Source organism: Trachypithecus francoisi, unplaced genomic scaffold, assembly GCF_009764315.1.
Source record: "Trachypithecus francoisi isolate TF-2019V2 unplaced genomic scaffold, Tfra_2.0 Lachesis_group10, whole genome shotgun sequence".
Taxonomy (NCBI): domain Eukaryota; kingdom Metazoa; phylum Chordata; class Mammalia; order Primates; family Cercopithecidae; genus Trachypithecus; species Trachypithecus francoisi.
Window position 1 is genome coordinate 106,807,156 of NW_022681455.1, and position 68,430 is coordinate 106,875,585.

General features: G+C 49.6%; 1 long non-coding RNA gene across 1 annotated transcript; it reads right to left on the reverse strand.

Moving 5' to 3' along the window:
* Window positions 1–21,351: 21,351 nt before the first annotated feature.
* LOC117088778 lies at window positions 21,352–52,644 on the reverse strand. Its single transcript, XR_004439319.1, has 3 exons — window positions 52,597–52,644; window positions 29,981–30,085; window positions 21,352–21,444 (listed from the first exon to the last, which is right to left on the reverse strand). It is a non-coding gene; the product is annotated as an uncharacterized LOC117088778 (long non-coding RNA).
* Window positions 52,645–68,430: the final 15,786 nt, after the last annotated feature.

A 68,430-nucleotide genomic window follows, 5' to 3' on the forward strand; every position in this document is an offset into this window, starting at 1 on the left:
CCATCATGCCGGGCTAATTTTTGTATTTTTAATAGAAACAGGGTTTCACCATGCTGGTCCCCAACTCCTGGCCTCAAGTGATCCACCCATCTCAGCCTCCCAAAGTGATGGGATTAAAGACGTGAGCCACTGTGCCCGGCCTCGCTTAATCTTCTTGATAATCCATCTAGACCCAAGTGGCATCCCTAGCTTCTTCCTCTCCATCTCCCCCTCCTCCTCTCAACCATCCTGCCCATTCAGCTCCCTGTCTCTCCCTTGGCCATTCTCACCTCCCTTCCCCAGGGTCATAAATCAGGATTCCTCATCCTAGCAGAATGTTGCCTCAGTCTCCTCCCAGGCCTCCTGTCTCCAGCCCCATCGATTTAATCCAACATCCATGCTGCAACCAGAGGAGCCTCGGACCTGAAGGCTCACATCACTGTCCCACTTGACCCATGAGTGGCTCCCCGCTGCCTTCCTGCTGAAGCTCAGACTCATCAAACGGCCCCACTGGGTCCTGTATGTGTGGGTTTTTTCCAGCCTCCACTTGCACCTTGCTGCACAGCTCATCCTCTCCTGCAGCCATGCTGAACTCCCACAGCAAAACTCTTGTGAGCAAAAACTGATTTTGAAGGAATTCAAATATTTACTTGCACCTCTCACAGACTCATAAGAGGTTCATAATCATAACTGCCCCTGCTCTGATGTTTCCTAACATCCCCTTTCTGCTCTCCTCCCATTCTCTCCAACCCTGGAGCTGCTCAGGACTCCATAATTCCTGACCCTCAGCTCTCTCCCTGGTTCTCTGATATCCCCTAACCATGCCAAATCCTGTCATTACCTCCCTATGTACACATATTTTACCTCTCTCCCTCCATTTCTGCCCCTCTTTTCCATCTTGTTCTTCATAAATAAAGCAGAGAAGCCAACTGGGAAGGCCCAGCTCTCCTTAGAGCACACCAGACAGGCAGACACTGCAGGGTAAAAGCTGTCTCCTTAACAGGGATGAGAGCAGCTCACATAGATACACCTTGCTGTGTTTCACCACCTTCTTCACCTCAAAGCCCTCAAAGCTCCTTCCCGCTAAGGCTGTCCCTCTTCTGAACTAACCTCAGAGGCAAGGTCAGTGCCCCTCCTCTGGGTCCCCCTGAGTTCCTCTGCATCACAGGACTTGTCACCTCACTGGCATTGCCTACCAGTTGTCCCTTAGATGGGAGAGGGCTGGGGGCTGGGGCAGCATCCTGTTCTTGCCCCATCACCACCCCCACCCCCAGTGGATTGGACAGAGAGTAGCTTGGACTGAAATGAGCAAAGCCCCCAGCCAGATCCATGAAAGCAGAGGAAGATGGGGGAGGGGAGGAAGTTCTCTGTGGATGTGGACAGGATGTGGATGCAGCAGTGGCTTGCAATGAAACCACTGCCTTCTCAACTCCCACTCCAGGGACTGCCTTCCCAGTACGGAGGCAAGGAAGAGTAATATCCTGACTGCGTGTAGGAGTTTTCAAATAGACACTTGGCACCAACAAGTGAAAAATGACCAAACTGATCCATTTCTCCCCGCTTTATCTGATCTGATAGGGAAAGACCTTCCTGTCTCTTCTGGACTTGAATCAGGACACTTGGGAAACAATTTGAAAGGAAAAGAAGAAGGAAGGAAGACCCTTTCTAATGAAATGGAGCAGTCTTTCCTTCCCTCTTCCACACTAGCCTCCCTCCTGGAATATGGACCTTCCCAAGGCTGCAATGACAGGAGGAAGCATTTGTTGAAGGCAGCAAGGCAGACAGATACCCTTTCAGCATCACAGATACAATAAGACAAGGCCAGTGCTGGTCAAGTCAAAGAGCCAACCAATCCAGAGTCCCCCCGCCCCACTCGCTGTCCTGCAGAGAGGAGCCAGAGGGGACTGCGTGCTTCAGACCTACACCAGGCTGGCCTGATGAAGACAGGAACCCATGGGGACAGGCTATCAAGGAGCCTTAGGGCAGGGGAGACAAGAAACATAATTCAAAACTCATTTCCAAGTGACCACAGGAGCCATAGTCTCATGGGAACGTTGCCCCAAGAGCCAAGATCAAAAGACCCATGCTGGAAGACACTGCTTGAGCATGAAGGACAGGACTATTCTGCATTCCTCTGAGCTCTGTGTGAAAGCCTGACCTGCTGGCAGAAAGGACAATTAATATTGGAGTGTCCCACCCTTCCTATCCCCTGATAGGACTACGTTACAAGGGCTGTATTTATATTGATAAGGTGCAGCCCATTTACAGAACCTATTTATGGGCAGTGGAGTGGTTCATTCTCAAAACGTAGGTCTTAATAGAGTGGCAGATTGCACTTCCCAACAACCATGACTGTATTCCCGTCTCTCAAATTCTCTTCTACAATGTGGCCTTGACCTGCCCCCAGCAAGGGGTGGGGTCTACATCACCGTGCCTTGGATCTAAGTTGGCATGTGACTGCCTCAGCAATAGAATATAGCCAAAGTGACACCATGCGACTTCCAAGACTGGATCGTTAAAGGCTATGCAACTTTCTTTCTCCTTATCTCCAGAATACCCAACTTGTTGGAGCTCAGAGCTACCCTATAAAAGGTTCAACTGCTCCAGAGACTGCTTGACTGGGAGTAAACCAAGCCACATGGAGAAGCCATGGGCACATGGTGCTGTTGGTAGCTGTAGCCTTCCAGGAACCCCAGCTCAGATATCAGTGAATGAATGAATGAATGAATGAGCCTCCAGGTGATTCTGAGCCCCAGACATCACAGAGCAGAGACCAGTGATCCCTGCTGTTCTTCTGAAGAATTCCTAACCACAGGATTTAGGAGCCAAATTAAATTATTATTTGAAGCTGCTGTGCGTGGCTGCAATTTGTTATACTACAATACTGACTGGAACAGGCAGAGCGGAGGTAAGTGCTACATAAATTAAAAGGCTAGAAAACACCTTGCTGTTACTATTAAAACAAAGAGACCTAAGGTCAACCTCAAATTCACTCCAACCAGTTGCTAAACCTCTCTGAGCCTCAGTTTTGTCATCTGTAAAGTGGGAATAGCACCTCCCTGGTCGTGAGGACATCATTAACTATCAGAATCATCATCATGAACTCTGAGGGCGCTGGGGCTGGGGCTGATGTGACGACTGTTTAGCTATGACACCTGACACTAACTTGCAGGTGATGAGAACTGTTCTCACATTTATAGCATGTTGACCCAGTTCCGTGGGAAATCAAGATTCCATGTCTTTCCAGACTGAATGAGGAATCTGAGGCATTGCTCTGATGACAGAAATCAGTGAAATTTAATTTCTCTTCTATATATTTTTGCTTGAGTTGGTAATTTCTTTAAATGCACAGAGAAATTCACTGTCAAAATACAGAAAAATTGTTCACAGATAAGCGGAAGAGGCAAACATGATATAAAGTTTCTAATACGATTTTTCTGAAATGGACATTGAACTCTTGCCTCAGTTCAGCACAGAGGCTGCTGCCACTGGCATGTGGAAACTTTGAAGACTATGCCATGAATGTATTTCAAACTGGAGGGTGAGGGGATCCCAAGGACATCCCAAGGAAGGACCATGGGACAGGAGAGAGCTGCTGCCTTGCAGAGAAGAGGGGAGGAATGGGAGACTCAGCCATCCCACTCAGCTGACATGGGCTTGCTGAGACCAGGTCAAGTTTACACTGGGCATAAGGGCTCAGGCAGCACATCCAGCAATGTGGGAGGCCGCAAGGAGGGTGGACAGTACAGGGCTCAGAAATAGACTCACCACCAAACCCTGAACCATTTATGGAGCGTCAGAGGTTGCAATGGAGGAGCAGGCAGGTCCTAGAATGGGAGCTGGAGCTCAGATGCAGGAGCCTCTGGTGAATTTCTGCTTCCTTGCTCCCTCCCTGCCTTGAGGCCCATTCATTCATTCACTCATTCATTCATTCACTCATTCATTCATTCACATGTCTTCTGTCCGTAGCTGCTCTTCTGGTCTCAGGCCATCTCACCTCCTGCCTGAGAGGAAGAGGCAGGAGAGCCCGGACAGACTGGCTGGTCCAGTCCCTGGGAACTCAGTCCATGCCTGGCTCCAGGCGCCTTACAGCCCACCTTCTCCCTAAGGCAGGGCCTCTTGGCCTCCACCTGCAGGCTCAGCACAGGTCTTCCATTCTTGGGACCCTCCTGGCCTGAGAAACTTCCAGCCTCATCTTGAGGGTGCTCAGCTTCCAGTCTCCCAGAAAAATGAAGTCCAATTAAGAGAGGGGAAGGGACGGGAGGGAAAACTAACACTTACCGACCCTGAATGAACCAGACAGCATGTTTGGAGCCTGCCTTCCTTCCTGCTGAAGGAGTTCCCCAGTGGGAACCGTAGGCTCAGCCTGGACCCGAGCCCAGGTGGCAAATCCTAACACCAAACAGCAACAAGGCATTCTGACTTCTGCGTGTTACATGGCATAGTTAGGATGCATATAAGACTCAGAGGCTGGGGTCTTTACAGTGAGCACCTGGGTAAACACTTGCTGAGAACTCCAAGTGCGGCCACCACATTCCTGGGTGACCACCCAGAATGTTGCAACCCGTGGACACCAACCAGGGGAGTAGGAGCAGGAGAAAGTGGAGGATGCCATGAGAGGGCAAATGGGGGCTCCCCTGGGGTGCTCTGGGGACTCCAGAAACCCCCAGGTGAGGCCTGAAGGTCTTACAATAGCAGGTGAAACCAAGAAGCCAGAGAAATCAGGGGATGGCTGCAAGCATGTAAACAGATGCACCTGGGATGCACCTGAGACGCTGAGATGGCAGGAGAAAATCGAGGATTTTACCAAAGGGGTATATTCATACCTACTAGAGAAGGCTGCTGGGGAATTGAATGAGATCATTCATTTGTCTGTTTACAGAGCACCTGCAAAGTGCCAGGCACAGAGAACAGCACGCCTGGGGGCTTGCCCTTGGAGAATGGGAGGGTCTAAGCGTCAGGAATGGAGTGGAGGCTCCACACTCCTCAGTTTCCTCCCTCTTCCTCTTCTGCCCTCCTAGACAGCATCCTCCTCTCCTGGGACTCAGTTATTCTTTGGGATATCTGCCCCTGAAGCCAAGTAACAGGTAGAAAACCTGTTTCCTTCTACAAATAAAATAAAATCTCCCCTGGTTCACCCGTGCCTCCAGGCTGATTCTGGTTATACAAAGTCAAGCAGGTTTTGCTGCGTGTGTATGTTTTAATAAACAAGATCCATTTCCCCAGCCTCATGTTAAACAGAAATCTGTTCTTCAGGATGACTCTACGGTGTGTTTTGAAAACAAAAACCTGCAAACTAAAATGGCCTCTGACATCACCCAGAGGATGGGAACATTTCCTCCCAATGCAGGGCTTGTAGAATGGGTGGGGTAAAGTCCCTCCTACCCCACCTCATCCCTGGGTGCTCCTAAGACTCCCGGGTGATCCCAGACTCACTTCTGATGGCTACTGTCCAGAGTTGCTTCCCCCAGCCACATCATAACCCCATTCAAAACTGATCACCATGAGTCCAGTTCTCTTCTACATCCTCGTGTTCCAAGACCTCTAAGCTGGTCCATCTAAAACTTGCAAGGGACAAAACCAGGACTGCACCCAGCATTTGTTGTGACTGTTTTTTAACTAAATAAATAATATCTCAAAGGCAGACATCTATAAAATGAGCTGTTCCGCTCAGTGAGGCTTGTCATAAATGAGGGCTTGCTCTTTTCAAAATACTCCAACATCCCATGGCTATGAAAAAATAAAAATAAAAAATCCCCTCTCAACTGATTGACTCAGAGTGGTTTTGAGGAAGAGCCACAGCAGCTGACTAGCCAAGCATTTCTTAAATAGCATGGTACCAGCACTGCTTCTCTGAACAGCCTCACGCGGGGCTCCCACCCACCTAGGATCAGTGGCCTAATTCATTCCCAGGAGGAAGTGCTCAGGTGGGGTAGTGTCCAGGGCCTCAGCTCCAGACAGTGAGTGGGACTGGTTTGGGGACCCAGGTCTGGGGTGAGTTTAACCTCCTGATGGCAGTCCAAGAGAGCCTTTTATCCCAGGCTATCCAGCACCCTCATTAGAGAGGATTAGGAGACTGTTTGGCAGAAGAAAAGGCTTTCCTCACTGGCAGGGATGGCAGCAGGGTAAGCCTATGCCTAGGGAATGGCCCAATAGCCAAGATGCAACTCTACAAAACAGCAGGGCAAAAGCCAAGAATCTCAAGAAGCAGAGACACCCAGGAGCAAATCCTAGCTCATTGCACAACCTCAAGCAAGTCATCCTCTCTTTTGCTCTCCTCTGTAAATGGAGATAATAATAAACACCTTTGTGGATGATTGAACTATTGGCTCCACCTCTCAGTGGGCCTCTCCCATCGTTGCCATGGACTCAACGGTGGGTCATGTGACTTGCTTTGGCCAAGGGAATATTAGCGGACATGATACCAGCGGAAGCTTGAAATGTGCTTTATGGGCTTGGGCTTGCCTTTTCAGGCTTTTATGATTGCTACAAAGAGGACATACCCTGAGAAGCTACTGCCCCCACAGCAGGGCCCCAGGATGAGATGTGTTGAACAGAGACCTCAGCAGACCTACTGACCTATACCCAGAAGCAGAGCTGCCCCAGGCAGTCTACAGGTATGTGAACTAGAAGTTAATGCTGACTGTTTTAGGAATTATGTGGTTGTTTGTTATCCAGCATTATTGTGCAAATAGCTGACTGGTACACCTTTCTTATAAGACAGGTTGTAACATTAAGATAATGTATGTAAATCACTTGGGCAAAATTTAAGTGCTGAAGTAATATTAGCCAAGTAATTATCATCATCAGTAAACAATTCTCTCCTTTTCCAATCTCTGTTGAAACTGCTAATCGAATTGCATCTTCTTCTGCTTAACGACTTTTAGAGGCTTCCTGTTGTTTTCAGAATAAAAATCAAACTCATTATGGCTGATAAGGCCGTGCCTAAGTTGTCCTCTAACTGACTACCCATCTAGCCCCATTGATCATTGCTTCCCCCAACCCTCAATCCTCTGCCACCATGTACATTTCTGGCATACAAACTATGCGCTATTCTCTCAATATGCCAAACTCTCTCACACCTCCTTGTATTGCACATTACTGTTCCCTCTGCCCAGAACTCCTTCTTGCCTGTTTTCTGCCTGCTGAATCCATGTTCCTTTTTAAGAGCTTAATCAGCCCTTGAGCAAAGGAAACATGTCACCACCATTGTGCATGCGGCCAACCTCCCCTAGCTCCAACCCTGGGATTAAACTAGGGGCTAGACCAGAGCCACCAGGGAGGAAGGGAGAGAAAGTGGGTATAGCGTGAGACTTCCTGTTGCAGGAGTGATGTGGCTGGTTATTATGCAGCACTGCCCTTCACCCCAGCCTGCTCTCACCCAACTCACTGCAGAGAGAAATAGGGTCAGACGGAAGATCCCAAAGCTCTCCTCTCAAATAGGAAGATCTTCTACCTGAAAGTTTCTCCTTGTCTTAGTCCATTCTCTGTTGCTACAACTGAATACCTGAGACTTGGTCATTTATAAAGAAAAGGAATTTGTTTCTTACAGTTCTGGAGGCTGGAAAGTCCAAGGTTGAGGAGGTACGTCTGTTGAGAGCCTTCTTGCTGGTGGGGACCCTCTTCAGAACCCTAAGGCAGTGCAGAATATCACACTGCAAGGGGACTGGACATGCCAGCCTAGGTCTCTCTTCTTCTTATAAAGCCACCAGTCCCACTCCCATGATAACACATTCATCCACTAGTGGCATTAATCTATTCCTGAGGGCAGATGCTTCGTGACCCGACCTCTTAAAGACCCCATCTCTCAATGCTGCCACATTGGGGATTAAGTTTCAACATGAGTTTTGAAGGGGCAAACATTCAAACCATAGCACCCCTGAAACAGTCACTGGGGCAACCCATGCCTCTTCTTGAGAGGTATCTGGAACCCTTGATTTTACCGAGGCCTCCAACACTAGACACTGTGGCCTGGTGTCAGGCCCCTCCATGGCTGCTCCAGGCCCAGGAGTCCCCAGCAAGGGTAGAGGATGGAGGGTATCAGTCCCATCAGGGAGTCTTCATTTAAGGGTTCTCCCTTCATATTGATGAGCCACACCCATCCACCATCAAGTACACGTGTCTAGTTTTTCTGAAGCCCCACACAAACCACCCCCATTGCCTCTGCTCCAGCCACAACCAACAGGGTACACCTGAAGGCTCGCCTTCTCTTCACCCACCTTTACTCATTATCTACCTTGCTCCTGGCCTGCAGAGCCAAGCCAGCCCAGGCATCTGCCCCACTTCAGAACCGGTGGCCACTCCAACCAAGCCCCTCCAGTATCACTGCACTACCTTCCCAGCTCAGAATTTGTGGTGCTGTGGCATCAAATGCAAGCCCAGTCCCGTCCCCAGGCCTTCATCCTGGCCTCGTCCTCCCCTCTTCCCTTCTCCTCACCTACCCTCACCATCTCCTGTATCCCAACCCACCACACCTCACACTGACACCTAACTCTTGCCTGGTTCCCTCCCAGCCAGTCAGTCCCCTACCCCCCTACCCATAAGCAGATGAGGGGAGACTTGGTGACAGAACCTGACATGTAAAATAGGTGCTGTGTTTTCTGTCTTCAGGATTAAGAGGAAAAAAGCAGTGAGCCTTTCAGCCACTTACCTGGTTTAAAAACTGGCCATGGCATGTCCTCAGGCTGGCAAAAGTGAAAAAGTCAGACATATCAAGTGCTGGTGATGATGTAGGGAAAACATGATTCTCACAGACTGCTGTTGAGGGTGTAATTGACACAGCCACGTTGAATAGTGGCTTCCATTGAAGCTGAAAATAATATCACCTGGCCATGATCTGGTGCTTTCCCTGGAAGGAGTCTTTCCTACAGACCCCTGCACACGTGTGCATAAGAACCTATGTGTAAGGATGACATTGCAACATTGCTTTCTGCAGCGGAAAGAAATTGGAAGTAAACTACATGTCCATGAATAGTACAGATTTTTTTTTAATATATATGAAACAAAGCAGTTAAATGAACCAAAATGGCCAGTTTGGACACAGGCCTAAAAATCACATTGTTCAGTGAAATAAAGCGGGTTGCAGAATGATATAAATAGCATAATACCATTTATGAAAGTTAAAATACACATAAGGATACTATTATTTCCTATGGATATGTGAAAGGCTTTTATTTTTAGAAGAACAGAATACACCCAACTCATTATAGAGGATACCACTGGGAAGAAAGGAAGGGGATTAGGATTTAGAGAGAGATGGAGACCTGAAATTCATCTGTTGTATCCTGAATTTTGTCATGGGCAATGGAGCACGGTAGTCACATAATATCTGAGAAATTCAGGGCAAATATGATAAATTTTAACATTTTTCAGTGGATATATGAGAGTTGCTATTTTTGACTTGATGCTCTTATGCACACTCTAGATTTTATTTTTAAACGGCCAGAAGGAATTTCCTAATCAGCTATTGAGTGTCCGCTGGGTGCCTGGCCATAGCAAGGGCTATAATCATGAAAAAGTCTTTTGAAGACAGAAAAGGAGAGGTCCTGATGGGAAGGTTCAGAAGGGCGTGCTCCAAGTTCAGTGATGACTAAAACTGTGTTCATTGGCAACCAGGCCACGATTGAGGAAAATCCCCACCCAATGGGAAGCGTATTTTCCATGTTAATAGTGATGGAGACTAATCAAAACCAGCTTTAATTCTGAAAGATCCAATAAATAACTTTGATTCAAGCAATTACTTAAAATTGAAATTTGCTAAGTGAGGAGAATGAGTCATTCATTTGCTCAGTGCCACCTGTTACCTGGCAGAGGCAGAGAGTCCTGGGGGTAGAGAGAGGCATAGGAATGGAGATTAGCTGTTGCCTCCACCTTGTTGCATCCATCTGCAAGATGGAGAGGCTGCTCACAGCCCACAGGACACCAGCAGAGGCCATGTCCAGGGTCTTGCTCTGTCACCCAGGCTAGAATGCAGTGGTATCATCATAGTTCACTGTAACCTCAGACTCCTGAGCTCAAGTGAGCCTCTCAAGTTGGGACTACAAATGCTCACCACCACACCAGTTAATTTTTTACTTTTTGTAGAGATGGGGGTCTTGCTATATTGCCCAGGCTGGCATCCAACTTCTGGCCTTGAGTGATTCTCCCGCCTCAGCCTCCCTAAGCACCAAGATCACAGGCATGGCCACCACATCTGCCCCGGACTGCATTGCCAAACTCATCTTCCTCTGCACCACGTCACCAAAACTCATCACTTTCAGTCTTGAGTCTCTGCAACCCAGGTTGACTTTACCTTTGCACTGTGTCCTTAATTTTAAAGGTTTGCTGAACACATTGGTTTTGATTCCCCCCCAGAAGACCCTGAAACAATGATCCAAGTACAAGGAGTTCACTTGGGAGATTCAGGAACTACCAGCAGGGAACTGGGGAAGGGACACGGTGAAAGGGGAGGCAGCCACAAAGGTGAGCTGTTAAACCACATGGATGATGCAGTAGGCAGAGCAAGGCCCCTAGAGATAGCTGTGAATCCCCAGGACCTGTGAATATATTACATTAAACGGCAAAGGGGAATTAAGACTGAAGATGAAATGAAGGTTGCTAATCAGCTGATCTCGAGATGGGGAAATTATCCTGTATTACGCAGATAGGACCAAGCTAATCACAAGTCTCCTTCTTTGTGGAAGAAGAAGAGTTTCAGTGCTGTGATGTGAGAAAGACTCAACGGCCATTGCTGGTTTTGAAGATGGAAGCAGAGGCCACAAGCCAAGGAGTGAAGGCAGCCTCAAAAGCTAAAGGCGGCAAGGAAATGGATTCTGCCCTGGAGCCTCCCAAAAGACCTATTTCAGGGCCGGGTGCGGTGGCTCACACCAGTAATCCCAGCATACTGGGAGGCCGACGAGGGCGTCTCACTTGAGGCCAGGAGTTGGAGGCCAGCCTGGCCAACATGGCAAAACACTGTCTCTACCAAAAATACAAAAATTAGCCAGATGTGGTGGTGTGTGCCTATAATCCCAGCTTCTTGGGAGGCTGAGGCAGAAGAAGCACTTGAACCAGGAAGCAGGGGTTGCAGTGAGCTGAGATCGCGCCACTGCTCTCCAGACTGGACAACAGAGCAAGACTCTGTCACAAAAAAAAAAAAAAAAAAAAGCCTATTTTAGACTTCTGACGTCAATAACTTCAAGGTGGTAAATTTGTGTTGTTTTGAGTCACTATGTTTGTCATAATATGTTACAGCAGCAACAGAAAACTAATACAGATGATTTCAGGAAACTCTGGAAATGGTGCAAAACCTACATCAGAATTATTGCATTATTGAAGAGAGGGAACTGAGGAATTTATACACCACAGTCACTGGTTGGGGATGCTCCCCTGTAAGGCTGGGAAAGGTGATAAGGGGGCCTTCCATGGTTCCAGAAAAGCCATCAGGCTCAGGGATGCAGTTGCCGTCGGAAGTCAGCAAGAGCTCACTACACAGTAGAGTCTGTGGGTGTGGCCCTTTCCTGAAGGCAGGAAATCCATTGTTGAAAATCTGCTCTGTCTCAGGCACCATGCTAAGTCCTCCTCTACACACTGTTTCACATGAGCCTCACAGTGACTTCTGCGCCCAAGTAGGAGTACCTCCATTTTTACCAGATGATGAAAGTAAGGCCCAGAGAGATGCAGTGACTTCCCAAAGTCACACAGCTTGCAAAGGGCAGAGCCAAGGTTGGAGCCGGGACCACCTGATCCTGGAGGCTGTCCACTTTCCACTCTACCATGACAAGGATGCTCATTTGGGGGTGTCTTGATGTTTGCTAGCCCTCAGGTCAGACACATAATGCAGTTCAGAGGTCTCCAGAGGATGCCACACCAAGCTATGCTACCAAGAAACAGACAGAAAGTGCTGCTGACTCTCCCTGGGAGCAACTCACAGGGGCACCCGGCAGAGATCAGGAGTCCCCAGTTACTGGCTCCAGAAACAAACCCACACAGCCAGTGGTGGCTCCAAGTATCCCGCTTCCCTCTTCTGCTCAGCCCCTGGCACCACTCCCAGATTCCCACCAGGGGAAAAGGCTGGGAAACAGCCAGCCCTGAGCAGAAGCTGACTGCATGGAAATGCTGATCAATAATGAATGAATCGCCCTCTCCAGAAAGCTCCAACTTCATCTCCCTGGATCTCACCAGAAATCCCAGTGTGTGGTTCTGCCTCTCCTCGCTGGCTGTGGGGTCCCCAGGGGCTGGGAGGGTGGGGCTCCAAGCTCCATGGGGATCCCAGGCCAGGATGGGAGAGGACTGCAGGAGGGAGAATTTGCTCGTTCCTAAAATGAAGGCGGTTATCACACACACCTCACAGCAGATCACAGTGAAGATGAGACAGGAGCGATGCACCAAACGCAGCACGGAGCACATTTTAGACCCTCAGTAAATGTCTGCAATGCTCATTAGCACACAAACGGAGGCTGAGAGACCCTCTCCTGAGGTTTGGGTCCTGACTCCCCATTTGGCAACTGTTGAATTTCAAATCTGCTGAGATGTGTGAAGGGAAGAGCAGGGCTGCAAGTCAGGGGTCTGGGCTTTAACCCTGGCTCTGCCCTGCACCCCCTGTGACACTGGGCGTGTTATTCTAACCCTCTGTCCCTCATTTCTCATCTGTAAATCAGGCATGATCAGCACCTCCCAAAGCACTGTGGAGAGGATGTAGGGACTTCATGTGCAAAGCCCAGTGCGATGCTAATGGGCAGGCAGAGCTGGCACATGTCCATCACCCTCCCTTCTACCAGGTGCCACAAACTTGCCAGGGCTCTGCCCTGGCTGGGTGGGGAAAGGATGACCCCAGTGGAGGGTCTCCAAGTTGGATAACAGGTGGCCCTTCCTCTGCCCCCACTGCTGGTCAGCCAGGTATGGCAGTAGAGAGAGGAGGCTCACCTTCAGCTGCAGAGTCAAGGGCATGGGTTGGGAAGAGCTCCACTCCCCATGTTTCTGCCCTCTACTCACCTCCATGCCCTCACAGTCACTCCCCCAGGGAAGGAGGGCATGGGCATCTGAGTGATCAACCCTGAGATGTTGCCAGCAGAAGGGTCACTCTGTGATATGGTTTGGCTCTGCGTTCCCACCCAAATCTCATGTCAAATTGTAGTTCCCAGCTGGGCATGGTGGCTCACGCCTGTAATCCCTGCACTTTGGGAGGCCAAGGCAGGAGGATCACTTGAAGTCAGGAGTTCAAGACCCGCCTGGCCAACATGGTGAAACTCCGTCTCTACTAAAAATACAAAAATTAGCCTGGCATGATTGCACACACCTGTAATCTCAGCTGCTTGGAAGGCTAACGCATGAGAATCGCTTGAACTCAGGAGGCGGAGGTTGCAGTGAGATTGCACCACTGCACTCCAGCATAAGTGACAGAGCGAGACTCCATCTCAAAAAAAAAAAAACTTGTAATTCCCAGTGTTGGGGTAGAGACCTGATGGGAGGTGATTGGATCACAGGAGTGGATTTTCCCCTTGCTGTTCTTGTGATAGTGAATGAGTTAGTGAGTTCTCATGGGATCTGGTTGTTTAAAAGTGTGTAGCACTTCCCCCTTCTCTCTCTCTCTCTCCTGCTCCACCATGTGAGGAAAGTGCTTGCTTCCCCTTCACCCTTCTGCCATGACTGTAAGTGTCCGGAGGCCTCCCCAGTCATGCTTCCTGTACAGCCTGCAAAACTGTGAGCCAATTAACCTCTTTCCTTATAAATTACCCAGTCTCAGGTAGTTCTTTATAGCCACACAAGAACGGACTAATACACTCTGTGTCATACAAGGCTCACTCTCCTGTGCTCCCTATGTCCAGGCGTGAATGATAAGAGGCGGGTTGGCCATACTCATTCATGTGGTTCTCGGGGCCCGTTCCGCAGATGTGGCCATCCTGGATTCATCAGTGGGATGTAGGAAGCTTCCTTTAGGCCTGGCAGCCATGCTGCCTCCCAAATCCAGCCTGTACCAGATGCCCGTCCCATGCCTGCCCAAGCCTGTCTAACTTCCCTTTGGCTACTGTTTCTTGTGTGTATTCCTTTCTCAGGCAAAATCCCAGGACTCTGGGGACTCCTACTAGTGGTGGTCTTGAGGAAGGGCTCAGCCTGCACCCCAGGCTGCAATGGAAATGCACCCCAGGCCCTGCAGGAACTAGGGCAGGGATGGAGAACCTCGTGTAGAATGTTCATTGCCGCTGCCTGGTCCTGGGAGATGTACCCTGAAAAGGAGGGAGGCCAGTGGGGCTGGGCAAAGCTGACCGCAATGTGGTGGTGCTGAAGGCTTCAGCTGATCCCAAGAGAGCTCTGTAGCCAAGCTGATCCCTCAGAGTTGTCTGAAATTGAGGACATGGGGCCCAAGCCTTCATAACTGCCCTACTCCATCAGCCAGTCATCAGCTATGAGAAAGGACTTCACCTTGGGTAAGGCCGTTTTCTTCATCCAAGGTCTATTTCCAGTGAAGGATGAAGGTATTCCCAGCAGCTGGGGAATGGGTGCTAAGGCCTCGAAGGTGGGGTCCATGCAGAAACCACAACATTCACTCCCGAGAGGAGACCCTGCTGGCCAAGGCAGGCAGGGGAGGGAGCCTGGGTGCGGGGGCATCACCTTGTCACCTCCAGTTCCAGCCGACAGACCCACTGCCCTCCATGCCTTTTCAGAATCCCACAGGGCATTCTCTCCCCATCCTCGGGCTCCTGGCGATCTGAGTGAGCCAGCCTGTCCCCTGCAGAGAAGCTAAGAGAGACATCAAAGCTGCAGCCTCTCACTCTCAAGCAGCTTTGAAACGCGTCTCTGCAATGGCTGTGCCCATGAAGATTAAAAGTCCTCCTTTTGATGAATCCAAGGGCCTTGAGCATCAGAAACAGAGTGGGTGGGCTCAGAAATATAGAAAAGTGGAGTGCTTTTGTGCACCAGGTGGTGGAATAGAAAGGCCAGAAACAGGGACACATAGAGTAAAAATACGTGATGAAGCTAAGCAATAAAATCTTAGTTCCAGGGTCTCTAAAGTAGCAATGGGTGTCTGCAGGTCTCCCAGCAGGGGTCTGGGAAGTGAACAGATTGTCAGGAGGAAATAAAAGGCCTTCAGTGATGCACTTAATCAATGATTCATGCAGAAGTGATGAAGGAGCACCTACTAAGTGGCAGACACCGTCAGCATCCAGAGTACAGAGGAAAAAGGAAAGACTTGCTCCCGCCCCTGCCCCTGCCCCTGCCCCTGAGTTACTGACAGCCTAGCCAGGGAGCCAGTTTGTCCAGTGTGAAATGTGCTAAGAAGGGGAGGCACAGGGACCATGGGACCCAGAGGGAATCAGGGAGGACTTCCTGGAGGAAGCAAAGCCTGAACAGAGCCCCAAAGGATGAGAAGAAGTGAATCAAGCAAAGGGGAGTGGGGAGAGGAGAACATGAGTGAGGTGAGAGGGAAGAGAGGTTTGGAAGGGGAGTGAAGAGAGGTGAGGCCTAGGGGTGGAGTATGATCAGATCACACAAGACTTTGAAGACCATCCTGAACTATATCAGGATGGCGGTGTGGAGCCATGGAAGGTTCTTGAGTGTGGGAGATGACAGGAGCCCATCAGTGGATTAGGACAATGAGCAGCCCCACCAGCCATTAAAGACTCACATTTTAAATCTTCTGGGTCTCCTAACACATAGCCCTGACCTAAAATTGGATAGGGCTGGACTGGTTGGGACAGAAAACAACTTGAGGAAAGTCAGGGCCCAAGCCCCTTGGTTTGGTCCAAGGCCCCTACATGACTTTGCCCTTATCTGCAAATGTCTGATTCAGAACATGTCCTGCTCCAGAACCACAGAAATCCTTGCATTCCACACCATACCGAGCAGCCTCACTCCTCCCAGCTTTTGCTCAGGCCATTTCAGGTCCCTGGGATGCCCGCTCCGCCGTCCGCTTCACCTGGCTGACTCCCACCTGTCTTTAACCACCTCTGCCACCCTCCATCCCCAGGCTGTTCCAGTGAGTCCTCTCAGACTCCTCCGGGCCCAGCACTTCCCTAGTCACAGTTCCATTGTCGTAATCACCTACTTATATGTCTGTCCATTCCCGTAAAAGCTGGGCTCCTGAAGGACAGGAACCTCTTCAATGCAGACTCCCCAAAGCATACCAAGCTTAGCGCCATCCATGCCCTAAAGCCCTGAAAAATGAGGACTCCTCAAAGATCATCTTACCCAGATCTGCTGTTGTCTGAATGACCCCCATAGTGCACGTGTTGAAAGTTAATCACCAATATGGTAACATTAAGAGGTGGAACCTGTAGGAGGGAATTAAGTCATGAGGGCAGAGTTCTCATGAATGGCACCAGTGGCCTTATAAAAAAGGCTTCAGAGAGCTTCCTCCCTTTCCACCTCTTTGACCCTTCCACTGTATAGGAGGGGACAGCATTCATGCCCTCTGGAGGATGCAGCAACGGGGCACCATGTTGGAAGCAGAGACCGAGGCCTTGCCAAACACGTGATCTGCAGATGCCTTGACTTTCAGCCCCCAGCCTCCAGAACTGTGAGAAAATAAATTTCTGCTGCTTATAACTTACCCAGTCCAAGGTATTTTGTTACAGCAGTACAAACGAAAAAAGAAGACCCCCACCTTCCAAGCAAGAAGAAATGGGACCAACATGTGCAAGGCTCCTAGTGGTACCTAGAGGTTTGCAAATGTACCAACATTTGCAAACCTCCTCTCTGTTCATCCTCAAATATCTCTGCCTGGCAAGTATCATGAGTCCTGCTCTGGATGCTCAGGAGGCAGCTACCTGTCCAGGGCCACAGAGCCAGCCAAGAGCAAAGCTAGGATTCGATCTCGACTTTTTCCAAGACTCTTCCCTTAGAATTTTCCAACCCAGTTTTCCACGTTCTCCATGGAATGACAGGGAACATGGCTATCAAAATGGTATTCTTATGTCTGAGAACCAGAGCCTGCTGGTATGTAACCTCAAGCCCCAACGTAGACATAGTCATATATACTAGGCACATGGCCTCCTGGAAGAGGGCTGCTGATCATTTAGTGAACTGATCCAGGGAGAACGAGGAAAAGCATCCCCGGGGCCACCATCGTGCTCTCTTTCAACCTCACACGTGCCAGCTTCCCTCGTGGCTCTAAGCCCCATGCTGTCCCAGCAAACACAACTCAGCCACCTCACAAATACATTCCCTGGCTCCACCTGACCTTGGGCTCACGGATTCAACACCGTAATAATACTTCCTGAGGCCAGAAAAGTGCATTGAAGCAGCAGATGGTTCTGCAGTATCTGCAGGAACCTGGGGTGGACCGGCGCCCCCTTGACTGCACAGTCCAGGAAGTCGGGCACCCTTGACTCTCACAGCATCTGCCACGGCTCCATCCGGGCGAGCTGAGACATTGCCCCTTTTATAACATTCTCATCATGCCTGGAAAGCACCGGGTTATGACAAGAGGGCAGCATGAGGAGGCTGATCAGGAAGGGGAGATGAGAGGATCAGAGCAGGCTGACAGTGACCTGTGCCGTTCAAATTAGCGACTTTGATTGGGAAGCGAATCTTCTGATCATTCATGCACATGGCAGCCTGAGAGAAGCCTCGTATCTTCATATTTAAACTCCAGAAGTCGCAAAGCACTCTGTGTTTTTACTTAAAACATGTGACAGGCAAGACCTTTCTGAATGTTAGGATCACAGAAGGGAGGATAAGCCTGGTCCACGAAGGGCCATCAGATGCAAGAAACGAGTGTCGTGATGTGAACAGCACCTTCCCTTGTTGTTCTTATTTATATTTTATTATGACTTTATTGCATGTTTTCTTGTAGGTTGCCTCAAATCCTTTAGGGAGTAAAGCAATGCAAAATAAGTAAATGCTTTGAATTAAAAGCACCGGAGCGACAGCATTCCAGGGACAGAAGTGAGTGTTCAGGAAATTAGAGGGGGCTTTGCACAGAGACCCCAGCAATATGATGCAGCAGCGGCAGCTCCAGTCTAGGCATGGCTAATCTTGCTTAATGCCCACCAGGCACCTTTCTGCACTCCGTTCATCCCCTGGGCAGGCCTGGGCTCCCAGGACCATCTCCTTCCTCAGCTCCCCCACGAGCCCAGCCCTGTGCTGTAGGGAAGGGCCAGGGAAAACAGAGAGGAGTGAGTGTTTCAGGGCTCTGGAGTCAGACCACCCATATTCAAATCCTTATTCTCTTTCTTCCTGCTGTGTGACCAATAAGGATGCCTCATTATTTCTTGTGCCTGAAATGGGGTCAATGCAGCATCTGCCTCACAGGGTAGTTTTGAGCTCAAGGATGGGAAGCACTGAGCTTCATGCATAAGAAGAGCTCCACAAATATCAGTTCTAAGCCCAAGGCCTGGTCCCCAGGAGTGTGCCCCGACACTGGAGAGGCAGGACTGACGCTATGTGGGAACTCAGATGATACAGGGCCACTGGGTGCACAGTGTGGTCTGGACTGTGGATTCTGTAGTATCTCAGAGCAGGAAAGGGTCGGAAGGTCTCAGGAAGTCTTCGTAGGGGAGGAAGGACATGGAATATCTCAGAGAGTGAACAGGACAAAAGACGGCACTCCAGGAATGGGGAGCAGCCTGCACAGAGGCTTGGAGTGGAGAATTGCTGGGGAGTGGGGAGAACTGTAAGGAATCTGCAGGCTGCGGTGGATGGGCTGTCAGTGGCTGCCCACGGGAAGGGGAAAAGACTGGCTCCACAGGGCTACGCTAGCTCCTGGCAGGGTCACAGGGCCCAGCAAATGTGCCCAAACCTGTGTCCTGGGTGTTTGGTTTCTCCCGCCTGAATATGGAAAAGCTAAGCAAACAGGCCGACAAGATTAATCTGCACAGACAGATGCCTCAAAGCGACGTGTGTGTGTGTGACCTGAATGATATGTAAATACTTGAAACAAGTGAACAAGAAAAGAATTCTTTGATTGGTCTGAGTGACAGGGTCCTGCAATTTCTGCCTTTCGCTTGTGTTTAAAGAACTGAAATTCGGCCTATGCCAGAGAAGAAGGAACTCCTGGTTTTAGCAAAGGCCACAATACTAGTACCCAGTATACCTTCAATAAATTCAGGAAGGAAGGAAGGAAGGAAGGAAGGAAGGGAGGGAGGGAGGGAGGGAGGGAGGGAAGAGGGAGGGAGCTAAAATATTAAAAAGCTCTTTAATATTTTTCAAGCACACTCCTTTTGCCTGCAAGTTGGAGAATAGTTGTAATTCTCATCAGCTGAAGCTGTTCTCACTGGTGTGTTAATATTGAACTTCAGTAGAAAATGTGGCCTTCCAGTCTAGGAATCTCCAAAGATAACATTGCCAGGACCTTATTAGGAACATTTGAAACACTGAATTAAATCTTGAAATAAGGGGAACTGGAGTGGCAGAGCACGGTGGGAAGTTCTCCAATCCAAAGGAGAAACCCCGCACAGAGCCCCTGGCTTCCTGCCCAGGTCTAGTGAGTGGGATGGACTCTCCTCCCTTGGCCTACAGGTAGTACGCTGGGTTCCCAGGTCCAGCCTGACCATTCCTCAGGGATCCTGCTTCCTCCCACCCTCCATCCCCAGGAGCCATGCTCCCTGTCTCTGCAGGGTGGAGTAAAGATTGCATGTCTCATTCTACAGGCCCCATCCACCCCTGCCACAAAATAACACTTTTGACAATGCACAATCCTCAAGCATCTACTGTGTGCCTGCCCCAGTGCTAAACACTTTGCATTCATTACCTTCTCTGCTCCACATGACAACCCTCCTGAGAAGGTATTACTAGCCCTGTTTACAGATGGGGAAACTGAGGTGCAGAGAAGCCCAAGGTCATATCGCTGTAAGAGTCAGAGCAGGACCTCCCACGCCTCTGCTCTCAAACCCCCCTTGTACAAGCATCAGGATTTTTGCTATATTCACGGTAAACCTGTGGTATTGTTTACTTAATGTTTTTATTTAAACAAACTCCCTTTATTTATTTTATTACTATTATTTTGTTTTTGAAATGGAGTCTCCCTCTGTCGCCCAGGCCGGAGTGCAGTGGCACAATCTCGGCTCACTGCAGGCTCCACCTCCCAGATTCATGCCATTCTCCTGCCTCAGTCTCCCGAGTAGCTGGGACTACAGGTGCCCGCCACCACACCCAGCTAATTTTTTTTTAATGCATTTTTAGTAGAGACAGGGTTTCACCATGTTAGCCAGGATGGTCTCGATCTCCTGACCTTGTGGTCTGCCCGCCTCGGCCTCCCAAAGTGCTGGGATTATAGGCATGAGGCACCGTACCTGGCCCAGACTCCCTTTATTTTTTGACTTAAATGCATTTATTTAAATGAGACAGTGTATCACTATGGAATGTGGTAAAATAGTATCATTTATCAAAAGTAAGCCGCAAAGAAAACAGCGAGCACGAGTTGCCAGTGAACACCGTCGCCTGCCGAAGGCGCACCCCGGTCCTGCTCACTCTGCTCTGCATTCGAAAGGGAGTAAGAACCAGAGGGCTCCATGGCACCGAACCCCTCCTTCACAGATTGGCCGGGAACGGTGGCTCACACCTGTCATCCCAGGACTGTGGGAGGCCGAGGCAAGCCGATCACCTGAGGCCAGGAGTTTGGGACCAGGCTGGCCAACATGGGGAAACCCCATCTCTACTAAAAATACAAAAAAAAAAAAAAAATTATCCGGGTATGGTGGTGAGTGCCTGTAATCCCAGCTACTCCGGAGGCTGAGGCAGGAGGGTTACCTGAACCTGGGAGGTGGAGGCTGAAGTGAGCCAAGATCACACCATTGTACTCCAGACTAGGCAGCAAGAGCAAAACTCTGTCTCAAAAAAATAAAAGGACAGGATTGATGGAGATGCCAGAGGGATCTCTTTCTCACCTGTGACCCAGCACTGTAAGCACCGTGCCTAGACTCCTAACAGCATCCTCCCAGGACCCATCCACCTAGAGTGCCATTTGGCCACCAGTGGAAAATGTTTCTCCATCCTGTCACAGAATTCCAGGGTTCAACGCCATGTGTCTACTGCCCAGGCCCTGTGGCCAAGCGCTTGATGGTCAGGCTCTCCCTCAAAGTGACCCCAAGGTCCAAGACTACAACCAGTGTCCACCTAAATTTCATCACACCCGGAGTCCCCACACATCTGAATGGCACCACTGTCAGCAAAGGGGCCCACACTGGAAAGAAGGAAGCTGTTTCTACCTCTCCCTTCACCCCAGCATCTGCTGATGTTCCCTGAAAAGTGCCAGGCTGTGAGCCGGTGAGGCAGGAACAGGCATCTCCACCATGCCTGCTCTGATGGAGTTCTCAGTTCAATGACAAGTAACAGCAGTGCACTCCAGACAGCTCTAACTGGGCTACAACAAAGGTTTGGAAGACAGACAAGGAAATTATTGTTTAGCTTGCACGGAAAGGGATTGGAGAGGTTCACAAAGGAGGTGATGCTTACCTAGAGGTTAAGAAAGCCTCTCTCCCAAGGCAGGAGGATCACTTGAAGCCAGGAGTTCAAGACCAGTCTGGTCAACATGATGAGACCCCATCTCTACAAAAAAAATTAAAATTAAAATAAGCCAGGCATGGTGGCTTTTGCCTGGAGTCCCAGCTACTCAGGAGGCTGAGATGGGAGGATCGCTTGAGCCAAGGAGTTCCAGGCTGCCGTGAGCCGTGATTGCACCACTGTACTCCAGCCTAGGTGATAGAGAAAGATCCTGTCTATGAATAAAAAAGAAAAGAAAAGAAAGCCTCTCTCTTCCGTACCCTGGTACTCTTGAAACAGGGCCGTGGATCACTTAGGAATGCCTGGCCCCATTTTACAAATGAGGCAATAAAGAGCCAGCAGGTTTCAGTAACACAAAGTCACACTGCCCTCTAGATGGAGCTGAGGCTGAAAGTCAGTCGCCAAATCTGTTTTCTTTCCCAATATTCCCCTGTTTCTCAAACGGGCACTCAGTAAATGTTCAATGACTTGAATCAAATTCCTACATCTCCAAACTGAGTGAAAAGCACTTGATGCAGGAGCCATTTCTTGTACTTCTTTCTCCCCCATCGGCCTCCAGCCCCCCCAATGCCATGCCCACAGCATCAAGCGTACAGTTCCCTGCAGATCAGAGTTGTTTAATAAAATGAAGGTGTGGGAAGTGTTAAGAGCAGGATAAAGAAGAAGAAAAAGAGGAGGATGCCACAGAATATAGCCCTCGGCTGCCTTCTCACTGGAGAGACAATGGCCAAGACCTGGGGCAGGGGTCACAGGTGGGCGTGGCAACTCCTCTAGAAGGTTTCCTGGAAACGGTCATTTTAAAGTCAACTGTGGGCCAGGCGCGGTGGCTCACACCTGTAATCCCAGCATTTTGGGAGGCCAAGGCAGGTGGATCATATGGGGTCAGGTGTTTAAGACCAGCCTGGCCAACATGGCGAAACCACGTCTCTACCAAAAATACAAAAACTAGCTGGGTGAGGTGGCGCATGCCTATAATCCCAGTTACTTGGAAGGCTGAGGCACCAGAATGGCTTGAACCCAGGAGGCGGAGATTGCAGTGAGCCAAGGTCGTCCCACTGCACTCCAGACTGGGCAATACAGTGAGACTCTGTCTCAAATTTTAAAAAATAATAATAACACTAAATCGGTTGTGTACCATCTGACTGTGGCCAGGTGCAGTGGTTCGCCCCTGTAATCCCACCACTTTGGGAGGCCGAGGCTGAAGGATTGCTTGAACGTAGGAGTTTGAGACCAGCCTGGGCAACATGGTGAGACCCTCATCTCCACAAAAATATTAAAAAATTATCCGGGCATGGTGGTGTGTGCCTATAGTCCCAGCTACTCAGGAGGCTGAGGCGGGAGTATCGCTTGCGCCCAAGAGTTTAAGGCTGCAACAAGCTATGATTGCACCACTACACTCCAACCAGAGTGACAAAGTGAGATCCCCTTCTCGAAAAAAGAAAAAAAAAATTAACTGTGCTTTAAGAACTAGACGAGGGCTTCTTCAATACTATCCACCTTTACCAGGCCAGTAGTCAGCCACTGGGTTCCCGTTTCAGCACTTCTTTCAGAATCTGGGAGGGAAAAGTCATTGATGCAGAGCAATCCTCTTGGGTTTCACGCTGTGGGAGAGAAGCCCTTTGCCAAGAACCTTGGTTCCCCCTAGTGGCCATCAAGGGCAGTAGCACCGGCCAGGATGGAGAGTCATTTCTCCAAAGCAGGAAGAGAAGCCTCAGGCCAGAGGAGAAAGAAGGTCAAGTCCAACCAGCCAGGACCTCCGGGCACCGCTCCTGGACCAGTCCCCAGCCTGAGACAGCCCCTGGCAGGCAGTGATGGAGGAAGGGTCTGTAAGACACCCATGGAAAATTCATTAACTCAGAATCTGAATGTTTATGAATGACCTTTTCCCCCAAAGAACTTTGATAACCAATGCTTTCAGTATGATCTGGAAGCTGCAAATTAACAACACTACTATTGATACAAGGTGGGCTTTAAAAGTGCTCCTGATAAGTTTTCTCTCCATTTTCCTGTATGCAAACAATTGATAGCTTTTAATAGCCATCTTTGAACCAATAGCAACTGCTTATTAAGGCATTTAACAGCATTTGCCATCTCCTTTTGCCTTGGAGGTAAGAGGGAAGGTTGTCTCGTTTTTAGAAATAGTGTTTTGTGTTTTTTTGTTTTGTTTTGTTTTGTTTTTTTGAGACAGTCTCGCTGTGTCTCCAGGCTGGAGTGCAGTGGCGCAATCTCGGATCACTGCAACCTCTGCCTCCCGGGTTCAAGCCATTCTCCTGCCTCAGCCTCCCTCATAGATGGGATTACAGGCGCACTCAACCACGCCTACATAATTTTTGTATTTGTAGTAGAGATGGGTTTCACTATGTTCACCAGGATGGTCTCAATCTCTTGACCTTGTGGTCCGCCCACCTTGGCCTCCCAAAGTGCTGGGATTACAGGCGTGAGCCACCACGCTCAACCTAGAAACAGTGTTTTTGGAGGCAATTTTGGTACTGCTATTCAAGGACCTGAGTCTCCCTTGAATTTCCCCCAAGTCCCTGCAGGCAGGAAGGGAAATATAGTCAGGACCCTGCCCCATTCTCTCTGCCGGAGCCAGGCCCACTCCTTCCTGGTTGAAGAGCTCCCTGGGCAGCCCAGTGAGCCCTGGGCTCAGTGAATTGTGCAGGACTGGGGCAGGGAACATTTCCATGGCAGTGGTGCAGAGTGAACCACCCACAAAACAGCTCCTTGGGGAGAAATTGCCTTTGGAGTTTCAGCTCCTTAACTGCCTGTGCACAGCCCAGAAAACCTGCCAAAGGGTGATCTTCATTGAACTACAGCAGCAACAGGAAGGCCTTTGCTGAGGAGGCACAAATAACCCTCACCAAGGCCCTTCTCAGGACCCTGCTGCTGCTGCTGCTGCTACTGCAGATTGAGGCAAGAGGCGCCTGGGCACTGGTGATGGGTTTTCCTAGGAAACATCTCCCACATCTGTGCCTTGCACTAACTGGGGGCCCAACAGCTGCGTTGCTTCCAGGGGCAAGGCCAGGCCAGCAGTAGCAATAAGAAGCTTTAGAGGTGATTCGGTAGATGGCCCATAATGCCGAGTTCATGGGGCATGATTGCATGCCAAGCACTTTCTTTACATGCATTGTGGCATTTAAGCCCCCCAAAACTCCAATGACAGAGGCTTTTAGGAACCCTTTGTGAGAGATGAGGAGACTGTGGCATGGAGACATTAAGGAATTTATTCAAAGAGTGAAGTTGCAGAGGCAGAAGCAAACCTACATCTATCTGACCACACACAACTCCCAGGTGCCAAAGAGGCAGTGTCCACTCTTCTACCTCCAATCTCACCAGTGTTGCCCCTGGTTCATCCCAAAGCCACTCACCACAGCCAATGCACAACCACATCTGTTCCCATCAAACATGGGTCCCACTTGTTGCCATCTGAAGGGCACAACGTCTCTTTCCATGAAGCTCACCAGTTTGCCCCGTGCAGATGGTGATCATGATCGTGACTGTAACTGTGTTCTTATTCATGGCTGGTAATCTCTCAGCAGCTGCCCTGGGTGAGGGAGGAGATGCAGACAGCCCCTCTTTGCCACACCCTCTGCCTGCATTGGGTAAGGCCCGGATCAGCTACTACTGGAAGAGCACCCCACAGGCCTCATTCTAAAGAAGCCCACCTTCATCCACCCTCTTAACAACTGCCACAGGTGGGTTCTGAGCACTTAATACCATGCCCTCCCCATCCTCAAGTCCTCCAAAAGTTCCTCTTGCTTTCAGGATAAACCCCAAGTTTCTGACCCAACATACCGGGCGTCTTATGATCTCACCTCAGCCTCTCCAAGCTCACCTCCACCCTGCACCCCTCCACCCACTAGTCATGCTGGCCAATGTGCCCTTCCCTGCAACACTGTCCACTGTTAGCACTCCAGACGTTTACACGCAGGCTTTCCTCTTTTTTCTCTTTACAATGCACTTCCTTTCCATGAAGCTATCTGCTGGGAAAAAGCTATTCAGCTTGCAAACTCTGGCTCAGGGGTTGTTCCCCTGAGAAGGCGGGGTCCCCTCCCCACTAATCTCCAGGCACAGAAGAGGGTTCTCTTCTCCCAGCCACTGTCCTCGACACCTAGTGCATCCATCTCTGTACATTGCTCTCACCTCTGTATTCTCAACATTGGTGTGCATGTGTTTCCCCTGGTCTGTGAGCTCCTGGAAAGCAGGGCAGTGCTTGAGCAAGTGCTATATTCTGGGACCCTAATCTGGCCTGGACAGTAATTGACACTAAAAGAATTGTGTTGATTGAGTGAGCAGAAGGGGGCATTGCAGTGGTCCAAGAAAGGAAGATGTGGGGAGGGTCTGGATAAAGTTAGTGGCACTGGAGGTGGCAACAGAGAGATGCCCATTTGAATTGTTTCCTTGAGTTGGGCATTCTAAGGAGTGTGGTGCCAGAGGCCTGTGTTAAGCTGGATGCTCAAGGATGAGTGACACATGGGTGGGTGGGTGGATGGAGAGGAGAGGACATCCACTCCACTTAGAGACAGTGATCTGGGGAGACCTTGGCAGCAGAGGGAAGGACAAAGAACATGAGTCCTTTCCGAGGTCCAGCTGTATTCTTGGCATCATGCGGGCCAGTTACAGTCTCTCATTTCATACCCCCAGGAATCATTGATAACCAGAACTTAGGGGGCTGCAGTCAACTTCTGCTCAGCACTGACACCGTTAAGAAAAATCCATAAACAATCTGCAGACTAGGGAGAAAATTGTCATATCTAGAATATATAAAGAACCCCTACAAATCAATAATGAAAAGACAACCAACCCAATATTTTAAGTGGGAAAAGATTGGAACAGACACATCACAAAAGCAAATATATGAATGACCTAGAATTATGTGAAAAATAAGCTCAAATCATTTGTCATCACAGAAATGCACAATAAAAGCAAAATGAGATACTACTACTCATACCCCAGAGTGGCTAAAATAAAAAAGACTAACACCAAAGCTTGGCAAGGATGTGGAGCAATTCGAACTCTCCATATTGCTAGTGGGAGTGTAAAATGGTGCACAACTTCAGAAAATGTTTGGCAATTATAAAGTTAAACATACAGCCACCTATAACCCAACAATTCCACCCCAATTATCAACCCAAGAGTAATGAAGACATTTGCCCACACAGAGCGTTTAGAGAAGCTTATTCATTAGAGCGCAACAGTGCAAACAACCAAGAGTCCATCAGTAAGTGAAGGGAAAACAAAGTGTGTGGCCTATCTCCGCAATGGAAGACTACTCAGCAATGGAAGGAATGAAGTATTGATATGTGTGACAATATGGATGAACCTCAAAAACATTGTTCAGAGTGAAAGAAACAGTATGCATTGTTCTATACATAATTCCAATATATAATACTATTTATACAAAAATTGAAGAACAGAGCTTACAGGCTGGGCGCAGTGAGATTTATGTCTGTAATCTCAGCACTTTGGGAGGCTGAGGCGGGAGGATCGCTTGAGCTCAGGAGTTCGAGACCAGCCTGGGCAACATGGTGAGACCCTGTCTCTACAAAAAGTAGTTAGGCATGGTGGCACATGCCTGTGGTCCCAGCTACTCAGGAGGCTGAACATGGGGGATCACTTGAGCCCAGGAGGTTGAGGCTGCAGTGAGCCATGTTCATGCCACTGCACTCCAGCCTGAGCAACAGAGCAAGACCCTGCCTCAAAAAAAAAAAAAAAACAAGTTTACGTATTGGTGATGGAAATCAGAACAACAGGTGCCTCCACTCCACGTGTGCAGTAGGAAGTGACTGAGAAGAGCCATGAGGAATTACAGAGGTACTCTGTATCTTGCTCAGAGGACTGGTTACGTGGGGGGATGCATTTGTCAACAGTCATTGAAATGAACACCTATGTATCTTGCTATATTCTATCCCTCAATAAAAACGTTTCAAAAGATCGTACAGTCAGACCATCTGGGTTCAAATCCTAGCGACCTCTTACCAGTTTTGTGACCCAGATCATCTCTGAGACTCTATTTCCTTGTCTATAAAATGGGAACACTAATAGTTCTTACCTGGCTGTGCCACAGCTGTTAAGTGAGATAGGTAATGTGTGCTAAGAGTGGCTCAGCAGCCTGAGAATTGGCAAAGCATGCAATAAATGTTGATTGAGTAAAATTAGCTTCCCCACGGTCCTGCGGTGGAGCAAGTGGAGTGAGGTATAGGCAAGGATGGCCCCAAGGGCATGGTGCACACAGGAGCAGGCAGGAGGGCAGAGCTGAGCCGGGAAGCTGTGCTGCCAGCCTGCTCACTGCCCTGAGGGTGAAATGAGGCCAGAATCCTTGGGAAAAACTGGTGCTGGGAGCCCTGTGTGCCTCCATGGCTCCAGACATAAACAGGAGTTAACATTGTCATTTATGAACAAGTCATGATTTCTGGGCTGCTGGGGGCTGCAAGAAGGAGATGAATGGGTGCTGCCCAGTGATTTGCTGTGGGAGGGCTTGGCAGGTAGAGCAGGCAGCCCAGCTCCAGCTAAGCCAGGGGACAGACAGACTTGGAAAGTAGATGGAGGGCTGTGTGGGGAAACTGAGGCATGGGCACAGGCCACACATCAGTGTGCAGGTGAGGAAGCTCTCGCTCCACAGCCTCCCTAGAACAAAGCCCAGGGGGTGTGACCAAGCCCCACCCCCCCTGCCATACATGTAGGGGCACCCCTGTGGTTCTGGGTTCCTTACACACCCTAGAGGCACCCACCTCTGCCAATGTTGGCAGGGATTACCCCTCTGCAGAGCCACGAGGACCACAGTCAGACACCCGTGGGCCTGGCTAGTCCCCACCAAGCCTGTTGCAGGACCCCTTCTCCACAAATGACACTAATTAATTTGTGATCTCCGGCAGGGGTTCCACTGCACCCTGCATCTGCCAACCTAATTACAAAATAGCTCTTCCAGTCTGACTCACAGCCTTAGGTGATCCCAGCACAGGCACCAACAGCTGGAGGGAACAACAATGACTACAAAAAAAAAAAAAAAAAAGATAAATCAGGGCTGCTAATGATGATAATGACAATCATACTAGCCATTATTTATCAAGCTCTCAATGAGGTGCCAGGTACTTTACAGATATTATCCCAATATTCCCAAAGACTCTAAAGATACCATTAACATAATTTCCCAAACCAGGAAACTAAGGTTCAGAGAGGTTAAGGAATTTGTCTGAATTCACACAGCCAGTTAATAGCAGACCTAAGCTATGAACCAAGGGATGGCTTGCTACAGTAAAGCCCATGATCTTACAATGCAGTACCCCTCCTAAGGAGTTTCTTGCACTCTTTAGGGTGGGGAATTCTGTCTCCCCACAGCTAAATGATGTATCTAATCCCTCAGCCTCAATTTCCAGGAACACAGCCTGGAAACTTTATTGTCCAGATCAATGCCTAGCTGGGCTCCAGTGATCACCCAGCAAGATCCCACTTCTTAGGGACAGAAACTTGGGATAGGAACCATTTAAAAGGAAGGCCACATTTTTTATTTTACTACCTGAAGCCATGAGGCTGCTGTCCTGCAGGAAGATGCCAGGTTCCCCCTAAGGTCTCAAAAGGGATGTTTGTTCTCCATCACGGCCTTTGCAGCTGAGAGCAGAATGCCTTCTGTGCACAGGTCACCTACAGGGTCCCAGGCACCATGCTAGACACAGGGAGATGAATAGCCAGGAAAAAAACAGATATGGAAATGGGCAAAGGTAAAAGAGAAGGCTGTGAAAGGTGCTCAGGATTCAAGACAAACTGCAGTGGAAGCTCACAAGGAGAGCTTCCAGCTTGGGAGAAGGCTGGGTGCAGGAGGAAGCATTTCAGCTGGGGAAGCAGGTGGACTGTGCACATGAAGGCGGAGGTGCTCGGGGCAGAGGAAACTGCAAGAGCAAAGGGGCCAGGAAAATGGGTCCATCCAAGACACATGGAGGTGATTTATTCACACACTGAACAAATTCTACATCGAGCACCTGGAAAGCGAAGGACTTGTGAAGGGAGAGTGGATGCAGAGTTCCTGAAGGTCAGGCCATATGGCATCTGGTCCCAGGGCAATGGGGAGCTATGGAAGGATGTAGAGCAGGTGATGGTGAAGGTGCAGATGTCACGTACAAGAACAAGACAAGTGATTCAAGAAGCTGATGGTGGAGAGGACTGATTTGGTTAGGATAATGCTAAGCATCAGAAAAAGCCCTGCATCCCACCCACCCTGAGCAGCCACTTCTCCTTCAACCAGACTAGACCAGACTAGAGACAGTGGCCCTACCCTCAAGGGATGGGCTGTGTGAGCACTGCCCCTGAGCCTGCACCAGGTTTGAAATTTTCATTTCTTTCCTTTTTTTTTTTTTTGTCTTTTTTTTTTTTTTTTAAAGAGACAGGGTCTCACTATCTTGTCCAGGCTGGAGTACAGCAGCATGATCATAGTTCACTGAAGCCTCAACCTCCTAGGCTCAAGCAATCCTCCTGCCTCAGCCTCCCAAGTAGCTGGGATTACAGGTGTGAACCACTGTGCCTGACTGAAATCTTCACTTCCTCATTTCTGTAAATTTATCACTTTCTTTCCCCTCTATTCACTTACTTGGTGTTTGCTCTTCATTCTTCATTTCTTCACTTCTGTAAATTTATCACTTTCTTTCTCCTCTATTCATTTGCTTGGTGTTTGCTCATCAGAGAGAAAAATAATCTGCAAACAGAATGGCACAGCAGTGTGTCATATTTGAGCATTAGGAGAATGAAATGGACTCAAAAAGAAAAGCTAATTTCAAGCAAATGTGGCTTCAGCACACACTTATACCCTTTGCAGAGCCTGGTCCTCCCATGGGTAAACTGGCCCGAGCCTGGGAAGGGGACACCCACGGGAGAGCCACAGGAGGCTCAGAGAGCAGGAGGGGTGCTTGCCAAGCACTCCCAGGGGGAGCAAGAACAGCCTTGTGACCCACGGGGCAGGGAATGATGGGGAGAGGGTGGTAGGAATAGAAGGGGAGGCTGGAAGTCTCCACATTTACTCAGGGCAGCCCTGGCTCCTGCCTCTCCCCAACACTCATGATCCCCAAGCCTGGATGAGCATTTTACTCTTCAGGCAGCTTGCTGACAATGCAGATTCCCGGGCCCCAAACCAGTTGTATCCAAATTTAGGTGATGCCTAGGAATCTGTATTTTCAACAAGTCCCCCAGGTCATCCTAAACGCCCATCTCGGTTTGGGAAGTGCACCCCATCCTGCCCTTTCAACATAGGGACTCGCCTTCTCTCTCCCTCTGGGACCACTTCCAGTATCCCTGCAGGGCTTCCTGACTACAGCCCCCTTTCAAAAAGTCCTGCTCTTTCTAAAAGTCCTGCTTTAGGGATGAGACCCTGAGTGCCCTGCCCCCTTCCAGCTCAACTGCCTCCAGACAGGGGCCCCAGGCCACTTTGCTGGGTGCCACTGCGGCTCAATGGCCAGTTTGTGGTTAACTCTATTCTGTTTTGTCTTGTAGGAGTTACGGGTATGAACTTTACGCCATCTCATTGCCGTGCCAGAAATGTCATTTACTTGTTTAATCTCATTTCTAGGTCCTGCATCTCAAAGTGGTGAGAAATTTCATCTCGACTTCTTGGGATGGGGTGGGATGCACCCTATGGTGCGATCTGGGTGGTAACACCTCCGGTTCTCAGGTTGCTCTCTTTACCTTGAGTTCATTGCCTGCTGTTCAAGCCCCTTATTCCCAGTGGGGCTGGGTCAGGGATCCCCTTTGCCCAGGATAATTAGCTTCCTAAGGGGCCCCACAAAGCCAGTACCTCTTAGGTCCTGCTCCGCCTCCCCCAAAACCCAATGAGCAGGGCACCCAAAACCCTATGTCCTTTCCAGTCCTGGGAATTACCTCCCATGGGCTGCGTCCGCCCTCTTGCCTCTACCCTTCTGGAGCATTCTTCCCTCCCTCCCCTCCTCCTCTTTCCTGGACATGGGGAGGGGGAGGAGATGCCAAAGCTGACCTGCTTTTCCTTACTCACATGCCTCTATGCAGGCATATTTATTTATTTAAGGATTTTTCTTTTTTTTTTTTTTTTTTGAGACGGAGTCTCGCTCTATCACCCAGGCTGGTGTGCAATGGTGCAATCTTGGCTAACTGCAACCTCCGCCTCCCAGGTTCAAGCAATTCTCCTGCCTCAGGTTCCCAAGTAGCTGGGACTATAGGCGCCTGCCACCACGCCTGGCTAATTTTTTGTATTTTTGGTAGAGATGGGGTTTTACCATGTTGGCCAGGATGGTCTCAATCTCCTGATCTCATGATCCACCCACCTCGGCCTCCCAGAGTGCTGGGATTACAGGCATGAGCCATGGCACCCAGCAGGATTTTTTTAAATTAATGAAGTTCTTAGTTCACTGGTTTCAAATGAGTGGCTTAAAATCTAATACTTTTACTAATACTAATACTTGTAACACAATAAACAATAAGGAAGCAAGAGCTCTCATTTGTTGAATTCTACCACGAGCCAGACCCTGTCACAGAAGCTTCCACAGAGCAGTTCTCATTCCCAGCTGCATACTGGACTCGCCCGGAGTTTTTTATTTATTTATCTATTTTCTTGAGACAGAGTTTTGCTCTTGCTGCCCAGACTGGAGTGCAATGGCGCACTCTCAGCTCACTGCAACCTCCGCCTCCCGGGTTCAAGTGATTCTCCTGCCTCAGCCTCCCGAGTAGCTGGGATTACAGGCACCCGCCACCATGCCCTGCTTATTTTGTATTTTTAGTAGAGGTGAGGTTTCTTCATGTTGGCCAGGCTGGTCTCGAACTCCCAATCTCAGGTGATCCGCCTGCCTCGGCCTCCCAAAGTGCTGGGGTTACAGGCATGAGCCACCACACCCGGCCGCCTTTTTTTTTTTTCTTTTAAGCGCCGATGTCCAGATCTCTCACCCCGGAAATTCTGATGAAATTGATCCAGGAGGGACTAGGGATAGACCCAAGCTCAGTACCTGCCTTAATCACCCTGGTGATTCTCAATGTGCACCCAAGCTTGAGAACCTCATCAGGGGCCCTTTGAGGTGAGTGTTGTTGGTGTCTCCATTCTGTAAATGGGGAAACTGAGGCTTAGAGGCCTTAGGAATAGGTGGAGGTGGGAGCAGGGGAGGCAGAGCCAGGGGCTGCCCAGACTGGGTAATTCACCTGGCTGCTGGGGGCGGGGAAACTCTGCCTTCACCCTGCTGCTGTCCAAGCAGATCCTGGCTGGGGTTGAGGATGCGGGCTGCAGCCTTGGTCCATTCACAGTGAGTCACCAGTGGGTGGCGATGGTGGAGAAAATAGGCTCCAGCCAGCAGCTACAGCCAGGGAGGAGGGAGCCCAGGCAGGTGGCCCTGCCTGCCTGTGAGTCAACCCCTCCTTGGCACTAGCTGGCAGCCCCCCAGACAAGGATCGTGGTGGGCTCCTATCTTTTTCCCAGGGCCAGGCTGTAGCAGATTTGGCAGCTGGCTGGGTGGGGCTGACCCAGGCTTATGCAGGAAGAACAAATTTCAGATAGGACCAAACTGTGCAATTAAAAAAACAAATAGCAGCCCCCTGAATAAAATAACACATGGGTGGAGGGGGAAAGGGGGTAGTTCTTCTGGTCCCATATCATCTGGCTTCAATTCCCACAACTGGCAGCGGAGTAATAGCAGGATATATAATTAGCAGCTGTTATTACATTAACATGCCTGATACATGCTGATTAGATGCCATTCACATGGAACGAACTTGGGTGACTTACGCCCCACCTTGGCTGTGAGACCAGGAAGGCCAAGGGAAATGGTGGGGGGTCAGAGGGAAGCACCCCTGGCCAAGCCTCTGGATCTCTCAGAGTGGACAAAACACATCCTAGATATGCCACACCCCATGTCCTCATTTACATAATGGAGACACTAACAATGCTCATCTCAAAGGGTCCTGGTGAGGATCGCAGCCCACACTCCCCCTCCCTACCCCATCACCTCCGTGGGACTGATTTTCCTCCCCTGTTGATGAAGCAAGTCTTTTGGCTGGTTGGACCCAGCATCTACTTCCCCCCACAGCACGACTCCAGGGCCAGCAGCGATACTTCACATTCGCCATCAGACTCTCGGAAGACGTTTTGCGTATTAATCAATTCAGGACACTTTGGGATTCTGAGCAGCTGGTTATTTCAAAGCAGCATTTCACATGGTCCAGCAGGCAAGCCCTGCCCAGGACTGAGACCAGACAGGTCCTCGGGGCCAGAGCTGCTTTCCCAGATCTGCTGGGGCTGGGAGAATTGTTCCCCAAGGCTACCACCCCACTAGTTGATTGAGTGAAGTCTTGGGGGGCTAGGAGAGGGATACTGGATCTCTGCAAGGATGTCTAAGCCAGGATCCTCAAACTGTGTTTCATGTGCCACCCATGCCACCCTCGGTGCCTGTGAAAATGCAGATTTCAGGGTCCCGCCTGAGCCCTGTTGAGTCACTGGGAGTGGAGGCAGGCCTGGGAATCTGTATTTTAACAAGGCTCCCAGACAATTTTCATTCGCACAGAAGTTTGGGAAGTCCTGATCTGAGGACAGCAGAGGCCACGTGGTCACCAGTGGGAACATTCAGACTGCAGGAAGGTGGGGATTGTTCAGAGGCTCTGGGGCCCAGCTCCACCGCATGCCAGCTCCTTTGCACACACGGTCTCACATAGGCATTACAACAGGGGGGTCGGGGGGTCCCCATCACCATTTTACAGATTAGGAAACTGAGGGTCACAGAGGCCCAGGTCTCAGCTCAGAAGTGTCCCCTCCTCAGGGAGCACAGGAGTTACTGGAGCCCCCCAGTGCCTCCCTGTCACAGCACCTGAAACTAAAATCATCCTGTTTAGTTCTTCCTGCACATCATGACCTTGACCATTCTGCCTGTCAGCACGGCCCCAGCACCAGCACAAAGCCGGGCAAAGGGTCAATGTGCATTGAAGGGTGGAAAGGATGAGGTTGGGGCTCACACCTGGGTCTGGGGACTCCAGGGCAGGCCATGGGCGGGAAGGGACAGGGTATGCACAGCCAGGCCATGACTGTGAACCAGGCTAGAATGAGCAGACAGACAGAGGAGCCGGATTAGAAGCAGAGTAGGGAGGGTCACAGCTCCTGGTTTGCAGGTGCGGAAGCTGATACCAGAATGAAGTGGTGGATCCAGGGCCTCCCCACACATGAACATCAGGTGTGCGCCACACGCCTCTCCCTCCTCTGCCCAGGAGTGGAGTACTTCCCCACCAGGATCCTGGGGGCCAGATCCCAAGTTGGACCCAGGCTGGCCCACACTCAGCCCTCCAGGGTTCTGGAAGGGTCTGCTGAGCCAGGCGGGCCAGTATGGAATGTGGGCAAACAGCCCGGTCATGTCCATCGGCCAAAGACAATTGCATCGAGCCTCTTTCTGGGAGAGACTAATATTTATGTTGCATACTAAGCAGCTGCTGCAGCTGCTCCCCAACTAGGCCTTCAAACCCACCCTGCCAGCGCCAGCTCAGGCCCAGCAAATGGACTTTTACCAGGCAGCAAATGAACACATCAAGCCCAATCATTCCACAGCCTGTAGGGGGTGGGGGGACAGCGAGGGACGGTGACCTTGTGCACGGCTGTCCCCGATAGCACCGGGCTCCTCCTGTGCATATAATCTGCTCGGCCCAGGGAACTTCACATCCAATCTCCACTCATCTTGGGCCTGGGCAGAGGCCACGCGGAGCTGAGGGGGCAGCTGTCAAGAGAGCAAGGTGGGTGACGCTGATGGGGATGGGGTGGGCTGGCCAGCTCTGTGCCCGCTGGACCACTATGCGGGGAGGGAGAGGAACGGGGCCTGACTGGGAAGCGTCATTAGGCAAGTCTGTAGCCCCAAAGCTGGGGAGGGGCCACCCTTCCCCCCATCTCCGCTCCAGGTAAATAATAGACACCTTTGTTCTCTACTCCGCCCAGAAAAGCTTTGAGGGAAATGTCGCTGCTTCAGAGGAAACCATCAGAGGTTTCAATGCCCCAGCCTGAGGCCCTCCTTAGACGGCACTTTTACAGGCTGAAGAAATTTCAGATAGGACCACCTGAGGTCAGGAGTCACTAGTGGATGTCCAGGACCCAGCCCTGACTCCACCCTCACACCTGCCACCCACCCAGGACCTCTGACATCCCCCAGACCCCCAGGAGTACCTCCTGCTCCAACCCTGACCATACTGGCCTTAGCACCAGGCTGGATTCGTGTTCAGGCCATGAGCTTCCAGAGGACAGGAGGGAGTGTTTCCCTCCTGTGGCCCAGGCCCAGGCCCAGGCCCAGGCCCAGCTGAGTCTCTGCTGAATGAAGGCAGGGAGGGCACCCATTGGGTGGCAGGCATTGGGCTGGGGGCTTTACCTTCACTGAGATCCCTGGAGGCCACAGTGACCCTGAGGGGTGGTTGTCAGCCTCACCACTGTACCGGGAACACTGAGGTCAGTAGGGCTGACACTTGCTTAAGTCACACAGCACTTTTGGGCACCCCCAGGATGAGAAGCCTGAGTCCCTTCTGGTGTCCCAGCCCAGGGCTCTTCCCACCACGCAGCACAGCTGATGTCATCACCAGCACTCATTTAGGCATTTTGCGTTTAAGATTTCAGCAGAGAACGGTTTTCGTCTCATGTGCACACAGACACAGTCCTTTTTTAAACTAACCACCAGAAACTTGCTCCATTTACACTGGCTCAGATTCCACAGCGAGTAACCACTGCCCTCACGCAGACACGCACTGAGCCACCCCTCTTGCTGAGACCTCATCTCTATCCACAGAGCTCACTGGAAGCCGTCCCCCCACCCAAGGCAGCCACCAGCCCGGCGGATGTGGCCCTCATCCAAATCTCCTGCCAGATGGCCACCCACTGGTCATTCCAAGACCTCATCAGGAGCGATGGCCTCTCTGCCTCTGCCTGCCACAGGGCTGTGCCCTGCCCTTCAGCTCTCTTCTGAAGGAAAAAGGAGACCCGTGGCAGGACCAGGGTAGGGGATAAAGCCGGCTCTGGAAACAGAATGGGCCCCTCTGGGGGTGCCTGAAACCTCATAGTCACAGACGGGCAAGGCCTGCAGGCTGTGTCTATTTCTGGTGGAATTGGCTTCACATCAGGGTTTTAAATGGAAGGTCATCTCGCCCTAGAACAAGGCTTTGACAGGTGTCATAGGCAGTCAGGGAGGAGGGGTTGATAAAGACCCCTGGAGTAGGCCAGGCACAGTGGCTCACGCCTGTAATCCCAGCACTTTGGGAGGCTGAGGCAGGCAGATCACCTGAGGTCAGGAGTTCGAGACAAGCCTAGCCAAAATGATGAAACACGTTCTCCACTAAAAAGACAAAAATTAGCTGGGCGTGATGGTACGTGCCTGTAATCCCAGCTACTAGGGAGGCTGAGGCAGGAGAATCGCTTGAACCTGGGAAGCGGAGATGGCAGTGAGCCGAGATCACACCGCTGCACTGCACTCCAGCCTGGGTGACAGAGTGAGACTCTGTCTCAAAAACAAACAAACAAACAAAAAAAAAAAACCCTGGAGTAGATCCAGCTCTCTCCTTTTACAGATAGGGAAACTGAGGGATGGAGGAAAAGGAGCTTGCCTGAAGCCACATGGGAAGTTAGTAGCCCTGCCAGAGCTCCAAGCACCGCCCCAGAACCACCAGCACCCAGATGCAGTCCCATTAAACTGCTCACAAACAGGGAGGCCAAAGAAGTTCTCCAACCTTCCCCAGCCACATAGGCCAAGCTGCAACCCGACCTCGCCTTCCCAGGCCACTGAGCTGAGAAGAGGTTATAAGGTCAATTCTTCCGTTTTTAATAAAGAAATTGGGATGGTGTGGGGGTGCTACAAAACTGAGCAGGAGGTCCTCAAAAACTATTCTGCCTCACCTCCAGACCACAGCCGTGCCCAGGAGCTTGGGAATGCTCACAGCAGTGCGAGGGGGAAGCCAGTTAGCACATCTTTGACAACCTCACAAAGGAGCAAACCCAGCTGACCTGCCTCAGAAGGGCTGCCAGAACCCACAAATACAAACATAGGACATCCGAACCAAGGTGTCCACAGAACCATGCTCTCCTCTGGAGCTCCAGGGAAGAACCTGCCCCACGGTGCACTCTTAGATCCTGCCATTGCAGTCATCCTGGGCATTGCATTACTCCATTCTCTGCCTCCACTGAACCACATGTGTTACCTGCCTATCTCTTCCTTTGGGTCCCACTGGGGAGGGGGACTAGTGGCGTTCTCCCTGCACATCTGTGTGTTGTCACATGTCCCTGGGTCTGCTGTCTTCCCTCTCTGTCTCTTTGCCTCTTCTTTTTTTTTTTTTTTTGCTTGAGACAGAGTCTCACTCTATCACCCAGGCTGGAGTGCAGTGGCGTGATCTTGGCTCACTGCAACCTCCGCCTCCTGGATTCAAGCAATTCTGCTGCCTTAGCCTCCCCAGTAGCTGGGATTACAGGCATTCGCCACCACACCCAGCTAATTTTTGTTTTCTTTAGTAGAGATGAGGTTTCACCCATGTTGGCCAGGCTGGTCTCAAACTCCTGACCTCAAGTGATCTGCCCACCTCAGTCTCCCAAAGTGCTGGGATTACAGGCATGAGACACCGTGCCCAGCCTTCCTCTTCTTTTAAGGACACCAGTCGCATTGGATTTAGTGTCCACCCTAGTCTGGTATAACCTCATCCTAACTTGATTAAATCTGCAAAGATCCCATTTTCAAACAAAGTCATATTCAGAGGTTCAAGCGTCGGTGGGGCGCGGTGGCTCACGCCTATAATCCCAACACTTTGCAAGGCCAAGGTGGGTGGATCACTCAAGGTCAGGAGTTTGAGACCAGGTTGGCCAACATGACGAAACCCCATCTCTACTAAAAATACAAAAATTAGCCAGGTGTGGTGGCATGTGCCTGTAATCCCAGCTACTCAGGAGGCTGAGGCAGGAGAACTGCCTGAACCCGGGAGGCAGAGGTTGCAGTGAGTCGAAATCACACCAGTTGACTCCAGGCTGGGCAACAGAGTGAGACTCTCTCAAAACAAAAAAGCCGTTCAAGGGTTAGGGCTTGAACATGTCTTCTGGGGAAGACACAATTCAGCCCACAAAAATATGTCCCAAATATTACATGGCACATACTTGTAACTTAAAAAGTATCTGTTATTTATTTGAAATTCAGAGGCAATTGGGGTGTCCTGTATTTAATCTGGCAATCCTATGCACAACTCACATGGAATTCCCCAAGGTTCCACAACCTGGCCCCTGGGTTTGCCCTCTAGAAAGTAAACTATTTTAAAAGAGGGAGAAATAATGGGGAAGGGGGAATCAGCTATTTATGAACAAGGGTTAGTGTCCCAAGGGCACTTGAAAATGACAAAAGATGAGGGCAGGATGGAAGCAGGGGGAGGACAGACATTCAGTCCCCACTTATGCCCAGATGTGGGCTGGGCACTGCAGGAAAGACAAAGATGAAAAGGTCCGATGACAGGGGCAGGTGGCTGCCAGCTCTCGAAGGTCAGGAGGATATGTGGAATAAGAAGGGTAGTCTGGATGCTGCACCTGCCCAGGGCCAAGCAGTCACAGGTCCGGAGAACCTGAGCACATAATTGGGAAAGCACTTCTGTGGGGTCACTAACACCCCAGGCCCCTCAGTTCTGCCCTTAATGGAGCATCCCTGAGCCCTGCTCCTTGGTCTCATGCCTTTCTCACTCCACTCTATCTCCTGGAAAATGCACCCAAACCCCTCAGTCCCACTTGGTCCTTGAATCTACTGAGCAGAGTCACTGAGCCACCCCCCTAGGTTGTCATCTGTCTAGGTCTCCCCTTTGGTCCCTTTCAGGAAAGGGACTGGCAGGAAGCAAGGGAGACAGTCTGACTCCCTAGCCTGGAGGGCCAATGCTTCTAAGTGAGGCAAGACTCAGCACACAATGCAATTTACCAAAGTCTGTCTAGGCCTCCCTGCCACAGACTGTGATGTGGTTTTGCTGTGTCCCCACCCAAATCTTATCTTGAACTGTAAGCTCCCATAATCCCCACGTGTCATGGAGGAACCTGGTGGGAGTGATTAAACCATGGGGGCGGGTTTTTCCCATGCTGTTCTCATGATAGTGAGTAAGTCTCAAAAGATCTCATGGTTTTGTAAAGGACAGTTCCCCTGTACACACACTCTTGCCTACTGCCATGTAAGACGTGCTTTTGCTCCTCCTTTGCCTTCTGCCATGATTGTGAGGCCTCCCCAGCCATGTGGAACCGTGAGTCCATTAAACCTCTTTTCCTTTATAAATTACCCAGTCTCAGGTATGTCTTTATTAGCAAGGTGAGAATGGACTAATACAGACTGAATGTTTGCATCCCCCCAAATTCATAAGTTGAATCCTAACCCCCAGTGTGATGGTATTTGGAGTTGGGAACTGTGGGAGTTGATCAGGTCATGAAAGGGGAGCCTGAATGAATGGGATGATTGCCCTTATAAAAGAGACCTCAGAGAGCTGCCTCACCTCTTCCGCCATGTGAGAACACAGAGCGAAGACAGCTGTCTACGAACCAGGAAGCAGACCCTCACCCGATGCTGAATCTGCCTGCACTTTGATCTTGAGCTTCCAGCCTCCCAAACTGTGAGAAACAAGTTTCTGTTGTGTCTGAGCCTCCACTCTATGGTATTCTGTTATAACAGCCTGAATGGACTAAGACACGTCACCTCCTGGGTGGCAGTAGAGACTGACTTAGCTGGTGGGTTGCTGCAGGGTTGGGGGTTGGAGTCTCTCATCTGGCAAGAGAGTAACACCGAAGCCAGGGAGACAGCAGAGCCAGGAGCCCAAAATGAAGATCTGAAAGCCAGAGAGGAAAGCAGGGTCCCCTCACCCATCCGCATTACCCCATCGGCAGCACCGGCAACCTTTAATGAGCACTTACTACAAGCAAAGCAGCAGGGCAAGGTTATCACATGCCTTCCCTCTCTAAACCAAAGGGCCAGAGAGAGAGGGGACCCGAGAGGGGTGCCCATTATATTGCTTTGCTAAATTAAACTTACAGCCAATTATCAGAGTGACCCAGTGGTGATAGAGCTAAGGGCCATTCTTGGGCCATGTCCAGAACAGACTCAGGTGCCAGGTAGGTGTGGTCTGGGCCTCTAGCAGGAGCTGGCTGGTGGGCCTGGGCTGAGTGCCCTTGACCTCTTAGAATGGAGCATGCCAAGTGGACGGGGCCTTTGCAGCCAGGCTGCTGGCAGAGGGACACCATTTGTGCTGCTAAGCTCTCAGCGGAGACAGCATGCCTGAGCCCAGGCCAGCAGGACAGACGCTCACCAAGGGAACTGGGGATGTGAGTACATCTGCCCTAAACACAGACCTGGCATCCAACTGACTTGGGCAGCGTTTGATGGAAGAAGCTGGATGTTCGTCCCTCAGGCTGCCTCCTCCAGGGTCTTGCATCCAAATTAGTCTCTCTCTGGCTCCTTCTCTTGCATGCTGCAAACCCAGCACCCTCACACACATGCGCACACTCACAAACACTCATGCACACTCATGTACAATTCATACCTACCCTATATGCACAGCATGCACAGCCTCACACACACAAATCCACACCTGGGCACACACACACACCTTTCCATAGATAGATCGATACCGGCACATACACGCACCAATCCATAATAATGCGATGAAAGCTATGGACTGGAATTTATTTACAGGGTTCCACACATGCATAGAGCACTCCCTCACAATGCCCAACTTTGCAATTGCACCCATGGCTTGTATTTAAAGCATTTCCCTGGCTCACCAGTGGAAAATAAATTTCTTTTCTCACTTTCCAGATTTGCTATCATCAACCTGGTGCCAATTTCCACTTAAAAAATGATACCCAGGAAAGACCAAGAACCTAGAAAGGAAAATGAATCTCAGCTCCAACAGATAGATGGGAGCCGGAGCTTCCCTACAGTGTGGCTGACGCTGTAACCGCCTGTCCTTGTGGCAGGGATGCAAGGTGATGGGAAATATTTGGATAGGCGTATGGGGCTGGTGCTGAGGCCAATGGTCAGTGGAAGTGAAAGGGATAAGGGGTGAGGAGTTTGCAGCCTACAACAGACAGACACTGGGACCGGCAAGCAGGCAGATACGGGAGCAGAAGTGAGCGACAAGAGAGTGGCGACAGCTCAAGCACAAACATGAACAGGCGCAGGGCACTGACTTTGATCAGCCTAGGGCTGGTACCACCTCTGAACTACAACTGTGAGACAGCACGGTGGGGAGGGAGAGTTTGATGGTTTTCCAGAAAGTTCCTGTGGCAGCTTCGACCCTCATCAGGAAGCTGCTTCTGCCCTTTTGTGACAGGGAGAAGAAAGAGGTAACCCGCCAAACCCAGAACATTAAAATTAAGGCATCAGGGCCAGGCACGGTGGCTCATGCCTGTAATCCCAGCACTTTGGGAGGCTGAGGCAGGCGGATCACTTGAGGTCAGGAGTTTGAAACCAGCCTGGCCAACATGGTGAAATGCCATCTCCATTTAAAATACAAAAATTGGCCGGGCGCGGTGGCTCAAGCCTGTAATCCCAGCACTTGGGAGGCCGAGACGGGCGGATCACGAGGTCAGGAGATCGAGACCATCCTGGCTAACATGGTGAAACCCGTCTCTACTAAAAATACAAAAAACTAGCCGGGCGACATGGCGGGCGCCTGTAGTCCCAGCTGCTTGGAGGCTGAGGCAGGAGAATGCGTAAACCCAGGAGGCGGAGCTTGCAGTGAGCTGAGACCCGGCCACTGCACTCCAGCCTGGGCGGCAGAGCGAGACTCCGTCTCAAAAAAAAATAAATAAATAAATAAATAAATAAAATACAAAAATTAGCCAGGTGTGGTGGCAGGCACCTGTAGTCCCAGCTACTCTGGAGGCTGAAGCCGGAGAATCACTTGAACCCGGGAGGCGGAGGTTGCAGTGAGCAGAGATCGCACCATGAGGGAATCAGGAAAGCTTCCTATATTTGCCAGGGCTGTCATACCAAAGTACCACACACTGGGCAGCTTGATCAACAGGCATTTATAATTTCCCAATTCTGGAGGCTGACAGTCTGCAACCAAGGTGTTGGCAAGGTTGGTTCCTTCTCAGGGCTGGGAGGGGAGGAACTGTTCTGGGCCTCTCTCCTTGGATCATAGATAGACCTCTTCTCCCTGTGTCTCCTCACAGCATCTCCCACTACACCTGCCTGTTTCTGTGTCCAAATTGCCCCTTTTTATAAGGACACCAGCAGTTAGATTGGATTAGGGCCCACCCTAATGACCTCATTTGAAATTGATTACCTCTGCAAAAACTCAATCTCCACATAAAATCATATTCTGGGGTGCTGTGGGTTAGGACTCCAACCTATCTTTTTTGGGGTGGTGGGTATTGCCACATAATTCGGTGCAAAACACCCTCCAGACCAGATCACCTTAATAACAGAACTGACAAAGCCCCTAGGGTTGAGCTTAGCACTTGTGCTTCACGACCCAGCAGGAGTCACAAAGACAGACCCTGGCCAAGCTCAGTGGCTCATACCTGTGATCCCAGCACTTTGGGAGGCCAAGGCAGGTGGATCACCTGAGATCAGGAGTTCAAGACCAGCCTGGCCAACATGGTGAAACCCCATCTCTACTAAAAATACAAAAATTAGCTGGGCATGGTGGCAGGCACCTGTAATCCCAGCTTCTCGGGAGGCCAAGGCAGGAGAGTCGCTTGAACCCGGGAGGCAGAGGTTGTAGTGAGCCAAGATCGTGCCATTGCACTCCAGCCTGGACAGCAAGAGTGAAACTCCATCTCAAAAAAAAAAAAGAAAAGAAAGAAAGAAAGACAGACCCCAATTACAGAGGGTCGACATAGCACCACCCTGACCACCTCTAACAGGTTTTCCAAAAAACTCAAGGCTCTGTATACTGTTTTGAGGTTTTTTGTTTGAGTCACTTATTAATTTTTCTTGCAAAATAATCATTCTACAGGGATAAATGCCTTTATTTGTATTTCTGAGAATGAGCACAGTCTTTTGTGTTGGCTGGGCTCATTGGAAACGAGTCCCTGAGGTCTACAATGGGATCATTTTCACAGTTACTAAGTAAAGTCAACCCCTTATGAAAATTGTAGTTTACAACTTTAAGTAAATAAACACCGTTTTCTACAAACATTCTAACAAATTTAGTTTCCTATAACAAATATTCACAGTCTCAAATGTAAAAGTCTACCATCCTTGGAACTATTAAAAATAAACCTTTCAGTATTTCAGGAAAGCTCCCTGTCCCCTTAGGAAATATGCTGGGACAGAAAATCAACTTTATGATGACAAGACACAGCATAAATACAGATTTAACTTGAATGTCATGGTAACGGGTATGTAAATATTTGCTGCACTTCTCCCATCTATCTAAATAAAAGCTAATGGCTAATCCAGGGTTTTGCATTCTCAAAAGTGCTTGTGCCCTCTCAAGGCACCTGCTACCGAAGCTGAAAGCCTCTGGTCTCCACTTAATTTTAATCAAGCCTGATTTAAAAGTGTTTAGGGTTTATAATTTTTAATTCTACATAGCTACTAGAAAACACTCCCAGGGCTCCTTTTCTGGAAGTCATGACCTTGTTTGTGGGAGAGGGGGGATTCTTAGGGCAACTCAAGTAAGATAAAGGTGGTTTGGGGGCAAAAACTTTGAGGCCAGCATGCCCGGGTTGGAATTCTAGCTCTGCCATGCACTGGCAGCAAGAACTTGAGCAAAGTATGTTAACTTCTCTGAGCCTCAGTTTCCTCATTTGTAAAATAGGGATGATAAGAAGAAGAATTTTATTAGATCGTTCTGAGAATTGAATGAGATCATAGGCGGGTGGTGGATGCTGTGATGTGACTCCCACTTCAGAAACAAAGCCTTCTTCTCCCAGCTGCTGGGCGCGCTGCCAAAGACAGCCTTCAGCTGTTCGCTCTCTTTGGGGGCTGACTCAGCTGCAGACTGCCCTGCCCAAGGTTACACCTCCTGCTAGGGCAGCTTGCACCAATGACTGATCAACGTAGGGATGTAAAGGCCTTGCCCCCTTGTCCCAACTCAGGACATCCCAGCTCCAGAGCTTCCCATGGAGCTGGCCAAGCTCTTCACTGGGACTACATCACAGCTCAACTTCTCCCTCTGCCCCGTCCTGCTTCCTACTCCATCTCCAAGTGTTGATCCACAGACACCTCCCCTCCTTCATAAACATCCTCTAATCTTTGACTCAGAGTCAGCTTCCCCAGCAAGAACAGTAATTGACAATATACAAAGTATTCAGAAAAGCATTATTTAAGCGCCTGTTAAATCAAAAGTTAGCAGGTAAAATTGAAGTTAGAAACCACAGGATATCCTCTATGCCTTGGAAGCAATGATGTCTGGGTCCAAATTTGTCTCAGAGGTAGAAACTTTGGGAAGCTTCTAGAATGGGATGGAGGGAACATCACAGGACTGCATGCCTCCAAGTCCCTGGAAAGTAGAGAAGCAAGGAAAGATTTTGAGGCTTCTCTGTACTGGTGAAAAAGTAGGAAATGTGGAACTTTCTTCCAGAATTTTTCAATTTTTTAAAAATATGGGATCTCAGGATGATCTCTACTGTTAAGAGCTCGACACTGTTTCAGAGCAAGAACACCTGGGACAAACAGAAGAGTAGAAATTAGACCAGAGTGGAACAGACACTGGGGACAGCTCTTAGCCTGGGACAGAGTGTAAGTTTCTCATTTAAAACTTCAAATGCCAACCTTTTAAAGGAAGTGTCTCTCTCCGTTGTGATACAGGCCCCCTCCCAGTCAAGGAGTAAAGGACTGACCATGCACCCCTGACTCTTACCACTGGTCAGCTTGGACATATGCCCCTCATCCTCCATCAGAAAGCAGACATCAAAGGCATGAGACTAGTGTCATGCTAAGAAGGGGCTTTGGATGCAGTGGAAGCCCAGAGTGGGTAGAGATTGAGTCTGTCTGGAGCAATGAGGACAGGCTTCCCAGAGGAGGTGATGTTCAAAGAGGGCCTTGACAGATGGGTAGAAGTTCTCCAGTCACACAAAGAGCAGAGGTACGTCTAGGCAGAGGAAACAGCACATATATTGACACCTAGACACAAACAAGCAGAGGATGTTCAAGAAAAATGTAGGGGGTTTGGTGTGGCTGGAGCTTGGAGGGCTTGAGAAGAACTGGCTTGAGTGGAAGCTGGAGAATCACAAAGAGACCATGGCCAGCCCCAGATCCCAGACCAAAGGACTTGAATTTGATTCAGAACATGGAGCACCCATAGGAGCCCTCAAGCAGAGGACTGACCGAGCCAGTCAGTGTTGTGGTAACATTATTCGGGTGATGGGTATGGAGGAAAAAGTAAAGGGCTCACCTGGCCATAAAGCAGGACTTCCTGGTGTGGGCTGGTCAAATAGGAGAAAGCAACCTGAGTTTTGCACTTCCAGATGAAAGCTGGAAGACAAACACCCATTTGGAAAAGACAGAAGGCCCCCAGTTGGAGGAGACCAGGGAGCTGGAGCAGTTTCCTCTGAAGCAGCTGTGGTGTACACGCGTTTGGATTTGGTTTGATTATTTAAACGGAATGTACTTCTCACTGCCTCTCCTTGTTTTATATCAACATCTGAGGTGGCCGCAACAGTATCCAAATTATCCAGAGACTTCTCAGCAAACAGCAGACGCTCAGCCACAAATCACAGCTGGAGAACCCATTTTTCTATGGAATTTTCAGCCATAAAAGGGCCCAGATGTTCTAAGATAATTTTCCTGGTGCTGAAAAGATGCCAGATCTTAGCGAAGAACTGCAAGATGGTTAACTTTGAGTGGGCTCCTTGGAAAGTGGCCCTGGGAGGGATAATTGCATGCAGGTTTATCAGGGAGTGTTCCTGGGAGACACACCTGTGAGGAAGTGAGGGCGGCAGAGCTGGGTGGAGGGAGGAGCTGACCCACAGTGCAGCAGCAGCTGAGGTCTCAGCCATTCCTACAGGAGCTAGGAAGCCTCCAAATGGAAGCAAGGAGGCTGGCCTTGATATCACCTGTGTCTGCCATTCCTTAGCCACAGGCTGTCATCTGGGAGGAGCAAGGAAGTTCGCACAGCTGAGTGCAATGTCCAGTAAGCAATGCCATTGTGAACTGATATCCTTAGCAGCTGAGGGATGGGTGCATGAGCCCTAAAGAGGAGAACTGGGCAGAGCTCCCCAGTATCCACCACAGCTGGTATGTTAGGCTGTCCTTGCACTGCTATAAAGAAACACCTGAGACTGGGTAATTTCCAAAGAGAAGAGGTTTAAGTGGCTCATGATTCTACAGACTGTACAGGAGGCATGGTGCTGGCATCTGCTCAGCGTCTGAGGAGGCCTCAGAAAGTTTTACTCATGGCAGAAGGCAAAGTGGGAGCAGGCACATCCCATGGCCAGAGCAGGAGCAAGAGGGAGAGTGGGGGAGGTGCCACAGACTTTAAATGACCAGATCTCATAAGAACTTACCCACTACCGTGAGGACAGTGCCAAGCCATGAGGCATCTACCCCATGACCCAAACACCTCCCCCCAGGCCCCACTTTCAACACTAGGGATTACATCTCAACATGAAATTTGGAGGGGACATCCAAAGTGTATCAGCCAAGATCCAAATCTGCCTCCTGACCCATGAACCCCCAGAGGATACAGACCATGCAGCCAGAGCGAGATTCTGAGATGTGCCACATTCAAAAGAGAGGACCCAATTCAATCCACCTACGGTGGCCTCTGTAGTCCTTTGCATCAGGAAAGCCACATCCAAGCTCAAGGGCCACCTTGCTGGACAACGATGCCAGTAGCCTCAGAGCAGGCAGAAAGCCCCGTTGGAGACCCAAGATTACTCCAGAGAGCAGACTCTGCTATGCACGATCTGCATGGGGTGGCCCAACTAGACAAGTGACTTTTGTAAGGGTACCACGAGATGTGATGGACTCGACTGTGAAACTTTTTAAAATGCACATGCCCCCTAGTTTCTGCTTCAGAAAATCTGAGATGGGCCTGGGTATCTGTATGTTTCTTTTTTTTTTTTTTTTTTTTTTTTTTTTTTTTTTTGAGACGGAGTCTTGCTCTTTCGCCCGGGCTGGAGTGCAGTCGCTGGATCTCAGCTCACTGCAAGCTCCGCCTCCCGGGTTTACGCCATTCTCCTGCCTCAGCCTCCGGAGTAGCTGGGACTACAGGCGCCCGCCACCTCGCCCGGCTAGTTTTTTGTATTTTTAGTAGAGACGGGGTTTCACCGTGTTAGCCAGGATGGTCTCGATCTCCTGACCTCGTGATCCGCCCGTCTCGGCCTCCCAAAGTGCTGGGATTACAGGCTTGAGCCACCGCGCCCGGCCGGTATCTGTATGTTTCTAAAGCTGAACAGGTGATTCTAATGTGCAGGCCTCCTTGAGATCCCGCTCCAAGACCAACCTGGATCCACCAGTGCACGGGTGTGCAGGTTGGGGCAGACCTGGGATCACAGACTCTAATGCCAGGGGGGCTCGGGTGGGTGTCACTAGTATAGAGTGAGTTGGGTGGGGACAGATGCTTTCCCAGTTGTCCCCTCCAAATCTCATGTTGAGATGTGATCCCCAGTGTTGGATGTGGGGCCTGGCAGGGGGTGTTTGGGTCATGGGTCAGATGCCTCATGGCTTGGCACTGTCCACATAGTACCGCATGAGTTCTCGTGAGATGTGCTCTCTCCATCCTGTGTTCACCCTGTGAATCAGAACACAATTCTGATACTTGCTAAATGGGAATGGGGTCTCAGTGAGACCAGAGCTTTCCAGATAAACTCGAAATCCAGATTGGTGTGCAGCATCTGATTTTAAAATGCCAACAATTAACTCAAATATTCTTAACCTTGTGTAAGCCACACAAAACCAATCTCTAGGCCTGGTTCTGTTCTTGGGGGCACCAATTCATGAATTCTGGTGAGATCACGCCAGACCAGGCAGTGAGAGGAGTCCTGTATAGAATAACATAAGCCATGGGTTGACCAAAATGGACAAACTCAACTAGACAGGTTGAACTATCCTGGATTTGACAGCATGAGTAGTTCTAGGTTGCAGACTTTAGCTCATACTCAATTAACCAACTTGGAGCATTCTAAATTGAACAGTGTATGTTGCCTCCCACTAGGGACATTTGTCAATATATGGAGCGGTTTTTTTTGTTTGTTCGTTTGGTTTGGTTTGGTTTCTTTTGTTTGTCTGTTTGTTTTTGAGAGGGAGTCTCACTCTGTTGCCCAGGCTAGAGTGCAGTGGCGCCATCTCGGCTCACTGCAAGCTCCGCCTCCCTGGTTCAAGTGATTCTCCTGCCTCAGCCTCAACAATAGCTGGGATTACAAGTACCCACCACCACGCCCGGCTAATTTTTGTATTTTTAGTAGAGACGGGGTTTCACCATGTTGGCCAGGCTAGTCTCGAACTCCTGACTTCAGGTGACCCGGCCACCTTGGCATCTCAAAGTGCTGGGATTACAGGCATGAGTCACCACGCCCAGCCTATGGAGTCTTTTTTATTGTCACAGCTGGGTGGATGCACTGGCCTCTAGTGGGTGAAGGCTGAGGATGTTACTAACTACATATGCTAACAATACACAGGACAGCCAACCCCATCTCCAACAAAAAATTATCCATCCAAAAAGTCAATAACATCACTGTTGAAAACCCTGATGTAGACCATGCTGGATAAAAATGGTAGCCACCAGTCACATATGACAATTAAGCACTTGCTAAGTGGCTAGTGAAACTAAGGAACTAAATGTTTTGTTTTTATTTTAATTCAATTCATACTTTATGAAATCTAAATGTTAATCAGGTATTTCCAGCAAAATATTAACATCTGAACTGAGATGTCCTGTAAGTATAAAATATACACCAAATTTTAATGTCATAGTGTGAAAAAAATCTCACTGATAATTTTTATATTAATTACACGTTGATTTGATTTGATTATATATATACACACACACACATATATATATATTTTTTGAGACAGAGTCTCGCTCTGTCACCCAGGCTGTAGTACAATAGTGCGATCTCAGCTCACTACAACCTCCGCCTCCTGAGTTTCAGTGATTCTCCTGCCTCAACCTCCTGAATAGCTGGGACTGCAAGCAGGCGCCACCATACCTGGCTAGTTTTTGTATTTTTGGCAGAGACGGGGTTTCACCACGTTGGCCAGGCTGGTCTGGAACGCCTAGACTCAGGTGTGAGCTACCGCACCTAGCCTGATTTGATAATATTTTTGATAGATTGAGTTAAATAAATATTATCAACATTGATTTCACCTGTTTCTTTTCACCTACTAGAAAATGTTAAACAGGCAGCATGCATTACATTTCTATAGAAAAGAGCTGGTATAGAAATCTCTGATTCTCCAGCATAGATAGTCCTGGGTTGAACAGAGTAGACCATTCTGGATAGGGAAGTTGGAGGCAGAGGGGGAGATGAGATGGAGACGGGAGAGGAAAGTAGGTCACAGGCTCTGGGGAGGAGTTTGTAGCTCCCCTGACCTAAGTCACTGGGGAGGCACCAGAGGGTTTTAAGCAGGAGAATGATGTAATTAGATTTGTGTTCTACAAAGATCCCTCTGGCAAAAGTGCAAAATGTATTGGAAAAAGACAACTCTGACTTTTCCATAGAAGATGTCCTAGCAGAGATTGTGACTGTATTAGGCTCCTCATTGCATCTGCCGTGCCACCTGGCAGACGCATGAGTGACACTCAATAAATACTTGAATGAATCAATCAATCCCAATCAGTCAATGGCAGGTGCTAAACAAACCACTGGCGCTCTGTTCCCTGGCCCAAGATCAGACCTAAGTGTGGCCCAGGAGATAGCAGAACCTGTTTCTCATCTTTTCTGAGTACAGATTAATTCCCAGCTCTCACCCTCCTACATTTAAAAAAAAAAGAGCATGAAGAAAAATATCATTTCTTGGAAAGAAACACTTCTCAGTGGCTGTTTTTCTTCTTCAAATTATTAAGCAAGAATATGTTGTTCAGAGGGAGGAATTGAAGGCATAAAGCCCAGAATCCATGTTCCCCAAACAGTTTTGTTTACTTTCTATGCAAAGAGAAACAAGGCGAATGGAAACTCCATCAGCTGGGGAATGGGTGCTGTGGAGCCTTAGGGAGAGTGTATTAGTCCGTTTTCACACTGCTATAAAGATACTACCCCAGACTGGTAATTTCTAAACAAAGGAGGTTTAATTGACTCACAGTTCCACATGGCTGGGGAGGCCTCAGAAACTTACAGTCATGGCAGAAAGGGAAGCAGGCACCTTTTTCACAAGGCAGCAGGAGAGCGAGTGAGAGCGAAGAGGAAAGAGCCCCCTTATAAAACCATCAGAGCTCCTGAGAACTCACTGTCACCAGAACAGCAGGGGGAAACTGCCCCTACGATCCAATCACCTCCCAGCAGGTCCCCTCGACACTTGGGGATTACAATTCTAGATGAGACTTGGGTGGGGACACAGAGCCAAACCATATCAGAGAGCAAGAGACTGGCTCACAGATGCCACCTAGGAGTGGGACAAGGATGGAGCAGAGCAAGTCCCGGACCCCAGCACCAAGCCCACGGCTGATGACTTTCAGGCTGTGTGACCCTGGGCAAGTCTGCACAACCTCTCTGGACTCACCCTGGGCCCCGAAAGGTGGTTCCTTTCACACAGGGGGCAGCACCTAAGGGTTCCCAGCAGAAGACCCCACAGACACATGAATGGGTGGGACAGGAGTGGGAACACAAGGACAGCAGGGAGAACAACTCAGCTGTGCAGCTGCCAGCAGAGGGCAGTGGGGAGGGTGGTCCCTGACCCTTTGGGCTGCAGTTTCCCTACAAGGAAGGAAGAAAGGGTTTGTCCCTAAGCTCCTGGTGATGCTGACTGTGTGAACTCTCCTCTGTGGAGCATGTGTCAGGCAAGGCGGACACCAGGAAGCCTCAGCAAGCACCAATATCTAAAGCCAAGGAGATGGTGGTGAGCCGGAGCTGCCTTTGCTGGGGGAACACAGGCTCCTTTGAGGCCTGGAGAGGGGCCCCCTTCCCAGAGCAGTTGATCAAGTTCTTCTCCCCATCCTCGACAGATTCGTCCTTGGCCAATTCCTTTCCGGTGGAAGGAGTTTCCCCCCGATTCCCCTTCCTGCAGCCTGGCATTGCCCACTCCTGTCCCCACCCCAAAGGCTAACCTCACAAAGAGAGGGACCTTTTTTACTATAACTCAAGGGGAAGGGAGGTACAATGAGGCCTGTGTCCCACGCTGCCAGGAAGCTCACCTCTGTGGTATGAGGGTTCCACGGGTGGATTTTCAGATACTGTGCCTGAAAACTCCTTCTCCCGCTCCTCCTCTGCCTTCAAAGCTTCCCCGCCACCTTCCAGAAGGAGAACAATGGAAAACCCCCTAGCAGGGGCTCAATGCAGGAGGAAGGGGGAACCCGGGAACAGTAGGTGAGGAGGTAAAAAGACTGAGCCATAGGAGAGAGGGCCAGAAACATCTGCCACCCTCAGAAGTGGACAAAGACCCCGCATCCCGGAACAGAGCCTAGGAGATGCCAAAGGGACCAGAGCAGTCTCCTCCAGTGTTGTGTGGTTCCCCTAAAACTGGAGCAGAAACAAACTATATTCGCTACCTGCAATTTGTGTCCTGGGCCCTCCCCTCCCCCCATCAGGGGCTAGAGCCTCAGAACACACAAAGCAAAATACACAGCGAGCGCTTCCAACGCTGCCTCCTGGCTTCTGCCAGGAGTGTCTTCTCTGCCAGAGACGGTGAATTCCCCTGACCTCGAGTCTTTTCTCACCCCATCTCCCAGTCCAAGTTCCTCTCCCTTCCTCTCTGGCCTTCCCAGGCTGTGGGACCACCTTCTCCAGGCCACTTCACTGACCCCATAAGCCTCCTTTGTTTGGAAACATATTGCTTTATAAATATTGATCAATGACCCCCTGTGCAAGGCACTTTCACAATGAAAATCCCATTTCATCTTCATAGCAAGCTTTGGAAGCCGACTATAGAACTGTGCCCACTTCTCAGATGAGGACCTTGAGGCCCTCAGGTTCAGGTCCCTGGGCAGGGCTGGCCAGAAGTTATTTGTGACTGAAAGAAACTCAAGTCATGCACCCCTGCTCCCCTCCTACTCCTCCCCTTCCTCACAGTCATCATGCCCTCCTCCATCCTCACAGTCTGAGGGAGAGAGCGTCCATGCCAGCTGGCTAGATAAGGTGGAAAGAGCAGACTTTGGAGTTAGACAGATGTGGGTTTGAATCCTGACTCTGCCACTCACCAGCTTTTTGATCCAGGTAAATCTTCTCATCACCTCATCTGGCAGGGACTAAGTAGCCTTAACTACAAATTGGAGGTATTGTCATCCAGACCCCATCAAATAGGCAAAAGGATATGATGAGGCAGCGTGGATGCAGCTCCTCGTGCCAGGTCAGTAGAGATGCATCATTGTCATCATCAAAGTGATGGCGAGTCACAGGTGAGGAAGCTGAGGCCAACAGATGCCAAGCAACTTGCCCGACATCCCATAGCAGGCAGGCAGCCAAGATGGGCTTCAGATGCAGGTCTCTTGACTCTAGCTTGAAGACTATCTTTTGTCCTCCCTCTATTTCTACTGAACTTGGTTTCAGCAGGAAGCAGATTGAGCAGCCCAGAGCCAGAGGGCAAGTGACAAGCTGACTTGGCTTTACTTGAAGAGCATCCATAACCCCACCTTCCTCCAACTCTGGCAGAGGACAGAGCTCAGCAAAGCCAGTTTTCCAGCCATTCCCCACAGCCTTGCTAGGCATCAGCCAAGCAAAACATTGCCAGGGAATTTGAGAAACACTGTGCATTGGGCATTAAGGGACTGGCCATTGCTGCCTCCTAGTGTCCCTGTAAAAGAGGTCAGTCACTCCAAGGCTTGAAGTTCATGGACCAAAAGAAAATAATACATCTGGGCGCGGTGGCTCACGCCTGTAATCCCAGCACTTTGGGAGGCCAAGGCGGGCGGATCACGAAGTCAGAAGATCGAGACCATCCTGGCTAATACGGCGAAACCCCGTCTCTACTAAAAATACAAAAAATTAGCCGGGCGTGGTGGCGGACGCCTGTAGTCCCAGCTACTCAGGAGGCTGAGGCAGGAGAATGGCAGGAACCTGGGAGGTGGAGCTTGCAGCGAGCCGAGATCGCGCCACTGCACTCCAGCCTGGGTGATAGAGCGAGACTCCATCTCAAAACAAGACAAAACAAAACAAAAAACAGAATAGATCTGGGGGAACAAAGAGAGAGTTGCCCACACTTTATTTTACACTAAATTGGATTGTGCCGCTTTCATTGCTTGACATTCTCCAGTGCTGCCATCTAGTGGTGGATCCAATATAGTAGCCATTAGTTATTATGTAGCTATTTGAATTTAAATTTAAAATAATTAAAATTAAATAAACCTGAAATTTCAGTTCTTCAGTCACACTAGCACACTCCAAGTCCTCAGTAGCCACATGCAGGTAGTGGCTACCATACTGACCATTACAGATACAGAACACGTACATCATCACAGAAGCATCTATGGCTGAGGTCCCCAACCCTTGGGCTATGGATCGGGGATGGGTCTGTGGCCTGTTAGGAACCCGGCTACACAGCAGGAGGTGAGCAGCGGGCGAGCGAGTATTACCACCTGAGCTCCGCCTCCCGTCAGATCAGTGGCAGCATTAGATTCTCACAGGAGCGCGAACCCTACTGTGAACTGCGCATTCGACAGATGTAGGTTGTGGGCTCCTTATGAGAATCTAATGCCTGATGATCTGAGGTGGAAGTTTCATCCCAGAAACACCCCTCCACTGTTCATGGAAAAAATGCCTTCAATGAAACCGGTCCCTGGTGCGAAAAATAGCTGGGGACAGTCCCACTGCAGCAGCTTCCCATTATTGTATTTAGGATGAAGCATTATACTCCTGGCCATTCCCCAGATGATCTAACCCGAGGCTCAGAGAATGATTTTCCTAAAATCAACAAAGCTAACACATGCTGAAACAGATGTGAACCCATGTCTGGCCCATAAGCATTTGCCATCACTTTCCATTTCTTCATCACTCCACAGCATGAGGAAAGACCCCTTGTCTCCCTCCACCCAAGCCTAGCTCGACCCCTCTTCAGGCCCCTGCCCCGAAGGCTAGTCACATGGCAGGTGCTGAGATGCCCTTCTGCCCACAATCATACCAAGGTCAAAGGCAGAATAAGGATCCAAGGTGTGGCCTGGGCTCTTCTTTTCCATCCACAGGCGGAGCATTTCCGTGGGCCTCTAGGTCTTGTTAGCCAGGAGCCCAGAGTGGACAGAGAAGGGAGCAGGAGGGATCATTTTAAAACAATAACAAAAAAAAAATAGCTTGGAAGAAATTTCTTGATGCAACAAACATGTAAACACATGTTTACACTGAGGGGCACACATCTGGCTGGCACACACTCACACATATACACAGATAAACACGCTCAGCGACATACAGGGGCCGGATGTGATGACTCGCACCTATAATCCCAGCACTCGGCAGAAACCAAGGCAGGAGGATCACTTGAGGCCAGGAGTTTGAGACCAAATGGGCCAACATGGTGAGACTCTGTCTCTAAAAAGAAAAGAATTGTTTTAAAAGCAAGGACACACAGGTTTGTTAATACAGATGGACAATGCCCACAACCAAAGCCTTTCAGGAAGACAGCCAGGCGTGTCCCCCAACTTAATTAATGGAAAGAGGTTTCTCTGAAGGCGTGGACTTCCAGTTTTAGATCTAATAAATCTCCAGACTCCAAAGACAAGCACCCATGAAGGCTGTTCAGAGGCACACAAGCAACCTCACAGATTGGCTGAAAGCCAGTGAACACACATGCCAGCAGAATGATGAGGCAACAAAAGCCAGGTGCTAAAAGGTGGCCCACAGGGGACAGTCTGGGTGGAGGACCGCAATGACAGGACCCCAGGAAACCAACACACCCCTCTGTCCGGAGCCCTGGACAGACAAAGCAGATACAAGAGCCACCTCCTGGCCTCCCCAGGTGAAACACAAGTCCTCCACGGCACCACCCAGACTCAGTTCAAACCGCCTAGACAACATCAGTCAAAAAGGTGCTCCACTCCCCCAGCCCCTACAGAGAGCCCTGCTGGGGCTGTGCTGTGCGGCCTGAGTAGAACCCCACAGTGAGGAGAGACAGGCAGGGCAGGGTCCTTCCTCTGATCCTTCCTGACCACTCCTAGTGTGGGGGAAGAAAGCCAAAATACCTGGGTTCTCTGGAAGAATATCCAGTCCCGTGGTTAGACTCTGAGAATACCCGGGACATTCTCAGCACCCAGAAAACACACTCAGGAGGAAAGGATATTCTATGCAGTCCCCACGTCTCAGACTGTCAGAGCTGAAGGGAGGCATTGCGAAGCTCAGTTGCTCCATTTTGCAGATATGAAGGCTGAGCCCAGAATGAGCAGTGATTTTCCTCCCAGAGTTGCACAGCCAGTCAGTGTGAAAGCCAGAACTAGAACCCAGTCTCTCAACACCCAACCTAGTGCTCCCTCCCAGCTCTGCTCCTGACTCGGGACAGTCATACCCACCTCCGAGCCTCGGTTGACCCGTTTGTAAAATCAGTCTGTTGGCCTTGACAACCTCTCAGGTTCCTTTCTGCCTCGTCATCATGCCATTCTCTGATACATAAGTGGGAGGGGGATACAGATTTCCAGAATTTACTCAGTTTGTTCTTTCTGGGCAGCGGATGCAAATAGAGGCTGCAGGCAAGGCCCATTGAGATCTCCACACTCGTTCATCTAACAAGTACCAATCCACCATCTGCTGGGTACTGGGCTTACAAGGAGGTGTGTACTCATTGGTCCCGAAGGCAGTGGAGAAAGGCTTCCACTCATGGAAGGGTGTTGGAAGTGATGTGCCCAGGCTGGGCACAGTGGCTCACGCCTGTAATCCCAACACTTTGGGAGACCAAGGCAGCCGGGTCACCTGAGGTCAGGAGTTCGAGACCAGCCTGGCCAATATGGTGAAACCCCATCTCTACTAAGAATACAAATATTAGCCAGGCATGATGGCACGCACCTGTAGTCCCAGCTACTTGGGAGGCTGAGGCAGGAGAATCACTTGAACTTGAGAGATGGAGGTTGCAGTGAGTGGAAATTATTCCACAGAACTCCAGGCTGGGTGACAGAGGTAGACTCCATCAAAAAAAAGGAAAGAAGAAGTGATGTCCTCAAATTTGCACAAGGGACAGATCACCATAACAACCAGGCTGGAGTCTGCACTGGAGGTGGGGAGTTGGAGGGCAGCTAAGCTTGTCCCCTGCAGTGGCTCATTCCATAGAGAGAGGCTCTAGCTAGGAGAGTAGAGGCAGTGAATGAAGAGGGAGGCATGGATTCAAGACATTTAGAAGCAAAACTTCTCAGGAACTATTGCTGAATGGATAAGAAGGACAAGAGAGAAGGCGGGGAGCATGAGCTTATGCATGGGCAAGACCTCAGAAGGATGCCCAATACACGGGGCCTCAAAGGAGATGTTACTCTCCCACCCATCCTCTTGTCACTCTAACCCTTCCATTGAGCTGCCCAGGAGACCCATTGTCCCCTACCGCATCCCCCCATTTCCCCTCACCTGCTTTCGGCTGGGATGTCCCGCCCCAGAGCACTGTGCTGCTTCCAGGAGCCATGTTCAATGAAGGAGCAAGGACCCCTGGGTAGTCCAGACCAAGTCTCCCCCAGCGGGGCTGGCCCAAGTGTCTTGCCAGCTGGCACAGACCACACTCATTGACCCATTCATTCATTCTTTCATTCATTCATTTACTCATTTATTCAACCCACCGTGGGCCTGAGGCAAGGCTGGGCACTGGACACCAAAGACAGTAAAGCAGACGCTGGGCTCCTGACCTTGTGGGGCTCACAACCCAGAGGGGAGACAGGCAGGAAACACAGAGGCAGACACAAACAGAACTACAAATGGCGGTAAGCGCTCCAAAGGCCAAACCACGGGCTGAGAAGGGGGCTGAGCGGGGCAGAGTAAGGTCTGGTTGGGAAGGCAGAAGAGGAAAGCACACTGGAGCAGGAACCCGAAGAGCGAGGAGCTGGTCACACAAGAAGTGGGGAAGCTGAACAGACATTTCTCAAAAGAAGACATACACGTGCCAACAGGTTCATGAAAAATGCTCAGCATCACTAATCATTAGGGAAACGCAAATTAAAACCACAATGAGATGCCACCCCTCACCTGTTAGAATGGCCATTAACACGAAAATAAAAGACAAGTGTTGGTGAGGACGTGGAGAAAGGGGAAGCCTTGTGCACTGTTGGTGGGAATGTAAAGGACACAGCCATCATAGAAAACAGTACGGGGGTCCGTCGAAAAACCAAAACTAGAACTACCATATGATCCAACAATCTTACTTCTCCATATGTACCCAGAGGAACTGAAATCAATATGTCAAAGGGATACCTGCAGTCCTGTGTTCATTACAGCATTATTGCAACAGCCAATATACAGAATCAACCAAAGTGCCTATTGACGGATGAATGGATAAAGAAAATGTGACATATATACACAAATGAAACACTATCCAGCCTTTAAAAAGCAGAAAATCCTGTCATTTCTGGCAACGTAGATGAACCTAGAGGACATTATGGTAAGTGAAATAAGCCAAGCTCTGAAAGACAAATTCCATATGATCTCACTTACATGTGGAATCTAAAAAAGTTGAATTCACAGAAGTAGAGAATAGAATAGTGGTTACCAGGGGCTAGTGGGGAGAGTTAGAGGAGGGAATGTGGTGCTGTTGATTAAAAGTTACAAACTGTCAGCCACGGGCAGTGGCTCACGCCTATAATCCCAGAACTTTGGGAGGCCAAGGTATGTGCATCACCTGAGGTCAGGAGTTCAAGACCAACCTGGCCAACGTGGTGAAACCCCATCTCTACTAAAAATCCAAACATCAGCTAGGTGTGGTGGTGCACACCTGTAATCCCAGCTACTCAGGAGGCTGAGGCAGGAGAATTGCTTGAACTCAGGAGGCGGAGGTTGCAGTGAGCCAAGATCGCACCATTGCACTCTGTCCTGGGCAAAAAGAGGGAAACTCCGTCTCAAAAAAAACTTTAAAATACAAAGTGTCAAATAGAAAGGAGGAATAAGTTTTGAGATCTACTGCACAACAGGGTAGCTCTTGTCAATCACATATGTCATATACAGTCATGTGAAAACCAACATTTTGGCCAGCAATAGACCACACATATGATGGGAGTCTCAAAAGATTGTAATGAAGCTGCTGTATATAGGGTTTTTTAAAATCTTTTATACCATATTTTTACTGTACCTTTCCTATGTTTAGATATGTTTAGATTTAACAAATACTTACCATTCCCTATAGAAGCATGTTGTACAGGTCTGTAGTCTAGGAGCAATAGGCTCTACCATATAGCCTAAATGTGTAGTAGGGCTGCATCATCTAGGTTTGTGTGAGTTCACTCCATGATGTTCACACAACAATGGAAGTACCTAACAATGCACTTCTCAGAATATCACCCTGTCGTTAGGTGACTTGTGACTGTATTTCAATAATTAAGAGAGTAAATTTCAAACATCTCACCACAAAAAAAAAAAAAGGTAAATGAAGTGAGGAGTATGTTAATTCACTTGGTTTAATTATTTCACATTGTATACATGTATCAAAACATCACACCGTACTCCATAAATGTATATAATTATGATTTGTCAGTCAAAAGTCATTTTAAAAAGAAGTGGGGAGAAGAGCATTGCAGGCAGAGGAACAGCATGTATAAGGTTCCAGAGGTGGAAAATCTTACTACCAAGCCAAATGGCTCTGTAATACAAGGGAATGTGGTCCAGAGAAGAAAGATGACTCAAAGTTACACCAAGCTCGGTGTCAGGGTCAGGAAGAGAAACCGAGCCTCCTGTCCTCTGCCTCAAGCTACCACTTCTGCAGAGTGGCCGCACGCCCTGGTTCAGCTCCAGCAATCCCAGGACTCTGCACTCCACCTACTCCTGCCTCAACCTCCATGGCTCAGCATTTTCATGCTGCCTCCCTGAGCCTCAGTCTTCCCATCTCTAAAATGGGGTTGTTTTCACCTGGAAAGACGGCTGTGATAACACAAGGTAGCCCTCCCCAGCCCCACACCTGGCACATAGAACATCGCAAGTTCACATGTTCATGCCCTGTGTTTGCCCCCTTCCCCTGTTGCAAGTGAGCATGCGGCCTGTGCAGTAGAGTCTCCCCTACTGAGGATGGAACTCACCTGGAGCCCTGGTAACCATATGGCAGCCTCGCAGGCCCTCCCAGAAGGTTCAGGTTCATCAAGGCTGGCTGGGGCTGCAGCACTGTGTTTTTTTGAAGAGTTCCCAGGTGACTCTCACCATCAGGAGACAGGGGAGCCCTGCTGAGCGGGATGGAGTCACACAGACTCTGGTGGGATGGTGGATCAGTATCTGCCTCACTGGGTGGCTCTGAAAAATCAAAGATGCTGCTATTCCAAAGGGAGCACTGAATGAGCTTCCAGCCTCCCACCCTCCAGTCCAAGCACAGGGTAGGTGCTCAGCCAACTGTGTTATTGTGGGAGACTCAGCAATGGATGCAGGCACGGGGGACCAGGAGGAAGGCCCCGCTATTAGGCACACAGCAAGTCAGGGTTGGCCCCCACCAGACCTTTGGGTCAGTGAGATCCTGCCAGGAGATGAAGGATCCCAGCAGTGGGGTGCAAAGCTTCGGGTCAAGGCATTCCCCCAATGGAGAGCCTTAGTACTTGGAAGGGAAACTGACCACAACACAAAACAGCTGCCCCCATTTCTGACTGCTGGTGTGTGATCCGCACATCCTAGCAGGTGCCTTGCCAACACCCTCTCCTTTAAGCCCATTGCGGGCTGCAAGGCAAGACGCATCATGGCTGCATGGACCATGAGCCCTTGTCACTTTTGCCTTCATGGGCCCCTTCCTCCATAAAACAAAGATTATACTTTATCTGCTGAGCACAATAGTTCACACCAGTAATCCCAGCACTTTGGGAAGCCCAGGCAGGTGGATCACTTGAGGTCAGGAGTTCAAGACCAGCGTGGCCAACATGGTGAAACCCTGTCTCTACTAGAAAGATAAAACTTAGCTTGATGTGATGGTGTGCACCTATAATCCCAGCTACTGGGGAGGCTGAGGCAGGAGACTCACTTGAACCTGCAAGGCAGAAGTTGCAGCGAGCTGAGACTGCACCACTGCACTCCAGCCTGGGAGACAGAGACTCCATTTCAAAAAAAAATTTAATTTAATTTAAACATAAATATTATACTTTGTGCTTTTTGGTATAAAGACGTATACAACCCAGCCTGGCTCATATTTATTTTTTTCTATTGATTTTAAAATAAATTAGAATATTTTTGTATGTCCCTGTACTCACTTTTTTTTTTTTTTCAGTTTTTATTTATATTTTTGTTTTTTAGAGACAGGGTATCGAATGTCACCCAGGCTGGAGTGCAGCGACACAATCATAGCTCACAGTAACCTCGAACTCCTGGGCTCAAGTGATCCTCCTGCCTCAGCTTATCTAGTAGCTGGTACTACAGGCACATACCATCCTGTTGGGCTAATTGTTTAAAGCTTTTTTAGAGATGGGGTCTCAATATGTTGCCCATGCTGGACCCGGCCTCAAGTGATCCTCCTGCCTCAGCCTCCCAAGGTCCTGCTGTTTGCCACCGCACCCGACTTGTATTAGTTTCTTCTTGCTGCTATGACAAGCTACCATAAATTTAGTGGCTGAAAACAATGCAGATGTATGACTTTATAATTCTGGAGGTGAGAAGTCTGCAATGGGTCTCCCTGGGCTAAAACCAAGGTGTTGGCAGGGCTGCATGCCTTTCAGGATGCTCTACAGAAGAATCCATTTCCTTCCCTTTTCCTGCCACATTCCTTGGCTTGTAGACACTTCCTCCCTCTTCCTACACATTACTTACATTACACACATTCTTACCTCCCTCTTTACATTATACACATTCTTACCTCCCTCTTCTTACACATTACTTACATCACATCACATCACATTACATTCTTACATTACTCTGATATTCAGTCTCCGTCTCCCTCTTCCACATTCAAGGACTCTTGCAATCACATGGAGCACCCCAGGAAAATCTCTCTATTTAAGCTCATCTAATCAGCAACCTTAATTCCACCTACAGCCTTCATTCCCATTTGCTATGTGGCATAACATTGTCAGTTTCCAGAGATTGAGGTGCGGACCTCTTCAGGGGCCATTGTTCTGTCAACCACATCCCTTAAAAGTATCTTGGGTCCTAGGCACTGTGTCTTCCTGTGCCTAAAATGGATACATTGTTTCTGGACATTACTATTCCCCTTTATAGCTGAGAAAACTGAAGCTCAGAGAGTGGAAGCAATTCACCCAACGTCACACAGCCAGGAAACATGGAGCTAAAATGCCAGCTTCACCTTTCCTTGTTCTGAAGCCAGGGGTGGGGTGGGTGACTGTGGTCAGGATTCTGGGGAAGGTCACACTGGGGGACCAAAGTCATCTGCACCAACAGGCACAGCACCTGGGAGGGCCTGGGTTTGGTGGAGAGGGGAAGTGCTGGATGGCAGAGGTTGCCCCATTCCCTTCTGCCAAGGCTCCCAGTACTCAAGCAGGAAGGCAGCGCCTGCAGGCAGCGCACAGCAAGCAGGGGAAAGCCAGGGAGCGTTCCAAGGCTCCATGATTCACAGCCCAGCAGATGCTCCCCTGAACCAATATGCTGATTCTTCACAAAACAGATTCATTTATCTGACATTTATGACCGGAGACAGAAATCATGTTGGGGGAAATGTATCACTTTTCAAATTCACATTTGTTTCTTCTTCATCACCTACCAGCAAGCAGATGGGGCAGCGTTATTTATTTGAGGTTCCTGTTAACCGGTAACTAAGTCACTAACACACTATGACAATCAAATGCAATTATGCAAGAAGAAGAGAAGCTGGAGATCCCAGTGTGCCCACAGAGCCCACAGAGGCCAACAGTGGCAGCGGGCGCTGGGGAAGGGGTACGTCCAGTAAAAGTCAATTGAACTCTGAGCCTGGGAATTGGGAAACTGACAATAGATGTTTCCAGGGCCACAGCAGGACACAAGCATGGTGAGGAAGGGGAAGGACCCAAGATTTGAGGGCAGGGCCCCCAAAAGCTGATTAGTCCACCTCCCAGATAGTAACACTGGCTGCTTACAGTGTGCCTACTAGGGGCTGGACATCTGGCAGACAGCTTGTTCTTTAATCTCCAGGGTGGGATAGCCGAGGCTGACACGTTTTAGCACTCTGACTATGGATGACATTGTTCCTGTATCTCACCCAATGCCTGCTGAAAGTGTTCCCAGTTTTCCGGGTGAGAAAACCAAGGCACAGAGAGGTGAATTCACATAGCCATGATCACACAGCTCAGGGGCTGGGATTCACAGGTGGGCACCAAAGGCCAGAGAGAGGCTGGTTCCTTGCTCTGCCAGCCAGGTCTGAGCAACCAAGAGTCCCACTGAGGGAGGCCCCCAGACCCTCTCCACTTCCCCAAATCCACCACCTGCCAAGGCAGTGCTGCTGGAATCACTGCTGCTGCTGCTGCTGCTGCTGCTCACCCCACAATTGATGAGGGTCTCAGGATGAAAGCAGAGAAGCAGGCGGGGGGCAGGGGGGAATTCGCCACCACTACCCCATTCCCCAGCTGCCCACCCCAATTCCCTAACAGATAATTCTCCTTAATGTTTATTGCCTTTCCACTTATTTATTAGCCAGGCTGTGTCAAAATCAATGTCGTAGCACAGCTCAGCTCTGAGGATTGATTTCTTTTATTTAAGGTGAAACAAGTTTAGTTTGGGGCCCAGAGCAAAACTCTAATGTGCTGAAAAATGCTACCTGGCAAGATTCCTGGGAAGGATTCCTGGGAATCTTCCCAAAAGCTGGAGCCCCTCTGGGAAAGCAGCCTTCAAGGCGCATGGTTCCCAAGGTACCACCAGCAAATCCAAGGAGGACAAGAGAGGAGGAAATTCAGGGCTGAGTCCCTCCCATGTGCCAAGTAAGAGCAAAACAGAAACCACCACCTCAGCAATGTTGGGGAGGGTATGTGTGTCCTCCCTCCCACTCCCTAGCGCAGATTACTAAATACAGAAACTGAGGCACAGAAGTGTTGAGAAACTCACCCAAGCCACATAGCTAACTCGACATTGTCTGCCTCTAAATCTATGAGACTTCCCCAAATTGCGTAGCCATAGAGTTTTTTCTCCCAGAGTAAATTCGCTGAGTTTCTGAATCCACATCATAAAATGAATTACCATAAAGCAAGACATGTTTTCCCGCAGAAACAATGTTAAGATATTCAGCCGGCCTTCCTGACCAATGACTAGGCGTCCAGTACATCATAAATATGACCAACCCAATGTCATAAATATAAATGTGCAAAAACTATAAATGTCTTAATAATCAGCTGCAAATGTAAACCCTAAATGGTCATGTAAAATTTGTCACAAGTCCTAGAACTCGGAAATAGAGTGAGCATATTTGTCATAGATGAAACCCCAAAGTATTATAAATAATGAATACATTCCACGTGTAAAAAATATAGTCCTCCCGTATCATAAACTTGACTTTAAAGAAATAAGTTGCTAGAACAGAATTATAGAATTGCAGAGGAAAGAGGGACCTTAAATATGATTTTTTTCTAGACCCCATCTGGTGCTGAGATCCTTACCACAATAGCACCGCCGGGGTTTTCCAGCCTACACTTGCACATCCCCTAAGGATGGGAGCTCACTACCTCCATGGCTTCCTATTCTACTTTTTTTTTTCTTTCTTTCTTTCTTTCTTTTTGTTTTTGTTTTTGTTTTTGAGACAATCTCGCTCAGTTACCCAGGCTGGAGTAAGTGGTGAGATCTCGGCTCACTACAACCTCCACCTCCCAGATTCAAGCAAATCTCCTACCTCAGCCTCCCAAGTGGCTGGGATTACAGGTGCCTGCCACCACACCTGGTTCATTTTTGTATTTTTAGTAGAGACGGGGTTTCACCATGTTGGCCGGGCTGGTCTTGGACTCCTGACTTCAGATGATCCACCCACCTCGGCCTCACAAAGTGCTGGGATGACAGGCGTGAGCCACCGCATCCGACCCTATTCTACTTTAGGTTAAACTTTCCCATAGTTGTTTCCTGTACATTCTCTGCATGCCCTGAAAGGAATGAACATGGTACCAGCAGGCCCTGAGGGAGGTTCTGAGTTATTTAACCTCTATGAGCCTCAATTTTCCCGTCTGTCAAATAGGGATCAATAATAATGCCTGCCTCATGCATTGTTGTGAAGGCCAAATAACGTCATCCATGTCAGCTATCATTACTTTATTAATACTATTATTATCCCAACCATTGACCAAGTCGTCCTCAGTTTCTCTCATATTTGTCTCCCATCTTTGGGCAGCTGCTTTTGACTTTTTTTCTTCAATCCCAAATACAGGGCCCTCAACTCATCCTTGTAATGTTTCCTATTGATATTTTGAACCATTTCCTCACCCTGACAAGACCTCTGGATCCTGACCCTGTTGTCCAGCCCATCCTCCATCCCATCAGCGTTTAAAGAGCCCATTGATTGGATTAGTAGAAAATCGTCTTCCTCTAAGTGGATGATAAAGAATGCTGGTCCAGACCAGGCACAATGGCTTACACCTGTAAGCCCAACACTAGGAAGCTGGGGTGGGAGAATCACCTGAGGTCAGGAGTTTGAGACCAGCCTGGGCAACATAGAGGAATCCTGTCTCTACAAAAAGTTTAAAAGTTAGCTGAGCATGGTGGTACACACCTCTCGTACCAGCCACTCAGGAGGCTGAAGTGGGACAACAGCTTGATCCTGAGAGGTCAAGGCTGCCATAAGCCCAGGAGGTTGAGGCTGCAGTGAGCCACGATCAGATCACACCACTGCACTTCAGCCTGGGTGACACTGCAAGACTGTCTCAATAATTCATTCATTCATTCATTTTTTAAAAGAAGGCTGGTCTAGATGGGCCTGGAATAGAATCTTGCAGCATACCATGAGAGACCTCCCTTGGGGCCAATGTGTCCCAAACTGTATTCCTAGGAAATTTTTGCCTCCCATGAGGTGTGAATATGTATTTGGGAATAAAAGAGGCTGCAATCAGATGAGATTGATACACAACAGATGCTAAAACAGCATTTACATGGAGAAGCAAAGACATGACATCTATGGTAAGCTTCCAGGCTAGAGGCTTTACCTTCCAATAGTACAAGCCTATCTCTTTTGTCCACTGAGATTTATTTTTAGAAAAGAATTCCACCCTGTGAGTGCCCTGAGCATAGTCAGTCACTCCCTCCTTTCTCAGACAGCTTTACTTCTCTCCATGCCCTGCCATGGTGAGAAGCCCAAGCACACCAGTCCCACGACATCCCCTGGTGCCTCTTGTCTGGCCCCACAAGAGCCAGTAGGTGGGGAGCAGCCATTGGATTTGAGTCATACCTGTGGGCTTCTATTCAGACCCTGGGCACAGGCTCCAAGAAGCTGTCCCCCTCCCCTACAGCCACCTCAGGTCCCTCGACTGGAAGCACGACCCTCTCCTTGCCCCATCAGCCTCCACAGGAGCTTCTGCCCATGGCCAAGAACAGACCAGCTTGGATCATGAAGGACTGAGCACCTGGAATATTCTGTGCTTCTCCCCTGATGTCTGGAGGCCAGGGCAGCCTCAGACCTGGCCCACGGTAGCTGATGGTGGAATGAATCAGTGCCCAAGCAAAGGTCAGCCAGCCCCTGCAGGAGGGTCAAGCTCTCCTGCCCAGGTGAATCCCCCTCGCCCCAGATCCCTCTTTGCCTCCCCCTGCCTAGGGACCACACCTCATGCCTCTCCTGGGGTTCATGAGTGAACTCCCAACAGCTCTTAAACACGAAACCCGTCTTCATTCTACTGTCCTTCTGAAAGGGCACCTTTTGGGAAAATGAACCCAAGTGTCCCAAAAGCATCTGCCTGAGCATCTATGAACGATGGCCTTTCCTCTTCCCACGTGGGTCCTCCGGGAGCCCCATCTTGCCAAGTCCAGAAGAGGCTCATCTGTCCTCATCGCTGGCCACTAGGTGGCGACATCAGGAATTGTTTAATTTTCCAAAGAAAGTTGTTCGGGAAACCACACAGTTCTAAATAAAGCAAAAAGCAATGAATGGGAGGAAGGAGGGGAAGTGGAAAGGCAGGGATTCAGAATTCCCCGTCCCTTTACATGGCTATGTAACTTGGGCACGTCCTTTAATCTCCCAGAACCTATGCACCTGCAAAATGGATCTAAGAGAGGTAGCTACCTCCTAAGGTAATGCTGAAAGACCTGGGAGCATATTAACCTCCTGGGGAGCTTTAAAAAATAGTGAAGTCAGCCAGGCATGGTGGCTCATGCCTGTAATCCCGGCACTTTGGGAGGCCAAGGCAGGTGGGATCACTTGAGGTCAGGAGTTCGAGACCAGCCTGGCCAACATAGTGAGACCTCATCTCTACTAAAAATACAAAAAAATTAGCAGGGTGTGGTGGTGCGTGCCTGTAAGCCCAGCTACTCGGGAGGCTGAGGCAGGAGAATTGCTTGAACCTGGGAGGCAGAGGTTGCAGTGAGCCGAGATCGAGCCACTGCACTCCAGCCTGGGCGACAGAGCAAGACTCTGTCTCAAAAAAAATAAAATAGTGAAGTCCAGCCCCCACCAAGCCTATTAAATCAGAATCTCTACGTGTGACTTCCCCAGAGACTAGTTGGACGTGGGGAGGGGAGCTGGCTGGGCAGTTTCAGGGCGTAGCCTGAAGTGAGGCTCTCTGCTCCAGGGCAGCAGTTCTCAGGCTTGGGCATGCATCAGAATCACTTAGTAACACCGATTGCTGGGTCCCACCCCCAGAGCTTCTGATTCGGCAAGTCTGGAGTGGCACCCCAGGATTTGCTGATGCTGCTGGTTGAGGCCACACTTTGAGAACCACTGTCTTGCAAAGAAAGAAAGAGAGTGAGTAAGCTGGTACATATAGAACACTAGGTGGCTTGAGTCCAGGAGTTCAAGACCAGCCTGGGCAACACAGTGAGGCCCCGTCTCTACAAAAATATTTTTTTGATTATCTGTGATATGTGCCTGTAGTCCCAGCTACTCAGGAGGCTGAGGCAGGAGGATCACTTGAACCCAGGAGGTCGAGGCTGCAGTGAGCCATGATTGTGCCACTGCACTCCAGCCTGGGCAACAGAGCAAGACCCTATCACCCTCAACAACTGCCCAGCACCCCCCCAAAAAAAAACCACTAGGCTCCATGCCTGATCCAAAGGAAGCTATGTGGGTTTTTTCCTAACAACAACCAATTGTCCAATTATCCAACACCACTTGGGTTTCCAACAATTCAAGCCATTTCTGACTCTACCCAGAGTGAGTGCAGACTTCACAGGTTGATAAAGGCTTAGACACCAGCCACAAGCAGGGTCCCCAAGTGAGCCACACTTCTGCCTGCCCAACTACAAGCTCAGGGTTGCCTACAGCCCTCCTTCGGATTCGATAATTTGTTAGAATGACTCACAGAATCCAGAAAAGGGCTTTACTTTTGATTACTCATTTATTACAAAGGATACAACTTAGGAACCGCCGAATGGAAGCACTGCATGGGACAAGACGCAGGCGTGGAGCCCAGAGCTTCTGTGCCCTCCCTGGGAATGGGAGAGGCATCCAAGTTTACAAAGCACTTGGAGAATTGTTACTCATGTGACCCACTCCAGCCGCCTGTGAGTTCAGCAGAACATGGCAAGGTACAACCTTTTCACAAAGGAGAAAACCGAGACAAAAAGCATTGGTGAGCAGTCAGCGGCAGAGCATGGGATCAGAAAACTGGGGCTTCCGGTTCCAAGCCCACTGCTCTTAGCACTGTGCCCCTCTGCCCTGGAGAACTTGACTTGTTAGGACTATACGTAAACCAAGAGTTAACAGGCTCAGAGACATGCCTATGCATAAGGGGCTTTAGCACAGAGGCTGGTAGGATTCAGCCTACCAGCTGAATTTTGACTGAACGGAGCCTCTCTTTTTTCACTCTTGGTTCTCAGTGGCATGGCAGGTGGGTGAAGCTGGAGGATCCTCGAGGCCTCCA